The sequence below is a fragment of the Tetrao urogallus genome (genome assembly GCF_951394365.1).
Source record: "Tetrao urogallus genome assembly, chromosome: 4".
NCBI classification, from domain to species: domain Eukaryota; kingdom Metazoa; phylum Chordata; class Aves; order Galliformes; family Phasianidae; genus Tetrao; species Tetrao urogallus.
This window is the reverse complement of record NC_136817.1, coordinates 13,776,349-13,848,437: the sequence shown is the minus strand read 5'-3', so window position 1 is coordinate 13,848,437 and position 72,089 is coordinate 13,776,349. Positions and strand designations below refer to the sequence as shown.

The following is a 72,089-nucleotide window of genomic DNA, read 5'->3' as shown; positions in this document are numbered from 1 at the left end:
ATCAAGCCATCTTATTACTACCATTAGCTCATTTGAATGACAATCACACCCACAGTCCAGGGGATGATTTCCAGATATACCATCAGGGCTTCTGAGGATTCAGAATCTAAGGCAGCAGCCAACAAACACAGTAGAGGTGGAAGAATATCAGAAGAATATGAAGCCTACTTTCTCCACCAGTAATCTATCCAGCTAAAAAATAAGAACGACTTTGCATAAGATTTGAATCATCCCAGGCTTTGACAAAAATCTATCATCTATTCATAAATGCTCCCCTTTAAAGAACAGTACATGAGGAATAGAAACCAACTCAAAGTTTAAGAGGGCTCTAAAATAGATCTGCACTTTCATCATGCATGGCCATGAAACTGAAATATCTAATAAACACATACCTAATGTGCTAAGACTCGAGAAGAGCGTGAGAGTAATCAGCACTTGAGAATATGCTTTCCAGAAGTGCTCCATTTCAAGGGGATCCAGTAAGTGGCACATCTGTATCTGCAACACACACTTGTGCTTTCCCCTGTCTTCAGATTGTGACACAGAATGCTGGACTTACAGGTAGCAGTCAGATTGACTGTTTTGTTTTGTTTTGTTTTTTTTTCTGGTACTTGGGTTCATGAAGAAACATTAATGTTAACACACTGCCCTACAAATGAAAGCCCACAGATGGATGGGATGTAAAAGACACGCATGATTGTTTCCTGCTGTGCATGACTTGTGAGAAGTACACACTAAGTCTTCTCAACAACTTGTCTCATTTGAAGCCAAGGTTTAAGCAAAGTTCTTAGTACAACTACAGAGCAAAGTTATGCACCTATTCTTCTCTGCTACAACTGTGAGTTGTACAGCTTATTACAGGTTATTAGGTGAGAGGGGAAAGACAAACAAAAATAAAATGCACACAAAAACCCTACAACATACCACCAAATAGCATTAGCTTCTCTTCCTGCAGCCTCCAATCTTCGGGAGGCCTGCAAATGGTATGCAAACAAATGTTTCAGAGGATGGAAAAGAAAGCAATAAATATAATCCCTCTCATTGTTCATGTTGCTATGGTATCTGCACAACAAGCAACCCTGTTAAGCACTGTATAAATGAAGATAAAGATGAAGAAAGGTAGGAAAAATATCTATGCTACCACAAAAGACAATCACCCCTTCAGTAAGACATGAGAGGAAAGAAAAAAGGATAATATCAGACAGTATCAAGAACAGTTATTTCAGCGCAATACAGATGCTGCAATTCAGCTTACCTGTTAGTAAGCTTCTGGCAGCACCAATGTTTTAGAAGGGTTTTTAAAGAGGACAATTTGCAGCCTGGGGCCTGCACATCAGATAAATCATAGCACAAAAGAGAAGCATTAAAAGCTTAAGTGAGGTGACAGTGATGGGGAACTGAAGGCAGGAATAAGAATTAAAATATTTTCACAGATGTGACAGGTGAGAGAATAAGAACTCTGAAAACAAGAAATAAACATCTTACATGTAAAGTGACAGGATAGATGGAGCTAGTTGATAGAGCCAAGAAAAGAAGCAACATCGGTCAAACAGAGGAAGTCAAACTTCAAGTAACAGACTGATAAATCTTGGCTGACTGGAGAACCTAGCAACCACCCCAGAGAAAAATGCATGAATGTCACCAAACCAAGGACTATAGATGACACACATGGCTTATCAATATTTCAACTGTGTTTTCTAAAAGACATTAATGAAGAATAAAAAGACGACAAGACAATCACTTGCTGGCTTCCCAGATAGATCACTCTGAAAGTAATGCCTCCTATTTATTCTCATGGAAAGCATAACAGAGAGAAAGAGCACAATAAGATTATTTGTTAGAGCAAATACTCAGCTACAAAGCTATTTTTCAACAGTTACTACGATTCATTAGGCATTTTCATCAATAATAAGAGCCTGCATGCCATGCTTGGTAAAAAAAAAAAAAACAACAAAAACCCACACAACAGTGCCAACAGAGGTGACCCACAGTTTCGCAGCTGCTATTGCTGCTGAAACACAACACCCATCACCTCATTGTGCCCACATGCATTCTGTGTTCTCAACAAACACGCAGCGAGCATTGATCAGTGTCAATGGGTGCAATATTCTCTTCATGGAGGAAGTCAGTGACACACCATGGCTTCACATGCATTTCCATGCCAGGCACCAATTTGGCAGACTGCCCTTCTGCTGCCATCTGTCACACAGCAATAAAGTGTAACAGAACATTGATGGGAAGGTTCAGCCTCTACTGTCATACCACATGTGCCAACCTCTGATGTCACAGACCAATGTAATAAAATAGGAAGCACTAGTTTCCAAGCAGCCCTCATATAATCAACATCCTTATCTGGGCTTTATGCTAGATTTCCTATGGATTGATTTCCCTAGTAAAAAGAGATAGGTTTGTGCTTACCCTACATGACCTTGCTGTTACATTTACTACCATCAGTCATCACTTCTCTCATTTCTTCTAGAAAACTGCAGGGTTGAATGGAAATGGCAAAAATATCTTGATATCTTTTGATCCACATAAAAACAGACAACCACTATGGCTTACACTTCTCCTCAACTTTTAAGATACTCACCCAAAGAGTTTCACAAGTCCACTCCTTTCCGACAGTTGAGAAACTGTGTTAAACCCTCCTAAATAAAAACAAAAACCCTGTCTTTTATGTTCAAGTAAATGACAACTTCAAAGTTTTACCAAACTGCCAACAACTTCAGTCGTTCTGACAGTTTTCAATTCTTCTAAAACAGTGATGATACTCATCACACGGATGAACAAGAGACAAGACTAATGAAAACAACCTCAGAATATTCTGAAAAGGACACTGTAGTCAGCAATGCAGGAATGACAGGTTAAAAGCATTCATGGAGGCTGGATGCTTTCACATCCCCAAAGCTAGATGGGACCTACAGCCTGAAGGGGCTTAAAGTTTCAGCCAATCTGAAACTAACATCACTACTGTCATTGATATTTAATTACTATACACTTATAGTGTTCTGGTTATTGATGTCTCGAAACCAGGAGAGTCTTACATTGGTCTCTAAGAAAGTCAGGAGGAAGACACTGCCTCCTATAAACCATGACACTCATCCGTTCTGAATCCATTTCCAAACATGCACAAAACCATAAGGTAATCAGAAAAAAAGCCAGCTCTGAACATAAGTTAAACATAAGTCATGCTTAGTCAGTCTGACTGCTTTCTGTGATCAAAGTAATAGCTGGATAGAAAAGGGGAGAAAGCTAGGTGGTAGTAGGGGTTCTGGAAGATGAAGAACCATGGGCTGGAAGAACAATTAGATACACTGAAAGCAGGCTGGGCTGCTGGGTTCAGGGACAACTGTTGAGAACAGCCACCAAGACGACACAGGCCTAGAGTATGACTTAGAAAGAGCAGTTACAAGAGCTACACTGTTCTGTACTTCATTAAAGAGGATGCATAAGGTCTGCAAAACCTTGCCCTGATTTACCCTGAAAACTGTGTAAGTGACAACAAAAAGAAACGGGAGCAGAGACTGTCTTCCTCTCCAGCTATCCAGCATTCTATGAAGTTGCCACTAAAAGGACTTGGCATATCTGAGCTGTCATTCTGCAGCATTTCAAAGCCACTCTCTTCATTCTGTGCTTGCTTCTAGCCCAGATTCATAAGTTTGCACTCAAAGACCCAAGGCCCTCTATTTGTAGCTAATCTGTATACCTGCAGTAAAACTGTCAACATCTAGAACTGTCGTGTAAACAGGTGCATATTTTACTTCTTCCTGCTGTCAGCAAAATAAGTATTATTAAGACTAGAGCAGACAGCAGATTTTTAAAAGGCTTTAGTTATACCAGGGTTAAATTGGAACAGATTTTTAGTCTACTGTTCTAAGGCAGTGAAACATAATAGCCTCTTAACTGACACATTGTTATCAGTCCTATTACCACTTTCTTCAAGCTTGTCAGTGGATTACAGTCATATTTTTTAGTCACAGATCTAACCAAAGCAGAAGACTGAGCTACTGACAGCTCAGGAGCCACATGGCTGCTCCCATACAGACTTGGGATTCTAAGAGAGGCATAAACTGTAGCATCTCTCAGCTCCAAGTTGCCTCCTAGTAAACAGCAAGTTCCTTTTTCTACAAGAAACAGAGATCAGCACTTGCCCTCACACTGATACAACAGTCAGAACAACAAACTGCACCCATCTGGGCAGATGGTCTGATTCAAAAGATTTGGCTGGTTTGCTGATATTACCCACTTCAATTCCAAAATGGTCTAGATAAACCAATCTTAAAAAGTACTTAAAGTAGTGCCTCTGTTTAATTCACAGGGTCTGACAAAACCAATCCATTATACTCATAACAAAGTCTGAAGTAATGCTGAAATATCTATTTCTCATTCAGACAAGAAAGCTGCACTTCATTCTCCAAAGCACCAAGCAATCGTTCGTGCAGGCGTTACACTGTGGCTTAGAATGGGAAACAGCAAGGACTATAAATACACTTTAAGCATGCAGTGTACAAAGCTCTCCTGCAATACATGTAATGGGTATGCTCCCACTGCAGTCCCTGGATTGTACCATGCCTGGAGTGAATTCCTGCTTTCCTCTAACTTAGTGATTGGTGCCAAAAAGAGCAAAGAGCCCAGCATTCCAAGTCTTACAGATCACACCCTGTGCATTTCAAAACCAGCAGTTTTGAACCACTGTAACTGTCACTGAATTTGGGACAGGCAGTGATTAAGAACTGTGTAAGATGTGTTTATATACACAGCTAGAGCATAGCTGAACACTGCATTAAAGCAGATCACCTACAAAAAGTAGAGGAACTCCATCTTCTACTCTTTTCATAGCTACCCACGTGCCAGCCGCAGTGACTGTCAATGACCCAACACTTCTATTATAAACATTCTATCCAGTAGCTGGTTTCACATTGATTACTGAAAAAATAACACACCAGTGTTTTATCACAAAAAATGTGAGCTTGAAACATTAATCTAAAAGTAAAAGGACTGAAGAATTTGAGTGTGACATCCCATCTACTAGACTATTTACTGAATGCTAAATTTAATAAGTGGTTCATAAATAAAACAACAACCACAACCTAACTGTCTTCCCAACCCTTCACAAAGAAAGAAAACTCTACAAAAAATAAACCCAGCCAAGCCAGACAGCAGACTACTGGTCACATATCTCACCAGCATTCATTACTGATAGTACAAGAGAAAGATGAACAAACAAACCAGCAATCCAGGAAAACATGCCCTGATGCCAAAGGCAAATCCTCACTGTAATAAGAATGCTGCCAGTCTGGACTTCATTCATACACTCTGCGTATAGAAATAGGTCACATATGTCCTCAAGTCTGGTCTCATAGTGAGCAAAACTGCTTCAGTGAAATTTATGATGTTCCACACATGCTCATGAATGCATGGGACGTTAGAACAGAGACACTGGAACCAAGTGCTATACCAGCATTTCTAAGAAGGAAAACTTGCACAGAGCAAAGGCAGCCCTTCCTGAATGTGAGAGCACGAGTCTGAAAAGGAGACTTACGTATTTGAATAATTTTAAAGTCATCTGCTTCTCCTTCCCACACGTGCTTTGATTCTGTAAAAACTATCAACCACTAAAAATACGTACACTAAGGATTGTCAAGCTAAGCTTGACCTAAAACAACTTCAGCACCTGTCTTAAGTGTTGCTCAATAGTACATCTGCATTATCAACAATGATACAAATCACACCCAAATAACATTTTTATAAAGAACAGCAAATGAAAGAAACCCAAATTTGTTTTCTATTGTGTGCAAGAGAAATATTTTTTTCCTTTCCAGTTTCAATTTAAACTCCTGGCTACTTGAACGGCTGTATTATTGTTAATCAAACACAATAATAAGAACTCCAGAGAGAGAGTACTGGCCCCTAACCCCATGGATGAAAAGGTGGAAAATTTTCTTGTTAACTTGAAAGAGTTTTGGCTCAAGTGTACAGCAAAAGACACAAAATGAAGCACTGCAAAAAACACTTGAAATAAGATAAAAAAAAGTGTTTAAGTATACAGATAAATTATTATATAATACAGAGTTTTCAGCACTTAATGTTTACCACTGTAGGATTTAACAATATTTTTCAGTTTCTATTCTAAAGTGAACTGAGGCCATCTGTAACAAAGATGATAGTAAAATGTTTCACTCTTGTTTTTTCCCCCTCTAGACTCCAATTTCTTTCTGCCAGCTTTTGTCATGGCCCTCAGCATCATCCAACCTTTTTAACAGCACACTAATTTCAGAAACAAATGAAAATCAAGCTTTAGCATAAACATATAAATGCAATTTGAGGGCAGAAATGAAATGGAATCTGAAGTATGTTATCAGGAAGTGATATGTAATTAGCTTTTGCAGCTAAAAGAAAGGCACAGCAGTGGGGTTTGGAATACACAGGTGAGCAAGTTCCTTCTAGTAAAAAAATCCATCCTTCCGTAGATCTTAGAATTCATGGTCCCCTCTGGACCCAATATGAACTTATCTATTTATACAGCTTGAGGCATTTATTGCAGGAAAACAAAGAAAATAAAACTTCCAATCTGCAGAAAGATATTTAGAAGAAACTTCAGCTAATTATTTTCATACAAACTTCTACCTTGTCATTGCTCCTATCTGCCGAGAATGGAAGATAAAACTCGTATAAACATTAAGACACACTTCACCTTCAGAACTTGCCTTGAATTCAGACGCACATTGCTTAGTAATCACTTATCACTGAACCCTTTCATTCAATAACCAAGTTCTTGGTTATTAACAACATTAATAATAATCAACATCATAAAACTTAACTAGTGTTAATGAATGTGCCTTACAAGTACAATTTGCAGTAGGTCATCGGTAGCCTAAAGGCAAATACAATGCATGCTTTTTTGTGTTCTTTAGACGTTATTAAGAAAGCCTACACAAACTGAAAGCTCATGTCAATACTCATTTTTCATGTAATGCAATATAATTCCATCTCTTATACTTAACAGTAACACATTTTTGTTACTGGTAATACAAACTATTAAGTGCATAAGTGGGAAAGGAATAAAAGAAAGTACTGGTCTTCTGAATGAAAGCGATACCAAATGCCAGAAGTACAAAATATGGAGACCTACAATTGACAAGAACAATACTGCCAAGCACCTCATCAACACAATATGCATTACATGGCAAGTTCTGATCTGGCCACACTGTGCCTGCATCTTCTAGTTACGCTGTTCTGCCTGGCACTTCAGCACATTATTTTACATAGACAAAGCAAGTACTGCACAGCCGTGCAGTGAAATTAACATTTAAAATCTGCTTTCCCTATGATTTATTCTCTACTTGCCTTCTGGTGGGCTTCCTACAAGAACACCTGCTAATTTTAAGGTCCTGGAAAGTTCAGCTGACTGTGCAGCATATATTTCTCAGTGATATCTCTCACTATAGCAGCAGTAACAACCACTGATTGCACAACTCAAGCCCCCTTTAAAGATAATCAATGAAGTGTTAACTTTCAAATACCCTGGAATAGAACAGTAATTTATTTCTCCCCTTTTTCTGCATCCAGCCTATAATGTCTCATTTGCGAAATTGGCAAGAACAGGCAATCAGCTTTTCACTGGCTTTCCTTGGCCTAGTAAAGGAAAAGCTAACAGAAGGAGCTGAGTAGTAAAAGATATACAGATTAAGTGTGGATTTCTTCACATCATCTTTGACTGATGCCCTCAGGGATTCCAAGATTTATTCTTACAGGATTGAGGGTGGGGCTTATTGTTTGATTTTAACTGGAGACCATGTATTGGTCAGCTTTGAAGGTCACAAAATAAGGACATGACAGCAGGGAGGTTTTCTTCCCACTATCTTCCTCGTTAAGTACCTCTAAAATAACAACATCACATGCTACTTAGTAGAATTGAATCAATTACATCAGATTGCTGTGTTGTGTTCAAGTACATGAAGCCCAATAACGAGCATTCCGTTTATCATTCGCCCTTTTCAGGAAACTTGGTCTTGAGGGAAATTTACAACCAAAATAAAACACTATATTATAGCCTGTGGAAGCAGGACCAAAAACCAATGATACCATCTTCTTTCATTGAAGAGGAATCCCCCACCAACATCGGCTACTGCTGATTAGCAGGCACATGCCAAATGAACCACCTGTATGCCACAAAAGATTTCTGAACATTATCACTCTTTTAAACGCCCTGAATCATCAGGCCACAGATGGCACTTCAAGAACTACAGCAATTTACTTCATCTAACCTCTATCTTTATTGAGGTAATTATATGATAATATATGCAAATCAGTCACTGACTTTCATAACTGCTATAGTTCTTGTTCACCAAATCCATAGGATCACAAAAATAAATGCTATCAACCCACACCATTGTCTCATAGTCCTGTTCACTGCCTCCGATTTGCAGATCAGCTGGATGGTGAAAGAACAGATACCCCGGTGCCCACAAAGGCCTTGAAAGTTCAAGCTTTATAGAGACCAGAGATGCTGATGGAAATACCCAAGTTAATTAGAAGGGGGAAAACCTTTTATGTTTTGAGCAGTTTCTAGACTTACTGCAACTGGCACAAACGCATTCTTTCCACTTAAAATTGTGTTCTTAGGGTGGGATTTTTTTTGTGCATTGTTTTTCCTCGCTGTTATTGTTTATTTTCCTGCCTAGAGGATCACGATCTGCTCTTCTTTCACAAGTTGATGCTCTAAACAAAGTTCATGTTACAACCTGCTAGGTCATTTGTTTTCCACCTAGTCAAGCGTGTTTACCAGGCCATGCCATAAACATTTCTCAGAAACTCTGGATAGATGAAGTCAGGTAACTTATCTACCATATGCAGTTCAAGTGCTCCAGCAACGTGGACAGAGCTCTCTTGCCTGCACAAACTCCAGTGCACTGGAAGCCTTTGCCCTAGTCACTGCCATCTTACTGCTGCTTTCCAAAGGAAGGATAGCTTCTCCCAACACATTCTAATTCTGATCTTCAAAGCTGCACTCCGATATCAACATTAAAATTAGTCATGATGAAAATGAAATAACAAAAGGGCAGCTAAGAAAACCAAACCTGAACATTTTACAGGCTTCCAAAATTCTAACAATTACAGAACTTACAGGATAAGCCACTGCTCTAGAGGTCATCATCACATCTGTCTGCAACATCATTGCAAAACAGAAACAATGTTTTCAAAACTATCGCCTCTCACACTCACGGAAGGAAAAAAACCCAACAAACCCAAAACCTTTATGTGTAACTGCTAAGTCAAATAGGCTATAGTAGCACAACATCCCATAAAATCCCCTGGAGAAGGCTAACTCACCACCTACCTTTGTCCAGTTAACATCATTTAAACAAAGTGTTTCCTGCAATCATTTGCTCCTACAAGAAAAGAACCAAAAACTCATTCCTCTCAGACAGAATTACCAACCCATTTAACAAAAGCTGCCTAACTCCTAGTAGCAACTGCAAAGTATTGGTATCACCACCTCATGCACTCCAGCAGGAATAACCGACTACTGAAACACACAGTGGAGAACAGCTTGCATAATATCAGCCCTCTTGGAAGAATCTGGTCATTCCAAGGGATAAGAGACATTAACTACACAGTTGGTTTCCTTGACTTAGTCCTATACTAAAAGAAGAGCAAGTGGTACATCTGCTTTCATAAACAAACTGAAAGTTCGTTACTGATAGCAAAAATAGACTGATGTTAGATATCAGAAATCTCCTATTAGTACAGACAATGAATGACTGAAATAAGTTGCCTGAGAAATAGGAAATCTCTGCTGGCAATGGTCCTTGAGAACAGGTTAGACTGTAGCTCCTGTCAGGAACAAACAGACAACCTCCTGTGATTCGAGAGTACTTCCTGATTCTTTGCATACTGTCTTTTCAAAGTGTTCTATGGCACCTGTTAACCATTCTAGCCCACCTTAACTTCCTGGCATAGGATACCCCAAGAATTTATTTGCTCACTGAAAGCTGCTGCACAACTAGCAAGTATAAGAACTGAAAAAACAATGCCTAATATTAACAGGAAAACTCCTGATGGAGAAAAAACCACACACAAACATACATATATAAAAACCCTCTATTTGCTGGGGAAAAAAAAAAAGTAGTATCTTAAAGGCATAAAGTAATAACTTAGGAGGTGCTAGCCACTGCAAAACTTGAGAATCTTGTTAAATCAAATACATGCATTACTGTGGCTGAGAAGCTGTCAAGCTGTACAGCACAGTGTCTTCACTTCTCTTCAGAACATTTTAAAAGCTGTGTACATTCTAAAAAAACATATACCATTTTACACCTGACACATACATGCATGCACTACTCATATTTAGGAGCCAAAACAAAAGCTAATTACAAAAAGATGAAGCAAGAACATGGCAACAATTGTTACATTAGTTGAACAAGGAGGTGGCAGATAAAAGGGAATTAATGAAAACAATTACTAATGGGCAGAACAGTAACATTAATAAGCTCCCAGCAAATGAGGCAAGTAAATTAGTAATAGGATTATTTAAAGCATTGCACTCTGGTCATTTTTTTTTTTTTCTTTTTTTTCCTTCTTTACAAAAATAGCTATTGCACCACTGTACTGATTGACCACTTAAAACCTCTTAGTGTTATTACATTATTTATCTTCCAATAAGAACTGACAACTGCTGAGGTGCCTGCAGGCTCCAATAGGTATGAGCATAACAAAATTTGATGCAACTATACAGGACAAACTAACTTAATTAATATTATAGTTAGATAGCCTCTTATGCTTACACCCAGTTGTTTTGTTTCTTAATAAAATAAGCTTCTCCTTATTTTGTTTAGTATATAAAATTTTTATGTCCAATTGATTGCATAGCTCCATTAATCTGATATCTTACAGGACTATTTGTGAAATTCAGAAATTCAACAATTCAGCACTGACACATCTTTAAGGGTCTGGAAACTCATCTGCTCTTCTGAGAGAAGGAGTTAAGTTACTATTTGTTATGAATGTTGTTTATGTCTCAAAGGATAAGCATGCCTGCAGTTTGGCACAGTTCTATCAAGAAAGAGAATAAGCGAATACCTGGCTCCACTGCTGGAGCAAGTGTACAAGAACATGAAGGCAGAGTAGCAAAACCTTAACTGTATCCCAGGCAGCCGCTCTCACAGCTCAGCACATCAGAGAGAATCTAGACTCTTCTCCAGTTTTGTGCTAATACGCCAAACACAGACAGGCTTCATTCTCCGCTGCATGAGAGGCAGCACTGACTTGTAGTATGCAGAAGGTAGAGAACAGCAAATACGCTAACAGTTACCTGCTCCCAAGATCTGGCAGCAGAGGTGACAGAATAGGATACGTACTCGTGCCTCTGTTGCCCTAATTCATATCATTCGGTGACTACATTCTGACTGGAGGAGATTTAAAGGCCATTTATTTCCCTCTCACGGGGGGGGGGGGGGGGGGATAAACAAAGCACTCTTTTCTTTCTCCTTCAGGGACTTCCCTAACAGCCCACAAACACACACACCTTGTGTAGTCACAGGGTAAGGTGGTTTACCTTCTCTACCTCTAATCAAACGTGGAATGAGTTCTCAGCCACTGTTCGGCTGGTTCCAAGTAGTGCTAGTATGTAAATTGTATTTCAACCCCCCTGCATTTTAGAGAGCTTAGAGAGCAATTTTTCCTGCATTTGAATCATTGTACCACCAATTACATGGATGATGAATCCAGCCTAGAGTATTTGCCTACACTTAACACACATAACTAATGAAATAAACATTAATTAGTAAAATACTAGTACAGTGACATGAGACACAAAGCACTACGACTGTACTAACTTGTACTAATGGTTTATTTATGAAATACGCGAATGAACTCTGAAACTGGAGGTTAAAGTACTTTCGAACATATGCATATAAACAACTAGTTACATTTGTAATAAGAGCTATGCCCGATCAGTAGTCCAGCAAGAAGTTGCCCCAGCCATGATCTATCAGAAATGATATTCATCAGTTAATTACTACAGTAGGTGAATCCCATTCAGTACATTCTCTGCCCAGAGGACAGACTGTCTGGACAGGAAACCAATCTAGACTAGTTCAGCTTCGCATGGCTGTAATGACACTGCTCTCATTACAGCAAGGCTTGATTTAAACCAAGCTTCAATACACCGCAATTCTTTTCGCTGCCACCGATTTAAGCAAGAAAACATTTAGCCACTTTGACACTTCACTGTCATATAGGACTACTGAGATACAGTTTGACTTCAATTTCAAAACACATCAGGTTGGTTTTAAGTTACCTTTTGATGCAGTGGAACTTAAACAGTTTCTTAAACTCAGTCATTGCAAATACTTATCCAGATGCTGAATGCATCATTCTAATAGTGAGCTTAACTTTATTAACAACCGGTCAAAACCTTGCCACATCTTCAGCAATTTCACACCAACTTTCAGACAACCAGCTTAAAGACTGCACTACCTGAATGTTCTTCTTCATCTGTAAAACTGTCAAGGCCTAATACATATATTTTTTAAAAAACATTCCTTTCCCACTACACCCCCAACACATTTATTTTGAATCTCTAGTACTACTGCCACAGCAATTCACACCACAGAAGGTTTGTTGATTTTCCTGTTGTTTTTCCCTGTCCTCAGCTTCCCTTAACTCCATTCTTTCTTGCCTCAGCTAAGACTAATTATACCAGAACTGGTGTGTGTTTGTATCAAGAGACACAAGTTCTCAGAATACTTGCACCGAAACAGAGGCCAGAGGTTCACCGTGGAACACTGTGCTTTCCATAGTTATTTCCCCATATACAGAACCAAGCAGTGATTGGTTAGGGAACAATATGAACCTGAACCCAGAACTATTGTAACTGTGCTGAAAAAACTAGCGTAGAAATGATGCTGTAAAAATCTGAGTGGGATCTCTTGGCAATTCTTACTTTTGGATACCAATACTTAGTCTTTTTTTTAATTTGTGAGAAGTTTGATAAAAAGCATTAGAACAGCCATGATTAGGAAGCCTAGGTCAATGGTACTAAAAATAAAATTTAGCATGGGATGCAAATGAACTCAACAAAAGCCTCAAAGGAGACATTTTTGTGGCCTCCTTAGCCACTCAATAAGTTAGAACAGGGAGTCTTCCCTAGAATGCAGAGCTTCTGAGAAAGTTAAGATAACCAGAGCTGCAGAAACAAAACGTCTTCTGCTTACACTGTTCGTAGGTGACACTAATGAAACTGGTAATAAAGCAATTGAACTTACTTGCTCAGCAATTCCAATTACCTTTCCCAACATGCTCTTCCCTGGCCTTGCCTGTCCTCTCTCTCCCATTAGTGACTTCATGCCACACAGTGAAAGCAAGGCTTTTGGTGTGTTCAAACAGGCGTCAACATGAGAGTTGCAAAACAGACTCAAAATTAATCCCAACTATGCTTGGGGGGTGATACAGCCTGATCCTCAGATCTGTCTGAAACCAGCTCCCAAGATACATTAATAAGTTTGTTTCAAAACAGAAAAAATAATGTTGAGAATTCAAGTACATAAACCTCATCTGTAAACAGACACATACTTACTGCAGTCTGTGTGAGCACCCATGTACTTCTAAGCAGAAAGAGACAGTGGCATTTATTCAATTTCTCTCTCAAGGTCAGCTGGAAAGATATTTACCGAAGTCCAGAAGTGTCAGTCAATATTTCCCATCACGTCTATGCTGAATGAGCCCTCTGCAGAAGGATTCAGAGCAGCAACATACAGACCTCTGAGCCAGCAGCAAAGAACCATAACAGTTTAGTTCTGCTCTAACCCAGACCATTAGCACTAAAGACCTTTCTGTACAAGCAGGACAAATGACAAAAAGGAAACCTGGTTACCAGCACTATCATACATCTTGTCGAATTCACCTCACTAATACCAGGACAGATCATGTAAATTACTTGCCTGGAGCCTAGTAAATTTGCTCCCCTGAGTTTTCAGCCTGGTATAATCACCAGCTTGATTAATTGCACATCAGTTCTCTAATCCTGCACTGCTCACTCTAAGGACAGGTACTGGATACTTTATTTTTACTGTTTTTAAATCCTCTGAAGGCAAAAGTCTATTTTTAATACATATAATCAGTTCATTCCTAAAAAAAAAAAAAAAAAAAAAAACAAAAACAAAACAAACACTTGATTGATTGTGGCAGGTTACAGGTAGCTTTGAACCTTCCAAGTAAACCAAGACCATACTGTGATTATTTCCATCTCTATCAACAGCAGTGAATCAACAGCTTCCAAAATCAACTGAAAGTAGCAGGTGCCATCCTGCTGTCTCAAAGACTGAATACTCCATAATTATTTACTTTACAGCTTTTCTACAAAATTAGTAGTTCTGTGTCTTTAACACTTCAGTATTTCTCTTAAAGTGCCAGCATTCAGAGTCTGGTGGCTTTAAGAGAAACTACATCCCTAAAATTAGATTTCACATAAGTGAATTTAAAGGCAGGCTGAGAGCACTAATCTTGTGACATAAAGAGCAAACAAAAAGGAAACAACAACAAAAAACCCAAACCACCAGTACAGAAGCCAATAAATGAATTAATAAAGCAGTGATTTGGATCAGAACTTCAGTGCACAGCAGAAATTCACATCTAACCAAATACAGCTGCTTTCTGAAGGGAAACTATGAATGAACAGCTTAATTGGACATTTGCAAGACTGACTTGTCAAAAATAATCACTGCGTACGTGACCCAACTGGAAATACTTTATATCAACCACAGTCTAAAATTCTATGTAAGCTACTCCTTGGTCTTTGAAAAGGTACACATGATGTTCTGTTTACTACAGTACTACCATGTATTTTCAAATCTCTGGAGTGTTTTTCTGGTCTGAAGTAACAACAAATTCATTTTGTATTCAACTTAGAAAAGGTGATCAGATACACTGCTTATGGTTTTTTTTCCTGTTTTCCTCTCAAATAAAATCCTACCACTAGGAAACATTTTTTCACTTTCTGCATACAAAGCTAAAAAGAAAAAAAAAAAAAAAAAAGATTTGTGAACTGCCAAATGGAAACATATGGTGAAAAAGACCAAATAATTATGACCACAATCTAGGGAAGCAAAACTGGGTAATTGCAGCACATTAGAATTCACATAGTAACTAACAGGAGAGGTTACTAAAGAGACTACTCTTTTTCAATGAGGAAATAACCCACTTAGCATTACCTAACACGATGTGTACATACTGCAGGTATTTCTGTATGTCTACACCTGCATACTTCTAAGCACATCACTCTTTATGTTTGCCAATAACTAGAAGATGGCCTCAGTAGCATTAGCTTCAATTTTCTACTTGTGCATCTTTTTTTTTCCCCCCACAATAAATGCTTAATAAAACATTTCAGAATATTTTAAAAAGACAACAAGCACGTATTGGGAAAGGAGATTTAAAGGAAAGGTTAAATCCCTCCCGCTTGGGACCTGGAAGAAATGGTGCATTTCACACTATTCGTGTAGTGAGAATGAAGTGACACTCCCTGTCCATGACCACAACATAGCAGACCATAGATGGAAAAAGCCAGTATCTTCATACAGAGACATCTTTTTCATCCACCTGTTGAACAGTTGTATATTCAAAATATTATCTCATTACATTCCGACTTCAGTAACATAGGAAGTAACAAACCCATGTATGCTTTTGAGGCCAGATACATCAGGAAGCCTTTCAAAACTCAGTTACTATTGCACTCCCAGCCTCCTGTGCATTCATTATAAACATATGAATTGTCAAGTGATGCAAAGTAATCAGTTCTGCTCATAGCGAAACTGTTCTGTTAATAAAGGCTTCCTATGCGATCACCTGTATTGCTTTAGTGTACGCAACAACAGAAGGAGATCCAATGTATTGTCAGAACAGAAGACAACAATGCATTCATGTGCTACCACTGTCATTCAGGTCACTGTGAGCATCAGAGTAAGAAAAAAAATATACCACTAGAGTAGATACCATACCATACATGTAAAGAAAAAGTGAAAGGGAAAGAAATGAATACAGGAGACCTAGACATGTCAGTCTCTAGAGGCTCTGGGGTATAAACATTACATCAATTACCTAATGCAAGCTAACTATTTCAGTAGTACTTTCACAGTCCTTTCCAGTTCTGCTTTAAGGCAGTCTGTAGAAGCAGCCATCTCAGAGTCAAACTAAGCTGAGCGGCTGCTGGCTTGTACTGAAGTCCTTGTACATTATGTTACACTGGGCAAGGCATAGAGGAAACACAAACTTCAAAGATCACCCAATTTATTAAAGCTTAATGAGCCATTGCTGCAAAACTCGCAAAGCAAACAATATCTTACATTCTGATTTCAGACTGCAATTTACTGATCAGTTACTGAAACAAAAGCACCTCAGTTCAACAGCAGATACTGACCAATAGGTTATTTTAAGTTCCCACACTGAGAATTACTAAGTTTAAGGACAAATCTGAAATGATGTAAGAAAAAACACCACCACCACTTAATTATTTTCCATACCTTGAGAATAACACTACTAGAGATACCCTGCCATTCATGCATTTTACATACTGGCATATGGCTACACTACAGTTGCTGGCCACAAGACTGAACACTTTTTCTTTAAAAAAAAAAAAACAAAAACAAAACACACTAATACTTGGAAGACAGGCCCACTTAAATGCAATACATATAAAACACCACCCCAAGAACATTCAGTGGAATCAAATTATCACACCAATATTCAGGTCACAAGTTCAAAATGAAATTAAGGACGATTCTGATAGAACATTCTCACCACTTTCTGATCAGTCTGCAGCCTATGTAAAACAGATCTAGCCCTGGTAGGCAGCAATTTAAACCAGTCAGCATGAATACATGGTGTCCCCAGGTCAGAACAAACTACACAAGCGTAAATACCTGACCCAACTTCAGAAATAGACCTCCCTGGACACTGGATACACAAGCAAAAAAAAAAAAAACAAACAAGCCAGGAAGGGAAACAAGTTAGAGCTGCTTCTGTGTGCCCTGCCCTTCTTGGTACCCCAAGGCACTCATTAACCCAAGCTGCCACAATATGACTCTAAATATAATCTGACAGATAATGCCATAAACAGCTATCCTTACTAGGTCCACAAAGAAATCATGACCAGGTTTTGAAACCTATGAGCCTTTAATTCTTGGGGAAAGAAATGAAAGTTTTCTTGGTTTTAATCTGCTACATAGCACTACTTAATTTCTTCTATCAATGCTTCGATACATGAACACGTTAAGTTCAGACAAGAATTATTCAAGTTGTGAAACTTCTTTTCAATTCAATATCAGAAAGTCACTGAGCACAAGGCATGGCATAGCAAGATAGTTTCAACTGCTACAAGCATCTAGTGGAACAGAGAACAGAAATGCAACTATGAGGGTTGCTCTAAAAGCAGTGCCTGCTATTTGATTATGTTGACCCACAAAGGCAGAGACAGCTGTTGGATACAGCAGTAGAGGCTGCACCTTCCCACCAGTACTCCATCACATGTCGTTATGTGACAGACAGCAGCTGAGGGGCAGACAAAATGGCAACTGACACTAAAGTGCTGAAAAAGCAAAGGTGTGTCATTGAACTCCTCCATGTTGAATAACTGGCACCCACTGACATTCACCAACACTGGCTGAACATTTACGGAGGCTAAACAGAGGCAGTGGGTGATGAAGTTCAGCAGCAGCACATCACCCATACCATGCATTTTTTTTTTTTTTAATCTGCGTAAACATGGCATGCAGGCTCTCATTTATTACTGATAAAAACACGTAATTAATGGCAGGTACTATGTTGTACATAGAACAGTGTTTTGTAGCTGAGAATTTGTTCTGTCAGAGTTACTGTGCTCTTTGCACCTGTTGTAGTTTCTGTGAAAATGAAGAGGCAGCATTAGTGTTGGAAGAAGGCACATACTGAAGTTATTTTGTCAAAGCACTTTGGCATTATATCCAGCAGGGCAAGGTCTTCAGCCTGGAATTTTTCTTTTTTAGCCCTCTTGGACAAAGCACAACAACATATCACTGTATACAGCTGAAAGAAAAGGAACACAGAGCATCTTGAAAATAAGTGACTGAATCACTTCTTGAAAATCAACCCTAAAAGAGCGGAACTACTGTTGGTGTTATTGCATGGCATAAAGGTGAGCCACGTCTGCCTCACTTCAGACTCTGGAACTTTATGCAAGGCTTTTGAAAAACTACCTGCAATGTTTTTCTTCTTTTTCCTTCACTTACATTATTGCAATAACAGCATGGGAGAAGTAGATCACTAAGTCCTACCTGGTGAAAAGTTTTAATTCACATCCCTATTGCTCAGACAATTAAAAGCAGTTCTTAGTGCCAAGAACCGTCCAGGCAGACTCTCACAGCACTGTGCTAAAGCTCTGGGAGATCATTTTATTTTTTAGTACAAGCTCATCCAGTTGGCTTCAATTTACAAATAATCCTGCATTTTAAAGCAGCCTGTCTCTGAAAAGCAATATTTGAGGTCACCCTTCCATTTTCTGATTAAAAAATAACGACGACAAGTCTGAAATTATAACTGGCTTCTCCAAGCATTCAGTTCTCTTTCAAACAGTTATTTCCCTTTTCTCAATAAAGAGAAAGTCAATAGCAACTGCAGGTGTTGTTGACTATTAATATTATTTCTTAGTCAGTGAACATACTTAAACACCCATTCCTCATTTGACTGTTGGTGTGCAATCTTTGTTCTTTAACTAACTTAACATAGATCATCCTGTCTACTTTTTCCTGGGGTGGGGCTGTCAGCTGGGATTGTACAAATGAGTACTTGAAACTGAAGCCGTGAGTAACTTGAAAGGATACCAGAACACACATCTAAAATGCATTTTGGAAGCTATAGCTCACCTAAAAGTAAATACTTCTAACAAGCTGCAAGACTGTCAGGCTACCTTCAGAAACAATGGGTCAGGACTTAGCCTTGGTACAGTAGGATTGAACTTCTTTCCTCATTCCGAGGTTAAGGAAGGAAGTAATTGTTCTAGTACAGGTTATGTAAAACCACATACTATGGAAATAACATATCTCCAACCATACACAGACAGTCACACATAGTCTGAAACAAGTTATTGCACCTAGTTTGGGAAGTAACAGGCTTCACTTATAACAGTTTACTCTAAAACATCAAGTTGAAAAATGCAAACAGAGAAGTAACAGAATATACAATACAGTGGAAAAAAAAATAATAGAACACAAATAAGTTTGCTTTTTACATCTGTATGCTTTTTCTCTACTCAGTAAAAGTAAGGAAGGACAGAGTGAAAACAAAGTTTTAGGAAATATTTTTAAAAGGCTTGCAATTACAAGTAGATGCTAAATGGTTAAGAACATGCTAGTTGGGTGAAAATCAACTTCAATATAGTTTTCTTTTATAATCCCCATCCCAAACAGTACATAAAATATATGCAATACATTTATGAACTTCCAGTTGAACACTTTTGCCCAGGCTCAGCTGTTTTTAATTACAGTTCCCCCTGCATTAAAGACATAGTATAAAAAAAGAAAAAACCCACAAAATTACCAGCAATAAAATATTCTTTATTAACAGAACTACACCCAATATAAGACCAATATAATTCCTAGATTACAACACAAACATATAAAATATGCTGTGCATTGTAACACACCCAAGCCAAAACATGTAATCACCTAACAAAAAAGCCATATGTTTCTAACTAAAGAAAATAAATGCCCAGCTACTGGAAATCATAATAGAAGTACCACAGACACATAACATAAATTCCTAAAAACTTCATCAAGAAAACCCAGTCCAGCAGAGATACACCAGAAAAAAAAAAAAAAAAACTATTAGGCCTACAACAGCAGAATTTCATACTGGAAAAAAAAAAAAAAAAAAAAAATTGACAATAGAATTATCAGCAGTACTCACCACAAAACACAGTTAGTAAAACAGAACACTCAGAAACAACCGCTTTCCTTACTCTTAGGACATTAGCTGCAAAGCTTATGAACAACAAGACCAGCCTAAAACCAACTCCCAGTTCTCAGCTGGGGGGACCACTTTATGTACCAAAGCACTGATTACCTGATTGCCAACATCTGATTCAAACCACAGGTGCAGCCAATTGCTCATTGCAGCACTCGCAGGCAAGACAAATGAAGTGAAAATCAGTACAAGGGAGCTATAATATAACAACTTCTGATCACTGAACCAAAGATATACATATATTTGTATAAATATTTTGTTTCTTATCATAAACCTCTAAAGAATAATGAATTTACCTTCTGCTGTTAGTATCTTCCATGTTGTTTTTTTTTTTTACTTCTGTAACTGTATAAGAAATTGTATAAACATATCTAAACATATCTAAATGTTATTTTTAATTTACAAGTACTGATACTTCAATAAAATCACCCTATTTAACATCAATTTTTATTAGCAGACTTCAAAGACTTTCAAAGCATGCTTTGACTAAAGGCCCCTCAAAACCTGAGTTCCTTTGTATCATATATATCACAAAATGCATGCATGCATGTGCATGGTCATTAGACCAGGCAAAGCAGTTGCATTGGCTCCTTGAACAGTGGCTCCCACATTCAACAGAAATACCCTTTTCCTATCTGTGTTTTTTGTTATTTTTTTTTTTAATTTAGCATCCCCTGCTATTTGTAGATGAAAAAAGTGAACCAAAAGTTCTGACTGAAAATCACTGACATGATTAGTTAACAGCTGCCAAAAAAAAAAAAAATCCAAGGAACACAGGTGATGTTAATGGCTTAACAGTTTGAAACCATCCCTTGCCACACTTGCTCCCAAACTCAACAATCTTTTTTCTTACTGTTCCCCGTAAGACAATGTCTGGTTATTTGGCAGATTACAGATATATCCCCCCAAAAGGCATGCCCCCTACTTCAAAATCTAAAATGTTTCTGCCTGTTACTTATTTCATGTGCTGAAATAAAACACAGCAGGCAGCCTGTGGAGTATTTAACAAACTCGAGACTGAATATTCCACTCCCTGCTATCCCCAAAGGAGATCTCACAATCTGCAAAAGGATCAAGCATGCATGTTAAATATGGCTTGCAAGAACGCAGTACTTAGAGTTCAGACCCTGTAAACTGAAATTCAGAGAGATCTTCTTTCAAATAAGTGGGACAGACTGTATGTTTATGTCTAAAATGATAAGCTGTTGAGTTTTGTCCTCTACAAAATTCCAATTTCTTCTCAGGCATTGGTTAAATTTATACAGTAATAAGAAATTCAGACTCAGAGCAAAGTGTCCCCTGGACCTACACGGTACTGAACTGTCCTTGTACAAATCTTTATGCAGTGCCACAGCATGATCTCTAAACACTCATGCTAAGTAGAAGCTGCAGCTCAGGGTACATAAGGAACAAATTTTTCAAACTCAAAGAAAGAAATACTTTCAAACTCAAAGTAAGCTGTTGGGAAAGGCAATTATTACCTGTTTGTGATTGATCAACTTTCCATATAAGAATGCGTGAGCTTTCATTTATGACTTGCTTTATCAGTGGCATAGGGCTTTGAAGGAAAAGGGATTTTTAATGGATTTTTTTTCTAGGTAGGGTATTAAAATAGCACGGAGGCAATTTAAATCACAAACAATGGCACTTCACAATTTTCTTCAAGAAAGAAAACAGCCATGCAGTTAAAAGTTCCAGAACAATTTGGGATGTGGGAAGCACATTTCAACATTGTGCATTCTACTGCCTTTTAAAGGGCAGAAATCTCTGCAATCAGAGCAGAGTAAGGCTTCAAGTAAATAATTTTAATATACATAAGGTTTTAACTCATTTATGAAATCTTCTAGTACATCAAGATAACAGGCTTAAAGAAAGTAAAATAATCCAAAACTAGCAGTTTTTTCCACTAGTACAAACTCATTGGTGAGCTGAAGCAATCTGCCAGTGCCTTCAAAATTTCAAATAATTATTAAATGCAGAGTTTATGGAAGACAACTGTTGAAGAACGCATTTGTTGTTGCATAAATAACAATCACATAATAAGGCTTCAATCTGAAATCGTCTTATTCACAACACGTTGCATAAGCATAGGGCTAAGTCTAAAAGACAACGAGGTTGTCCTTGTATCAAAATTATTAAAAAATCTTACCCATTCTCTTGGCTTAAAGACCGCTACGTAGGGATAATGTTAGGGTGTCTCATATGCAGGGAGCTCCACGATAAGAGATAAGGAAAAGAAGCACACCAATCTTCTTTCATTCTTCATAATGTGTCCAAGACCACCTGGGGCCAGTTTTTTTTTTTTTTTTACAGCAAAGGAATTTTGTCTTGGTCAGACTTTGAGATTGATGAAGAATTTTCACCAAGGAAAAGCAACAAATTGAAATTCCTGAACTATACTGTGCAAGTAACTGCAGATTTGCATCTGCTGAAGGTGTCTCCCAACTTGTTCTCGTAAAAGAACCTTCTGCTAATTCTACTCATTTAAAATATGAGTATTTTAGAAAATGAACATGGAACAACTGTTGCAAAACGTTTTTTTAGTTGGATAAATTATATATTCCACATTATTCTGAACCCCTTAGCATCTCACATTCAAGCTAGAGAAGAGTCATTATGAAGAGGAGAGGTTATGAAGTGTGCAAGATAATGTCAAGTGCTTATGTGCACCACTGTCCTCTGCTGGAAGAAATCAGTCCTACTCATATGTTTATGACAGATTAGCTTCTATTAGCAGCATCTGACATAGAGCAAACACGATGCAAGCAACAGCTAATGTACGTTTCCATTCAAGCTCCACAGGCCTGTGGTTTAGGACAGAAGGTTATTAATTCTATCATCTGCTAGATGTAGCTGCATAAACAGCATCTAGAATGCTAGCATACGCCCTGGACGGTGATCTTTATTGCCACATTTCGTGAGGCAGTAACATCCTCACGCCTGGAAGGGATGAGATCCCACTGCTCTGCATACAAGACTGCAACCAAATGGCACCATACGAGCAACATGTCAGGCAACAGCAGGTGATGTCTGATGCCCAAGATTTGCAAAATACCACTCATAAAACATCAGCTGGCTTTGTATCAGACACCGAAACAAAAGAATATGCAACCCTTGGGAGACCCTGAGTGAGAGACTTATTAAAACAAAAGCTCAGACGAAGGCAGAAAAGTAACCAGTGTCTCTTGTGCCAGCACTTCTAGGTCGACCGTTAATTTTCTCAAGCTACGCTAAGGACCTGTGGATTCAAGGCTCTCGAGACCTCCTCAGACTGCACTGAAACAGTGTCTCGCACCGACAGCGCCACTTACTCGGGCACAAAGGGCACCACCTGTGCAGAAATAAGGGAGAGAATTGGCCCAGGAGCCAGGCCCGCACCTGCCTGCTAATTAGGCGCCGGGTCAGCCGAACTGAGGGATAAACGCCTCGCTCATCAGAATCTCTTGCTTTCTCACTCCCCTCCTCGTGAGGTGGAGCGTGCGCGTGCAGCTCGCTCCTCCCTCAACAGCAGGCTTAGGTAGGAAGCCAAGGCGAGGGTTCTGTCGGGAATTGGAGTTTTCCTTCCCGCCGCTGCGCGCGGCCATTCCGCGCGCTGGACTACATTTCCCAGGGGGTGCTGCGGTGACCTCTCAGCGTTTTGCAAAGCAAAATGGCGGCGGGAGGCTGCGGTGGGGTTTGGCGCCGAGCGTTGCAGCGCGGCCGCGGGGGGTCTTGCTCTGTTTCCCGCCCTTGGCGGGCCGTCGCGTGCAACGCCGGAGGTGGGGCGGTGCCGTTGGGGCTGAGCGGGTACGGTGCTCGGATAGCGCGGGGAGGGGCGCTGGGCTTCTTCTCCCTGGCATGTGAAAGCTTTCGTGTGCTCTGTCAGCGTTCAGGATTTCTCTCCACGACCGATGACTTAAATAAAGTTACGTAGATGCTGGCAGGAATGTGCTGCTTCGGGTTGGTTGTTCAACGACGTAGATAAAAATACAGCGTGAACGAACGCTGGGTTCCTCGCGTGTGGTGAGCAGGCCCAGAGCTCTGCTTATCTTTGTAACCGAGTGGAGCCTGACTGCGCTCTGGTAATTTTTCAGATGCCGTGCGGTGGTGGGGTTGTGTTGCAAAGAAACGGGATACCGAGATAAATTGGCCAGAAGAAAATAGATCCATGTCTTTTAAGGTTTTTTTGTTTGTTTGTTTTTTGTTTTTTGTTTTTTTTTCCCCCTAAAACGAGGTGTTTGTTAGGAATTGTAATATTGTGTGCTTTAAGCATCTGAATCTTAAGCCTTTGTTACCATCTCCCTAAAGCAGATACAGGTGGCATCTGCATGGCTGCAGGGATGCTGTAGGGTTGTGCTCGGCTGTATGAGGGCAGGCAGACCGAAATGCTGTGGGTGTTTTCTGTTTGCCTGTGGAAGGAACACTGTACCTTGGCGGTTTGATATTTTTCAATAGCTTGCTTATCTGCTCTAGCTATCTGGGTACTTTTGTTGCTGAGCTATCTTCGTGTAGGAAGGTTGTTTCGTCACTGAAATATTAATTTGTGCCACTTCATTTGTACAAGGGCAGATAATTGCTTACAGAAACTGTCAAGCAATTCATACTGTAAAGGTGACCCTTTTTCTCTTATCCATATAAAGGTGACGGATGTGAGAATTGCAATTACTTTCCAGATAATATAGAGAAGCTTGATTCTGTAGAGTATGTTCAGAGAGCAGTAGCTCTCTAGTTGGAGTGATGATTTCTCTATTACCAGATTTCTAATGTTTATGCTAATGTGCTACTAACACTGCTCTGGAGAGCTACCTTTCCCAGCATGCAAATGACTAGCTGACAAAGAATACATAATTTATTATGCCACCTGTCTGTTGGAAATTTATCAGACTACATGAGAAGTAATTGATATTTATGATGATTTCATAATTTTCCTGAGTTACCAAATTAGGGTTCATTCAGCATGCAAGTTTGCCTCATTAATTTCTGTAAGACTTCTCATCTAAGGCAAAGGCAAAAGTTTCAGATCATTATATTTTCTTTCTTACAGCATTCTCTTCTGTTTATAATCAACATGCTTTGCCATACAGTCCTGTCTTTACATGTTTTGAATTATTGTCTGGTCTCCAGTATTGCAACACAGCCTTTGCCACCACACTATAGATGGGTTTGCAGTATTATTTGCAATTTTTTTTACATTATGTTAGACACTGCAATTTCTTTAAAATTGCATTTCAAATATTTGTAAAAGAAAAAACAACAACAACAAAAAAAACCCCAACACCAAACAACAACAAAAAAAAACCAACTGCAACACTGTTTTTTAGGTGTTTTTTTTTTTAAATGTCATCTGTATGTTGACCACATTTGATTTTTATTTTTTTTTTCTTTTCAGTCTTGCTCCATGGGCACCGGTTGTGGGTCTGGAAATTCATGCACAGATCACTTCCAACTCAAAACTTTTCTCTGGCTCCCGAGTCCAGTTTGCAGCACCTCCTAATTCTTTGGTATCATTCTTTGATGCTTCTTTACCAGGAACTTTGCCAGTAAGTTATGCTTTGGCTTGATTTTCATCAGAATTTATGTCAGCTTAGTTTGAGTACATTGGAAGTACTTTGTTCTTCCTAATATAAAAATATAGTCTGTGGAACTATTTTTACATGTTTTCATGTGTTCTGTCTGATTATCTGAGATACTTGATTTTGATTCTGTTTAGTCTACTCACTCCCTAATTATCAATATAAGTATTTGGTATCTTGTGCAAAGGAAAAAAAATGTGTCTGTTTGATATATTAAATGAATTCCAGTATTTCTCTGAGACCAGAGTGTATTTGATTAGTGTGAGGCAAAGGGTTTTCTTTAAATTTGAGAGTTACCTAAATTCCTGTGAGAGAAGGACATCTTGGACTTCAAAGTGGCCATTTGATGCTACTTTGTCATATGTATGTTGTTGTAGTTGTCATTTCCTGTTTGCAGTGTTTTACTCTGAGATTCCTTGGTTTCCAGAGTAGAAATATTCTGGTTTAGTAAAGTGTCAACTGTTCCTATTTTCAGTGTGACATAATTTTAGGAAAAGAAGAGAAATCTGTGTGAAAGGTTGTGAACAAGTCAGAATAGCTAGCTAGCATTTTGCACTGAGAATTAATTAGGGACAACATAATAATTGTTTGAAGTCACAGCTCAATTATAATTTCGTTTGGTCTGTTTGGTTTTTTTTGTGGTACCTGTGCCAGTGCTTCCTTACAATTCTCAGGGAACCCTAGGGATTTAATATAAATATATATATATATTTAGTAAGTAAAACCTTATACAGTGAAAATAAGTACCAAATAGACTTGGCAGAGCATTGTGCAACAAACATGAAGACGTTGTAATAGGGTCAAATTATTTTATGCAAGAACACTCCCCCAAGTATATTTGTGGAGGTTGAATTCCCATTGCAAGTGTATTTTTTTAAATCTTTTGGAAGCTTTTCTTCACCTATTAAAGCTTATATGGGAAGTGCTGAGTCACGGCCTGAACCTCTGATTGATCACCTGAGGCGAGCCATGAGTCAGCCAGAGGAGCACAGGTGAAGGCAATTCAGCTGTGCTGCTGGAGTGGGGTGGAGCCTGGCTGCCCCCCTCCTAGACCTATTTAAGAGCTGGCTACCAGGGGGGAAGGATTTCCTCTGGAGAAGAGATTTCTCTGCTGGTGTTTTGTGTGTGAGCCCAGGATAGGGGTAAGCCTTCTATTTATTGTCTTATTATCACAGTCTGCTTTGCCTAACTCTCTTGTTTAATTTGTGATTATAATATCCTAATATTCTTTGGTTATACAAAGCTTTAAGTAATATCATTAAATTGAGAATTATAGGTGGATTTCTAGGGACTTGATACATGCCCTGTGATCCTTAAAGAGAGAAATGAGTTGATACTCATTATGTATTTGCAGAAGCATGGAAACCTAAAGAAGTGGAGGTTCAGTGCTGGTAAAATTTGGACTTGACTCTGGAATTGATGCCAATCTGGAGCGGTTTCAGACCTAACTGTGTGGAAATCTTGAAAACTTCCCAGAGAGAATAGAAATCTTCCAAAATCTTTTGGTTTCAAAAGCCTCTAGTTAGACTTGAAACATGGAAGATGAATTCCTTTCATATGAAGGCAGGCCAAAGTTAGGGAGTTCGTAATCATGTAGTTGTTTCAGACTAACTTAGCATTCTGAAAGTGGTGGAAGTGCTGTTAAATTATCTGATGCTTGTCTTCAGTCAAGTAGAAAATCTGTTCTTGAAGACCAAAAATGAGCTTTTATATAGAGTTTCACTTTTGTGTAAGTATTTCTGTTCCTCCAAGTTGGAAAGGTGGTTTTTTTTGGCTTGTTTTCCTCTGCTAGTGTTTTACAAATGAGGCTTTGTATAGCCTTTGTGAGAATGTATTAATATGTGCAGGCTTTGGCAGAGAAGATAGCTGCACCTGAGATGCTAAAGCAGGATAGCCAGGTTAATTGAAAAGTAGTGATTCAGTGTTAGCTTCTACCAGCTCCTTTTATCAATGCAAGAAGAAAGATTTTTTTTTTTTTTTTCTGTGTAGTAGTACTAGTGAAAACAGGATTGAAAGTGAATGTTACAAAAGTATGTTACAGTGTGATACAGAATACCATCTGTAGTCTTACCTTCAATTTTTACCATTGTACTTGCTATACACAAGTTGGAGAAGGGATTTGTTCTGGAACCAAGTGTTTATTAAATAGAAGTGGAGCAACATCTGAAATGTTCTAAACTGTCTTTAGAAGGTATGCATTTGGCCTTTCAACTCTGTTTTGTTGAGAAACGGGAAAAAAAAAAAAGCAGAGTTTTAATGGAACTGAAGAATACAATGTAGCAGAGAGTAACTGCTGTTGTAAACTGAGAACAACACTTACAGTTCTATGACAGAGGGATTTAAACTTACCGTGGGACTGTGATATAGTTTTGATAGATAACTGTACTGTCACTCTGCTTTGCAGTGGGACCAGAAAGAATGATGCAGAGGGAGCTTTTCTATTTGTTACACATTTCTTGGTCACTAATGAGCATGGGAGGGATCTTTTGCTGCATAAAGGGGAGACTATAGGTGTTGTTTCAGCCTTTCTCCATCTTTCTGCTTTACATTTTTTTGTTGTACAGTTGTGCAACTTATTTTATGTTACTGCTGCAAGTAAGGCCTTAGGAGGACCGTAAAAAACAGTGTTAGCGCCATGAACATTCAGCTATGCCACTTTCATAATGTGCCTCTGAGAGACAGCTACAGGCAAGAAGTGCTATGCAGGTGTACTGCTTTTTGGCATAAGGCAGAAAAAATGACCTGACAAAGCTTTGATTAAATAGTGAGACCGGAAAGCACATCCCATGCCACTCTACAGACTTCATTATTGTGCTCTGTGGTGATGGAACCCCTCACCCCTGGACCAGACAGCATCTTGCAGAAATTTCTGTAAGGATTGCCTCTCTTTGGAACAAAATATAAACCCTAAAAATGTAAGAAAGGCTTTTTTTAAAATCCAAGTGGATGGACTTGGCAATGAACTTATTGTGGTGTATTCAGGGAACTTGTTATATTAAGCTAAAGACATGGTGTGGTGTGTAATGCATTATATGTACCTGTAGATTGATATGAAATCCTTCTGAGGATTCAGAAAGGTGGCTTCGCTTCCACTCTGATATATCCTTTGTGTTAATTCTGAGAATGTCTGAAAGGTTTCTAAAGATGAGTGGGCTCACAGAAAGTGAATCCAGATATTCTCATTCTTGAGGTAGCTGACCAAAAGGTAATTGCAGCTCAGCCTAAGAAATAAGGTAATAGATCTGGTAGCTAAAGGCTGAAATCTTTATTGTCTGTACTTAGTCTTTGATACTCATCGGAGCAGAAGATGCTTATTTTGTTTGTGTCCTTCATGATTGAAGTGAAAGCTTGATCCTGCTTTGTTCTAGGCAAATATACTGAGAAATAATCTAGGATTTACATAACTCAGGTTTAATGTAATAAGATTTGAATGTTAGCCCTGCAGTCTTAAGTGTCTTCAAACAATTGACACCTCGAGCATTTAAATTTCATTGTCCTTGTAGTGTGAACAGATTCTCTTGTCTATTTGCAAGGTGATTTTTGGTGACACTTGGAAATGGCTGAGATGTGTGTATAATAAAGAAAAAAAAAATTGTTCACATGAATAATAATGGATTAAGATGTGTGGTGAAGACTGCTATCCTGAGATTGGTGATATTTTTGGGATATGTAAGTGGGCTCTTCTGAAAACAATGCCTCCTATTTTATCACATTGTCCCATGACATCAGAAGTGGATACTGGTGGTACAGCAGCAGGGGCTGAACCTTCCCATCAGGATTCCATTACAGGTTGTTGCTGTGTGACAGATGCAAAGGGGCAGTCTGACAAAATGGCATCTGACATGGGAGTGTTTATGAAGCAAAGGTGCGCCACTGAATTCCTCCCCATGGAATAACTGGCACCTATTGAGAGTCATCAATCTTTGCTGAATGTTTCTGGGGACCAAATAGTGGGGGTGAGCACGGTGAGGGGGTGAGTGGTGTGTTTCAGCAGTGGCAACAGCAATGTGAAAGGCAAGCCGTGTTCCAGTCAGCAAGGAGGATTTTTACAAGTGTGGCATGCAGGCTCTTGTTTATTACTGGTGAAAATGCGTTGCTAATGGTGACTATGCTGAAAAATAGTGTTTTCTAGCTGTGAATTTGCTCTGTCAGATAGTGTCATTGTGCTCTTTGAATCTGTTGTGGTTTTCACAGGGGGGGAAAAAATAGATGTTACTTTTGGAGTGACATTTTTTTGATTAGGCATCCTTTAGGATTTGACAGCTTACCCATAGCCGCTATCCTGTACTGAGATTTTCATATCCTCATTTTAAATTCTTTTAGTTTTCCACCAGGAGTGCTGGAAGGATGCCTTTGCACCCTACTGTATCTTCTCTCAGCTGTATAATGACACTCCTGCAACCAGATAATTTTCTTTTTTTTTTGTGGAAGGAAGTCAAACTAGAATAGCTGTTAGTCCTTGTTGGTTCAGGTATTGTATTACTGGCAACCTGAAGTCCAAAATCTGACTTCTCCACAGCTAGGGATTGTCACTGCAGCACTGTTACTGCACCATTGTCTTCCCCACCCTGCAGTGCAGCGCTGTCGAATTGCTGCCCAATTCGGTACGGGTAATAACCTGCTTGGGGATGTGGAGGGTGATGCTTTAGTTACCTTATTCTGTGTCGAGACTGCGTCCATCCTTCACTGTGACAGATACCTGGTGTTTTTACAGCTAGCTTGGGGTGATAGATTATCAAACTTCGTGATGAATTTTACGTGTTATTAATATACAGGTTTTACCTGATGAATTTGCTTTCGAAGGCACTTGAATGATTTCTGTGGATTTTGTTGTTTCTGTCACCATTTATATCAGAACAGAAATGGTACTTCAGACCAGAATTTATAGTTAGCGTTTGAAACTAGGTTCTCTGAAACCCTGGGCCTGTTAAATGTGGTGATTGCAGCACCTGCTTTACCAACTTGTGACTTCAGTAGTGTTTTGACATTCCTGCTGGCATGCATATAAATTTACCCCTTCTTGTAATACTTTGCTTTGAAAAACTGTTTCTTAGCTCTCCTTTTAACTACATTTTAATTGCACACCTTTCTTGAGGAATCGGACAGTCTTAAGATCTTTGTATGCGTGTTGGTTTAGCTGTCATAATCTACCTTTTCTTTTCTTTGAAACCACATGTGCTTAAGTTGCTGTACCCATCAACTCTCCTTTACTAGTAAATGAATCATAGTGCCTGAAGGAAAAGTGAGTGCATGCTTGTTTTAAGCTATTTGCTGATGTCGAGGTTCAGTATAACTGCTTGCTATGTTTTCCGCTGAAAGGATAATAACTGCTCAGAGGGAGATGTTTTCTGAGAAATTCATCTACAGCAGTCCTTTCTTTCCAGATAGTATTTGGGTTTGCCACATGCATTGTATCATCACAGTTCATAGCCTTTTGTTGCTCACACAGTCCCAGCTTGCTAGACTTGAAAGAATGTTAGTGCTAGTTCCACTGGGCCTCTAGAAAGAAAATCCCACTTAGTTTAGAAGGAACTCAAGGAGAGAAACAGACTTTCAGATGATTTGCACCCTGAGAATGCCCTTGGAGTTCATAGACCCTTGAATTTCTGAGTGCATGATGGATTAGAGCCTACGTATATAATTTCAAGCTATTAATCAGTTCAGTGCTGTTGAACTGGTCTGGAGAAGCCTTTCAAAGATGAGGAAACTTATTTCAGGTGACTTTCAGGGCTGGTTTATCCTGAAGGGTATTCCTCATTATATTTCCTTCTCTGTCACAGGACCATTTACTGCCTGGGTTAGTTATGTATGGAACTAGTTTCCTTCAGTTTGGGTCTGAGAAATGTTACGCCTCCTCAGTTAATGCACTTGCTTGCATTGACTTTCCTTCACACTTAGCAATAAGTGCCATTTTTCTAGAAATGTCTTTGCTCTTGTGCTCTGGAATGTTTGGTGATGTTTGTTATGGCTCTTCTCGCAGGCTTTGAAGAAATGCCCTGTAAAGTTTTCTTTTCTTGCTCTGTCTCCTTTATCTGTGAGAAGTTGCAGCATTAATTCTGGGTATTTTAGTCTTTTTGTCAAGGCTAACAACTCCTGTAGGGCTTTGTCTTAACATTTCAGAAACTGCTACCTACTGAGCTCCCTTCCTTTTAGCTCTTGTTGGCATTGCTGTTTATACTTAACAAGTCCCCCGGCTAATGTAAACTTGTCAGTTAGAACTGCACTGAGGTGGCTCTAACATCTTGCTGTCACCTCTTTCAGTAGATCTGTCAATGCATTGGTGATGTTATGTGTACATTTTCACTTATGTCTTACTGTGGTGTTTTTTTTCTTGCTCTACCTTCTCCTTTATGCAGTTGTTTTTTACTACTTAGTGTAGAATTGGTGTTTACAACATTGCGTTTCCCTTCTTATGCACTGTTCTGCTGCTGCAGGGATTGTGCCATCCCTGATACGTGGAAGCACAGCTGTTACGTGACAACTAGACAGATCAATGTCCCCTCTTTCTGAAGTTACTCTGAGCTTATTGCTGAAATGCATGTTAGGTTATTGCAGTAATATTTCCCAACGTGCTAGGGATTTATCTGAAGTTTGAAGTGTGGGTGATTTGGCAGGAGTGGGAGGAATTTCTATTGCTTCTTCACTATATATGCTTTGTTAAGATTTTTATCTCACTTTCTTTTCAAGCTGTTTCCAGGTGGTTCCCTTTGAGGGGATACAAGTTAGTGTAGCGTAGCACAAGGTATATATGTATACATGTGTATGAGAACAGTGCTCTATTAAGGGTTTCAGTAGCAACAATGATTGAATTTTTTTTTTAGCATTTTGACTTTGCCAACTGATGTCTTGCTTCTTTGTTCTTCTTATCAATTTTTTTCTTTGAAGACTTTTTTTTTCATTAGAAGGTATTTAGGAAACACTGTCCAACAGTGTTTGATGTCAGGTAATTGTAGACTGGGTCTTTGTTCTCATCTTGGTTAGCTGTCTCATGTGTAATCTTGCGTAACTGTCAGTTTTATGTATTGTGCTTGAAACTTATCTTGGTGCAATTAGGCAGTAATTGGCTCCTAGGGTAAAATTAATTTATTTCTTGGTATTCTCCTCTTTATTAGCCACCATGGTGCTGTAAAGATGGAATGGCTATTTTTATTTATTTTATTTTCGAAGGAATATATGGGCTCTTGCCACTGGAATTCAATTACACATGTGGATTTTAGCGTTGCAACCATTGTTTTCTATACAGAAATGTTAGTTATGCATTTTCATTGCCAGGATCAGCCAAATTTGTCTAAAAAAATTTTGAGCCTGTTGAAGCATTCGTTAGTGTATCGGGAAGTGCATGAACAGATGTCAGTAATTGAGTTTGGGATGTTTGGAATGGGGAGAAGATGAAGGGAATCTTGGAGGCAAGAGGGTTGAAATCACTGCTTAGGTAAAACAAGGTTGTATACTTATTCATAGGAAATCATTTTTTGTTGGTCCTGCTGTTCTTGCCTTTTAACAAATAATTGCAACAAAAAACTTGCCTTCAAACAGAGAATTTTAGTTTGCTTTTTTAACAGCTTTTTGCAAGTTTTGCTGTGTTGTGTGACATATTATTAACTTGAATTAGTGTATTCTTGTCTTCGTGTGTGTTGGTTCTCTTCTGTTTTACCCTTAATTTATAAGTTGTATTCCTGGGTGCTCTTTCTGGTGAGTAAATAAGTGCATTTCAGGAGACAGAATGGACGAAAAAGGGGTGAAGGAATTATAGTAAGGAGCTGTGAGTTTTTGGTGAATGCAAAAATCGTGATGAGGAGCAGAGAGCAGACAAGTCAGAGAATGACAATCAATGTATATTGAACTTGAGAATCTGTTGCAACTGAGACAAGGGAACTTACCCTCCACAAACCTAGGAGCAGTGAGCAATCTGCAAGAATAAACAGGGCAGGGAGCTGCTTTAGACACTTAAAATTCTGTTCTGTCTGAAGTGCTTGGAGTTTTCGCTATTTAACAAGTTAAGCACCATTGGGTATGCTGAGCGTAGCAAATGTCATTTGTGTTTAAAAGCCTCTGTTAGACTTTTTTTTTTTTTTTTGCGGAACACATTGTTTGAAAAAAGGTCTGAGAAACTCCATGTCAAAACTTGGAATTTGAATTTGGTCACATTGTGCAACTTATGTTTTAGCCACTGACCTCTAGAATCACTGAATTGTTTTCTCTTCCTCCTGTGTTTAACTGAATCCCACATGGCTTTGGCATTGGTTTGCATTTCAGCTGGTGCAACAGAGTACCCATCCTTCTGACTGGTCACAAAACACATGTGGCATACCCAGAAGATGCTGCTATAAGTAGGAAATATATAAGGAATAGATCTGGGATGTTAATGGGAATGCCACAGAAATGCAGTATTTGATTATGGAGTTGATTAACCATTCTATTTCCAGTGCTTTGTTGTGTCTTCTGCTTGGAACCAGTTCTTAATGACACAAGTTTATTTGGTTGTAGCCACAGATGATGGAAATATAAACACAAGAATTACTGGTTTAAAGCTGTGCCATGGGATTGAATCCCTCACTGCCAGCCCAGAAAATTGGTTGTTTCCTCTGAGAACACAGCAGTCTGAATGGAATTTTCCTTCTGTGGGTTTTAGCGACTGTTGTTGAGAAACTCAGCAGTCAGTATTGAAATAGCCTTGAATTCGGTGACACCTTTCTGTTTTTCTTACTCTCAGGAGTTCATAATTTCTCAGTATTGCTGCTGAATTTTTCTGGTTATCACCTCTACTAGAAGATAGTTTGTCCTATTTTCAGCTTAGTGGGATGAGCTCTCAAACTAGCTCTTCAGCTTCAAGAGAATGTGCCTTGTTATTCTGTGGATACACAAAAAGTAATGTGTTTGAGATCTGAGCACTTGCTAAGATGTCAGAGTTCCTTATTTTTGAGATATGCCATGTGTAAGTGTATGCTGCATCACTGCAAGCCAACTCTGCCACCAGACAAGGTTAGGGATAATACGTTTTGTATAGCAGCATATATCTTTGATACGAGACAGCAGAAAGATAAGGTTACCAAATGTATTAAGGTATATTTAACTCTATGTACTGCTTCAACTTCTCAGTTGCCATTCTGTTCTCTTTCCCTGTTCTGAAATCTTTGTTAGTCTGAAATACTCATTTCAGATGCCTGCTACTTCCTCCCCTGCTTGCTTGCACCTCTCCTTTGGGGTGAGAACACAGTCTTATCTTGAGGCTGGAAGTATGCTGTGGACTGAAATGCAGGACTTGTTAACTGAAGCTGGCCTTCCCTTTGAATCTTCCCTATACTTAACCTCATTTGTTGGAATATTGAGGCTCTTTGAAGACCAAACAAATGGCAGTTGGCTTGTTGTTACTGTATGCCTATGGGGGTGGAGTGTGGTTCCCAATGGCGCTATTGAAATAAATGGGTTATTTGGAGAAGAGTTAACTCTTGGTTATTGTCCTACACATCCTGTACATGCATAGCTGCAAAACAGTTGTGCCTTTCTGTGTGTGGGGGAGGGTGCCATGAAGGAACTATATGTTCAAGTTCTCAACTGCAGTATCTGATTGAAGAGTTGCCATTATGTTTGTACTACATAGATAAAAGAATGATTTATTTTGAAGTTAACCTTATTAATGCACTTCAAAGAAGCATACATTGGAGCAAGGTGGTACTTTTAAAACTGCAAGAATAATAATGCTGAATATTGCCATTATTGGAAGCAAATAAAACTCAGACTGATATGAAATAGGAGTACTGAAAAGTATGATTAGATGTATCTGCTCAGGTTTCTAAAGATTATTACCAGGTCTGTGGAGAGCTGGTTAAGTACATAGCACTACTTCCTCCTTCCAGCTGTTTTTGTGAAAAGAAACAAAAATTACCTATTTCTGAGATAGTAGTCCTGTAGGTAATCATGGGATGCTGATTTCTTCATGTTTAGAAGTAGGAGTGGAGGTCTTAAGATAATGAATTAACATAGAATCTAATTCATTAAAATGCATGTCCTGGGATCTAATTTTTTTTTTTTTTTTTTTTTTTTTACATTTCTGGGGTATGTGTTGACTTTATTGCATTTAGTGCAAGAAATACTTCGTTCTGCAACACATGTCCCGGTGTGCTGCTGCCTCAAGAAAGGGAGAGCAGAAATCAACTTTTTTCAAGAAAGAGATCTAGGTGGATTATTTTGTCTTTTTTAACCTATCTTATGTTATACTTATTAGCAAAACAGACCAAAAAAGCTGCATCTTAATTTTTAAAGTGTCAAAATAATTTACAAAATATAAAAACTTTCATCTTTATCTAAAAGGGAAGCAGTTTTCTGAAATGTAGTAGTATAAGGAGTAAATAGTCATCTGCTGCTAAGCTATTGATGGAAAAATGAACTGTTCAAAATTAGCTTTTGGTTGGAATTTATCCCATTTAAGGTATTATATATAGTTTTGTAGAACTATTGAACAGTTTTGTATTTAAAACCAAGGCCATGACTAAATTGACCTTGCAAATAAAGATGTATTTATAAAAAGAATCTTTGTCCTTGTGAAGTGGATATAAAGAAGTACAAGTATTAGAACAACTGAGATCTTAGTTGAGTTGTTCTTTTGTTCCTTCAACTCTCCATTACCACGATGCTGTAGCAGAGTAGCACAGCTATAAGGGAAGCATTGGTGCTGTTGAGATGCCATTGCTGAGGTTGGTTGGTTTTTTTTGTTGCCAGTACAAACAAGGTACACCTCCTACTGTGGTAACTCCCAGGAACTTCTTGAAGTAAATACCAAGGAAATGTGCTTCTGTTCTAGAAGACCAGGAATATTTAAGATGGCTTTCTAGGCTCTCTGGTCCATAGCTATTCCAGGAGCTCCACAGCTTCCTTTCAAGGCCAGCCACTGTGCTAGCGCATCTGACTGGCAGCTTGTCAGTTCAAGCCAGTAATTTACATCTTTGGTGCTAGTCAAAGCTGTCAGCTTAATGACAGCTTACCAGATAAACAAGCTGGAGGGACTTCAGGCCATTAGTATGGGAAGGTTTACCTATTAAATTGATGTTTATCACTAAAGATTATTGAAGAAGCTCAATCAGTTTGAAGGAAATCAGTAGTTTGCTTAGCCAACTCTCCTAGTATGCACAGCATAGATCATCAAGTACTGGAATAAGTAATGATAGTCACTTCAGATATGGAGCAGTATTAGGTAACTTTTGATTCTTGAGGAGCTAGAGGGTCATCTGATTTTTTATTTTTTTTTTTAATCTTTTATTAGTTATTTTAGTCAAATGTAGTAGGAGAAGAACATCTCCATATGGCACAGAAGGAAAGATGAATTTTGCAGTGATTTCTATCACCACAAGAAATGAGTCAATTAAGAAATACCACCAAGTGATACTAATGAATCAGTAATGATCTGTTTACAGTGATGAAGCTACTGTGATTCAATACGTTGGGGAAAGGTATACTTTGCAGGCATGTAAGTGACCTGTGATACTACATGGAAAATAATTTTTAGCATTTTTATGCCAGTTCTTCCCCAGAGCCTCCGAAGTGATTCACTAGCTTGTAGTGTGGAAGCTTCTTACACATGTAAGCAGTCAGTATATGGGAGTTATTCCTTCCACCCCAGAACTGTATTCTCCTAGCACAATGTGTAAGGTAGGCTTTGTCTTGCTTGAGGCAAAAACTCAAGAGGAAGTGATCAAAGATGATAGCTGTGTTGTAATCATTGTCTGAACTCTGCCAGCAGAACATGCCACAAGGCTATAATGGACTGCAGTTTAGAGCTCGGGTTTTGTCTTGTTCTCAAATTAGAATCAGTCTCAAGCATTTTGTGGTCAGGAAATGCTGCAAGTTACTGAGCATGAGTTCAGCACTTTGATGCAATGGTGGTTTGAGTCTCCTCAGTCTTTGTAGAGCCTTAGTGATTTCTGGTTAAAGAGCTGATGGGTATAGTTCTCTAATTGGTAAAGCTGAATAGTATTATGCCACGAGGCCTTAGAATGAGGGAAATTTGCTTTTTAAGTTAGAAATGTAGTGGTATTTTAAACATTAAACCATTTTAACGGTTAATAAGCACTGTTATAAGCTTTCTTATAATATCTTTACTGCTCTGTCTGAAAGCATTTAATTGCTGAAAGCAGGATCATCTACTGTGTGATGAACTGCAGCTCTGATACTGAAACAAAGTTTCAGAAGTTAGCTGTTTTGATAACAGTCAGGACTAATTGCATTCATTGTGTTGCACATCCATTTCTAAGGGGGATTGTTCTTTCTCTTCTCTCTTTTAAAACTAGCTCTGTGTCTTTAAAAATGTTTAATGAATAAAATGTGTCCCAGCAGGTAAGGTGTTGTAGTAAGCCATATATAGCTACACTAAAGATCTGGAAGTTACCTGTTGATGTCTTAAATATTTAATTTCTGGTCTGTGTTAGCAGATTTTGAGCTTCTGTTGTATGAAGAGTTTCTGCGTGATATGGTTTAGTACTAGTGGTGGCAATGGTGATGAGGACATGGTTGGACTGGATGATCTTACAGGTCGTTTCCAACCTTGTGATTCTATGATTTTCTTATTTCTCAGTGGAAGTTTTTTTTTTTTTTTTTTTTTTTGTACTGGAGGAGTAAAGCAAATTGATAGCTTTCTGAGGTGAACACCTGGGCAGTGGAAGAAGTACAGTTGCTTAATCTGTTTTCAGAAACCAGTCTGGTAAATTTAAAAAGTAAATATTCTCAAACACACTGAAGAAAATAATATTTAAGTCTACTATGTCTTGATGAGTGCAGGTGAAATCAGGTAAATGCCTTTACATCATGTGCCCCTTTAATGCTTATACTTGAAATTGCCTTCTTGGCAGCTCTACAGGGTAGAGTAAGATGGATAAGCTTTTGTTCCTGTTTAAAAATCCTGTGTGTGAACATGTCAGAGTTGCATAAAGGCTAACTTGGTCTTTTTTTTCCTCCTTTATCCAGTCTTATCAATTTTTTTTTTTTAGTTAAACCAACTGTTAAATTAATAAGAGCACACTTGAAAAACGCTGTAATTATGAAACATTGCTTGTTAGCACTGTTTGGAGTGAAATTTTCCTTCTGTGGATCCTATGCCTACTGAGAAGTTAGAAGGATGTAGTTCTGAGAATGATGGATTCATTGTGAGAAACTGCATTCAGCTGCCTTGTGAAAGCCTTGCTGGGTCTTCAGCTCAAGTGGCATTCCTCAAGAACCTAATGCTGTGGCTTCTTGGGTCCTAGAAACCCACACACATACTCGTAGCCATGGGATCAGTTGACATATCTTGGTTGGTTCTGCTTTAGAGAGCACATACGTGTTTAATTTCATCCTCGTTAAGCACATTTGCATGTGAACTCTCACGAAGTCACTGTGACTTGGTGGTTACAGGCGTTTGGAGGTATTGTAATGAAATGGCAGGGCAATCCCTAATGCAGATCCACAGTTCTCCCACTATGTCATGACAGCTAGTTGCAAGTCTATTACTGCTTTTTATTATTTGCCTCTTTATTTTTGAGCATGTAAGAGTACTGCGGTGATAGCAAAAGCAGCCCCCCAAAACAGTGCACATCGTCTCAGGTGCATGCCAAAATGAAAATGGTGTTTTTTCCATCTTAAAATTTTGCAGATTTGTGGCTACCACAGCTTTGATGATGAGTAGAACTACTTGCTCAGGGAAAGAAGTGTTGTGGTGTCTATAGACAAGCAACACTGAATACATACTTCATGTAAGGCAGTATGTGGGAAGCATGTGTTGCATACTGAGTATCCGAGTGAAACCTTGTGTCCTGTTTCCTTAGGTTCTCAACAGGAGATGTGTAGAAGCAGCCGTCATGACAGGCCTGGCACTCAACTGCACCATAAACAAGAAATCCTTGTTTGACAGAAAACACTATTTCTATGCAGATCTGCCTGTAAGTACGCAGTGTAACCAGTCCCTTTACAGCTGTAGGAAAGGACAAGTCTGGAGTGTGGGTGGTGACAGGAGAAGAATCCTTTCATTCATTCGCTGTTTTTTAGTCAGAGTTCTGCTCACCCCGACAGGATGCCGTGCCGTGCCCTGATGAATAGACAACTGTACCCTGGTGCTCACTGATGGAATACGATTGCTCTGATTGCTGACTCCTTGCTTAGCTGCATGATTCCGATGGCTTAACATAATTGAATTGGGAGCTGGAGCTGCTTTGCCCCTTAAGTTTTCCATTTCTGGTGTTTAGTACTAATTGTCTGTTGGGATAGAAGCAGTCTGATAATAGTCCTTCTTTGACAGAGAATGTATAACAAACAAGTTTCAGTGGCGTAAACATCATGGTGTCTTTTTTGTTTGTGCTTAAGGATCTGAAAATATTTAATTTCCCTTCAAAACTTGCTCAGCCTGTTGTTCCAATAATAAAAAAGAAAGAAGGCAACTGAGGGTTGATTGGTAGCTTATGTGTTTGTAAGAAAGTGTCACTTGAAATGAAATGTGATTTGCTGCATTTGGTGTAGGTATAGAAACAGTGAAATAAAGAAGAAAGTTTATTGCAACAGGGTGCGGAAGTGTTTAAATCTTTTTTCCTCTAATTTTAATAGAAATTTTTCTTTCTAATTTAACTGTTTTTCTTTCTATCAGCTTATTCTGATTTTCAAGAACCCGTCAAAGAGAGGAACACTAGTTTCACTTAGTCTGGTTTGAGGCTGAAGACCTGTTGACTGCATTAGAAGGAAAAAATCTGCTTGCTTTTTTTTTTTTCTTAATCTGAGAAAGATCTGTCATGTTAGCTTATCGTCTTTTTAGGTGAGGTATCCCAGCCATCCAGAGAAGCAGAATAGGAGATTGCTCAGGTCCCAAATAAGCATGTATAGGTGTTGTATTATTAACCACATTGTTCTTCCTTCCACTCTTTGTTCTGGCATTAGAAATGCTTTGAAGTTACACAAAAAGCTTTCAAATACACTTGTTTCCCATCTTGGAAAGAAAATGATGTTACAGTTGTCTGAGACCTAGATTTTTGTTCTCTTCTGCGTTGCAAGTCTTTGCTTTCCTTCTGTGAAGTTAACCTGACTGCTCATTTTGTTTCTGGGGATGTCTTTGCTAATATTTGTGAGACATTAAGAGAGGCTGTTTTGTGGGGGCTCTGTAGGGAGCTACTGGGAATGTGAATTATCACTTAAAATTATCAGTACTTTGTTCACTTATAAAACTTTGTAAAAACCCATATCTAGACCTGAAGGAGAAAAAAATGAGATGGTAAAAAATAAACACAGCTTTCAGAATTCTTTTACGCATCTTGAAGAAACATCACAGGTTTATTTGCATGATGATGTTCGAATGGATGTTGAGACCTTTGATGTTTCTGCTATTAAAAAGAAAGCAACCTCAAATATTCTTACGATTTCTCCTGCTATCCCTCTTTTGCGTACACTCTAATTGAAAAAGTTTTGTCCTCCAAAAGAAACATCTGAGTGTGTAAAGGAGAAAAGTAAGATGAAAAAGTGTACAACATCTTGTGAACAGCCATTGTCAGTGAACATGAATTATAGGAGCCTCTTGTTGAATAAGGATGGAAATTTGGTCAAGGAGATGCTGATTTTATTAGCTTGGAACGCTAGTAATTGAGGTTTTCTAGTGACTTGCTTCTATAGTTTAAAGCATTGGCAACAAACCACCTGACGTGCTTTTCACAGTGCAGCAGTCCAGTTGGGAACTCTGTAATAAGATGCAGAGTTTAGGCTAATGAGCTGTATAGAGCTGATAAAATAAATCCTGTTCTTAGGGTCTTTTGACAATGGGATTATTGTTACTTGTGAAAATAAGGCTTTGGATAGGAACTGAGATTCTTGTTATTTATTGTCACTCAGCATTTCAGGCTTTAAAAATTCATTTTAATGAGAAGGTTTAGGAGGTGAGAAGAGCTGTATGGTTAGTATAGCCTGCCTACAGTCAATTATTCTATGTTTGGGATTCTTTTTGTGTTGATTATGGCTAGAAGGTCATGCACTTTATTGCATATAGAAGTTGAGCTATTCAGTGTGCCAGGCCATTGTCCTCTTTGCCATTGCACTGTCACCATCTCTAAATCTTAGGGTGAACCCTTCCTCCTAGCAAAATATGCAAATGCTTTTCCCAGCTCATTGGCATCTGGCAGGTTTCTCTTAGTTCTCACTACTGGGGGTGTAACAGGCTAGCGAGGACTAAGAGACAGAGACCCTGCCTTAATGCAGTATTGGAGCCTGCTGTGTAATTTTACATCAGCGCAGTGATTGCAGTCCCTTGTCAGTGGCAGCCCCATCTCTGACTAGCAGTCTCCTCTTTGCTGGGAGTCCCGGATGTGAGGTAGCATTTGTTAGCTGTGTGCTTTGCGTGGGGTTGCAGTGTTTAGCTTTTAAATTGCTGCGTTAATGTAACTGAGTTTTGTTGTTTTCTTCTTCTTATCTATTTATTTATTTTCCACACTGCCTCGCTTTCTTCCACTCCAGTGAGTAAGTTACTGAACTGGCAGCAAGGGAGATTCAGCCTGATAGGAAGATGTGCGATAGTCTCAGCTTTTGGGCTGAGTACACTCACTTCTTCAGACAAAACTGACCATGATCACAGAACCACGAGTGTTGGAAAAACCTCTTCTGGCCTATTTGCCTCACCAAGGCAGTATCAGTGAAATTTATGTCATTGTTGTCAAGTGGTCATGCAGTTGATTATTGACTGTTTATATGTTAGGATAGTATTGTGTGCTTGCTTGTACCATGGTGAGCCCTTATGTTTTTTTTCCCAGATCTCACAGCTAATTTGGATTCAGGTCCCGTCTTATAGCTTCCTTCATTCCCAACTAAGCAAAATAACATGTGAATTTGCCTGTTTGCATGTGTTCCTTCCTCTGATATTGGTCATTGTGGAAGATGTTGCAATTTCAGTTTAATGTTCTTAGTCTACAGCACTTGCACGTGAACGTGCTGCTGCTTTCTATAATGTGAATGTTTTATTGGAGTATAAAGTTGATTTTGTTGACAGGCTGGCTATCAAATCACTCAGCAAAGAGTTCCTCTTGCGGTGAATGGGAGTCTGTCATACAGTCTCTGCAAGGATAACAAGATGAGCCAGATGGTGACCAAAACTGTGAGGATTAAACAAATTCAGTTGGAGCAAGACAGTGGGAAAAGTCTCCATGATGATGCAAGGAGCCAGACTCTCATTGACTTGAACAGGGCTGGTAAGCTTGGACTGTGCTGTTATTTTTCTCCTCCTTTCTGTATTAAGATTAGTTTTTAGAAGTAAACAAATGACAGAAAACAAGTGAAAAATAAAAACAGCCTGTTATCTCTCTTCTTGAAAATGAAACCACATTACACTTGAAGTAGGGTAATGTTTAATAGGCCTTTCCTTTTGCAGTTGGTTGATGACATTTTGCAACAGCAATTAGTGATCTGTTAGCTTGAGTTGCTCATGCCTGACAGTCCTGTAGAGCCACTCAGCTGTGAAAGTTCTTGCTACTGTAGGTGGTGTTTAAAAAAGAAAAAGAGTATCCTAGAGCGTAAATGAATGAAGTTAGTGTATAGGAGTAGCTGCTGGAATTTGATAGACAGTTCTTTTAATTATTAGCTTTGAAAAATATGTATATTTTCTCTTCAAGCCTTGAAACTGTAAACAGAATGAAGCAAGTTAATGCAAAATAAAAGGCTGTGGCCCGAATGGCAAGCCTAATGGGCATCATGCTTCAGTGTCAATTGAAGTGAAAGGCTGTGGCTGGTCGTGTTCTTTGAAAGGGATACTGAAACTCAAAACTACTACGTGTTTTTACAGTTCTGCCTGTTCCAAAATTAGTTTAAGAGAAATATGTTTGAGTCTGCAATCAGGCTTTTAATTGGAGTTGCCTCAGAGGAGAGCCAAAGAGGAATGTATGTGCCTGTTCTGCGTGTCAGTCAGGGTAGACTACTGTCTGCTGTTTGTCTGCTCATTGAAGAAAAGGAGGAAAAGTTTTTATAGCCATCTGTACCTGGGTCCGTTGTGACAGTCACTAAATAATACACTTATTTCATTTTGGTTTTTTTTCCTCAAAAAAAAAGCCCAAGTGCTTTCACGTGTTTAGCCAGTTATACTCTAATATGCTGAGATCAAAAGCTGTTGTTCGAAATCTATTGTCTTTCCTGATAGGAGTCGGCCTCATGGAGGTTGTCATGGAGCCTGATATGTGCTGTGGGGAAGAAGCAGCTGCAGCAGTCAGAGAGCTTCAGCTTATTCTTCAGACACTTGGGAGCAGCCAGGCAATCATGGCAGGTACAGAGGGGGAAGGGCATGTTCTCTTGTCACCTGTAATTCTCTGCATTTCTGGGAGTTCTGCAGCTTCTGGTTATTTTGCTCTGCAGTTGCTTATAACCCGTAGCCTTTTCTAGCTGTTGTTTTTAAAATCCCCAGAGCCTGCCCTAATGTCTGCTGTGCTTCAGATGTGCTTGTGGCACTGCTTTCCTCTGCAGAGCTTTGCACTGTTAGATTTTATAGGAAAAACCTAGACAGGAGTGCATGTCCTCAGGGTTCTTCAAGTATTTCTCCCTGTCTGTCCTCATGCTGCTTGTTACAGTGCTGCAGCACATAAGCTATGTGTTAAGGACTAGGTACAGAATACGGAAGCTAGTTCTCTTAGCTCCAACAGAGTAGTAGGAGTATGGATCATCCTCTGAGTTGTCTGTGGAGTCTCAGCTGGCCATAATGTTGATGTAAAAACAGTAAGCTTCTGATGGTGTGTGTGAGATGGAGTAAATGGCAACTTAAAGCAGATATCAGGGTCAATCTAAGAATCAACCAGATCTCAGCTTTTACCATGCTTGATAGTTTCACACGCTCACTCTGTCCCTCCCCTTCTAGAATTATGTTCAGTAGGTGTTAACTTGCCTTCTACTAGGGAGATCACTGCTGATCTGGGGGGGGCTTGGCAGAACATTGTATTGGTTCATGCTATGCAGCCAGCTTGCAGATATCAGTCTCAGGCATTAGCAGCCAAGGTCCCTAGGCATCCCCAGGCACTTATCTCCACACATCTCACTGATGTTCAGGATTTCTCCCACCTTTCTCTAACCATCTTTCTGAGATCTCTTCATTTGGAGAATCCCTCATTTTGGCACCAACCCTTTTTTCTGGGACTCTTGATAGTTTTTTTCCAGTCTAAAACAGCACATGTGCACAGCATGTGTTCAGCCTCCTGACTAATGGTTCTGTCTCCTGTCTCTTTTTTTTTAGTTGGATGATTTGGAACATGCCATTTTTGTGTAGTCCCAATGTTACCAAAATTTGCAACCAACCCATAGTTACAGGTAGCAAACAGGCTTCTGCTCAACAGTTTTAGAAGTGCAGCTTGGGGCATTCATCCCTTGCATGTTTATGTGCTGTCTGCTAGTGTTCATAACTTAAGCTGGGTGTTTATTTTGGCTTGAGAAGGATGGCTGCACTGATCTGGCAGCAGAATCAGGCCAAAGTTTAAATGATTGCGTTTCCTAGAGAACTGAGTCAGAGTGATCTGTCCACCAAGGACTAATGAGACCCAAGGAATGACAGCTAGTGATGCAAATTCTAATCTAATGTAGGAGGAAATAATAATTGGTAGTCATTATATGCTTATACAGTGCTTCACCTTGCCCGCTTCTTTGTGAATCTTTGCTCACCAAGTGTTACACACATCAGGAAGGGGCGCAGTTCTTAGTTTTAAACAGCCACTTGATACAGTTCTTCAAAGGCCTTCATGGACATTAATGTAAATCATCATTTGTCACTTCTGTATCTGGTCCAAATATTGCCTCTGGAATTACACAGTTGTATCTTCCACTGCATTGAGATTTCTGACGTTATGAGAGAGACTCCAGTGTAAGGAACCTTGTTTTCCTGCATATAGTCAGCTTTTAAAGTATTTGAATTATCTTTTCTTAGTGGCATTTTAAGAGCTTTCTACTGTGTTTTACCTCATCGTAATTACTTGTTTTCAAATAAGGATTTTACGTGCTCATATTTTACTTGTTTTATTTGCGTGTTCTGTGAAGACAAGTTTTATACACTGTTAATTCAGTAGACAATGAAAAGATGATTACACTGGAAAATGAAAAGAAGCTGGGCTTAAAGTGGGCTTTAAGGAAAAAGATCTTTCATAAAAAAGAACTTGGGGCCAGGCTCTCCTTTCATTTTTATCTGATTAACTTAGTTATTATGTCCCACTGACACCTACAGCCAAGTGGAAGCAGGCTGTGTCTCAAGTAGAAGCAAGAACAGGACAAGTATATTCCTGCTCAGTAGCAACTACTTTTACCCCAGAGAGGAAGCACATGCAAAACTTCTCCTGGAAGAGATGCTGGGTCATTCTATAGCCTTTGTTCTTCATTTGTGTTTGGCAAGAACTCTTTGATGACAGAGGAAATTAATGCACTGTCATCCAGCCTGCTTCTTCAACATGTACCACATGCTCTCCAGTCCATTTTTATTTGTTCACTGCAGTGGATTTTGAGCCATAGACTTTTTCACAGGTTTAAATCTGTGCTACTTTGTGTTTTCTTTAATAGTGCTACTGACTGGAAACATCATTTACTTGTAATTAAACACAAACAGGAAGGCTACAAAAGTTCCCTCTGCATATAGGAAGAAATTATGTTTAATTATGATATAACTTCTCCTTTTTGTTTGTTTGTTTTTTTCCCACCACTTGAATAGCTGTGGCAAACCTTCTCTTAATGGAAGGAATGACTTTGGAGGCAGAAACCTTAAAAAGATAAAAGTCCTGTTTACTTGAGGTTGAGTCATCAGAGATCTCTGAGGATGTTAGCCCATTTTGAACTAGGAGTGTAGGACGTTTTTGTATGTAACTTTGTGTTCAGTTTCAATGTTTGTGGCAGCCAGGGAAATCTGGAGAAGAGAAAAGGCTGTGATTTCTTGAAGAAAAAGAAAATGACAAAAAATCCACAGCTTCTGACATTTTGTCCTTGGGCTGTAAATTTCCAAAGGCACCTTAGTGAAAACTGTTCAATGTAACTAAATTCTTGCATTCCACAACAGAGTAGTATATATACACCAAATTGTAATTCCAAAATGTGTCTCTTTGTGGTTTCCACAGGAATGGAAGCTCACAGTGCACTGCTTTAAGTTGCTTGTCTAATTCTGCCCTTTTTTTAAGGGCAGTGAATCAGAAGCTGTTTTTGCTATGTCCTGCATTGTGCCATGCAGTTTTCTCAGAGAAGAGTTATGAACAGTAATACCAAAAGTAAAAAGGTTGAATTCTCAGAGAAATTTGAATGATTGGAGGCAGAAGCTTGAAATGGAATCAAAACAGAAAGCTGTTATGAGCAGGTTGTTACTCATTTCTCAAAGCGTGGAAGCTTGCTATTAATGCTCTGCACAGAACATGATGTTTATTAATGCATGCCAGGGTTTTTACTCTGGTTTACAAGGTGGACTATTTTGTTGATTAAGTTTCCTTTTACAGAGGGTCAGCTGAGAGTGGATGCCAATATTTCTGTGCATCACCCTGGAGAGCCTTATGGAGTAAGAACCGAAGTGAAGAATATCAATAGCATAAGATTCCTGGCAAAAGCAATAGGTAAATGATGGTTTCTTTGTTACTGGAGCACTGTTGGATACTTGAAGTATTCAGTAAAACAGGTGTCTGAGTACACTGGTTGGCTTTAAATGCCCTGACTAGCTTCATATGGGTGTCCCATCCATGCATGTTCCCCCTAGCCTAGCAGTCCTCTTCAAGCCTTTAAGACTTTGCCTGACCTAGTCACAGATGTGTGAGTTTCCAGTGCTGCCTCCTGATGAACCTTGGACCTGTGCTGTAGCCTTGTTTCCAGTCCGTGGTCTGGCTGTTGCTGCTGCATTCTGACTGAACTCCCTGGGTGCACCCTGAACCCGGTTCACACCCTCACCTTGTCTGAGACTATCAGACAAGTCCTGCTAGTAGCACATGCATCTGTCCACATTGCGCAGACATGCAAGGGGATTTCCTGTGCTGTGGTGGTCCTTGGCTCTAGGCTTGTCCCACCTTTTGGAGCAGCCCTGTTTTTGCTGCTCCCTGACAGAAGGAATCTTAGTTAGGAATACTCTGGGGATAGCAGTCACGTTAGTCTGTAGGTTTAACTTTTATCCCTCTGCCTATAAGAAGATCCAAGCGGGTGATTCAGGGCTTAGTTTGTTTGGCTCTGAGATATGTTAGCAGTGGCTCTTTGTCCTTCAGTGCAGGTGATTGCTTTCCATCGTGTACAGTAAATTGCATGCGTGAAGTTCACATGCAAGTTGGATACAAGCAAGAAAGGATGATCATTACATCTCCAAAATATAACTGGCAAGGAGAATGTGAGAATTCTTGTTCCATATACTCCACTAAGGGAAAGAAAGGTCACTAGAAATGTATGGCCTGTCTGCAGTGCCTGGGAGAAAATGCTTTCTATTGAAAGGAAAGAAGATGAGGAAAACATGCAAAGAAAGAAACAGTGCTGGAGAGAAAGACAGTGACTAATAATTCTGCCTGCAACTACTGCTGTTGATTTTTATTAAGGTTAAAACAACTGACTTTAACATTATTGCACAGCAGTGGAAAATGAAATAGTGGAGTGTACAAAAGCTAATAGTGCAGTATAGTAAGCTTATTTTTTTTCTCATGTTTCTGCCAGACTATGAAATACAGAGGCAAATTAAAGAACTTGAAAATGGAGGAACAGTTCTGAATGAAACAAGAGCATTTGATTCTAAGCTTGGGTGAGTTCTTATTTTGGAAAAATATCAGGTGTAATAACAGCTTTAGAGTGCTAGGTGATGCCTAGTGACCAGATCGGGGAGATAACTTGATATCGCTCAACTTGTGTCTTCTAAAGCTAATGATCACAAGCACGCTCTCTTCAGTGGTAGAAACTTGTTCTTGAAGTTGAGGCTTTTTCTCAGCAGTTTGTGTGCTACCTCAAGCAGCGTCTGGGTGAAAGTGACTGCCCTTGTACATACACACTTGCTCTGGAGTGGCTTTAAGGCACTCTTCTGATCCTCATGAGGCGAGGCTTGTGTTTTCTTTCTGTTGGGAATCCAGTGGTGTACCTCTTCTCGTGTCTGACTTGTTTTGTTTTATTTCAGGTGCACTGTACCAATGAGAGACAAAGAGGGAAAGCAAGATTATCGGTATATTTTTTTAAATGAAGTTACCTTTTCAAGAACTGAAAACTTGTTACATATATGTAGTCAGTGTAAAAAGCTTGTGAAGTTGGTGTAATGCGTGTGGAAACTTTCCTTCCAGTGGGAAGACACCTATCAGAATCAGTATGAGTCTGAGAAGTTCACATCTAGATTCCATAGGATTGGATTTAGCAGTAATGAGACACAAAAGCCTTTCCTAAGCACTAATCTGGAGTATTTCAGCTCAAAGTGGGTGATTTGAAGGTTTGCTTTTTGGCCGGTGTGCACATATTGTTAAGAAGATCTGACGTTAAATGCAAGAATATTCTGAGATGATCACTGTTCCTGCTTTAAATATGCTCTGAGAGAAATGATTCTCATATAGCAGGCCCTGCCTCTTCATGCTGAAATTCTGTGATCATACGCACTGTTTGAAAATCCTAACCACTGTTGAGGAGCATCAGGATTCGTAGGCAGATTTGTACCTTAAGATCTACGTAGACCTACTGAAGTTGTTACCCAGCTAAATACTTACTGCCTTCCCCTGATGTAAGATGGCAGTCATTACAGTCGATTGCTAAAGATTTGTGAGAACAGTCTATAATCTGCTCTCAGGAAAGTCAGACATGCACAGCCATACACAATCAACCAAGGAAAACCAGGTATAACTGTCAGGAAGCAGTGCTGCTGGGAATAAATGTTCAGAATAAAGGGTCAGTGCTGCAAATCAACAGCGTATCTGTGAGTGCTCTTGTACAAGAGGTAATCTAAGTGGTGTCTGGATGGGATGGGGCATAAGAGTGCAGCTCAGTGACGGTTCAGGTCTCTGAGCTCCTCTTCTACTGCTCTTTGCATGCCTCCATCATCCTATGGTTAGAGACACCTATCTGCTGAGCAACTTAGTTGTTTCCTGGCTTTTTATGTCAGGTTCAATCTTCCTGTTACTCCCGGAGATCATTTCCCAGTTGGAGAATTGCAGCTCTGCAGAACTTTGAGAGCCTCTCAGTTCTGTGTTCCTATTAACTGTGCATACACGCTTACTGATGCAGAGCAAGTATTTTGAAAATAGTCCACAAACTTTGTTTGAATCTGCTTTTCCAAATAGGAATTGTAGGAATGCAGCAGGAAAGACAGTAGTCATTTCATGAATTTCTTAATGTGGTAGTTGCTGACTTATTTAACAAAGCTAATTGGAACAAATGCAGAAGAAAAGTTAAGCAAACCCGCGCAAAACTGGCTAGTCTAAGATACTTCAAATGAAGACCAGAGAGATTATTACTAGTGCTTAGATAATGATCAGTATTAATCTGTTTACTCAGATTTTTGGGTAAATTACTGTTTGGATGTTATGCATCAGACTTAAGATCTGTGTTTAGACAGATTTGAAATAAAAATTATTAAGGGTGTTTCACGTCCCTTGTCATGAAATTTTTTGAACCCTTCATTTGATCAGGTAAAAGTGAGGTTTCTGCTTCAACTGCAGAATTATTGCAGTGGTCTGAATTGGCCTTGCCTTTAAGCGAGCTTTTTGTTCTGTGGAGACACCCTGATGAGTGCAGTAACTTTGCTTTTAGCACAGCATGGGATTTCATCAAGGTTTTCCCGGCCTGCACGGAAAAGGTCACAGCCTGCCCGGATGGCTTCTGGTGGCTGGCTGTCAATCTAGGTTTCTTCCTGCCAGTCCACTCCTGTTTTTGTTTAGATCTGCAGTTCATGCTTGATGTCAAAAGAAATAAGTTTTTTCCGTAACTATTGTTTTTATTGCTATTCTTGATATAGAAAATCCATTTCTATCACTGACTTTGACAAGTAGTTGCAAATACTTAGGAGAATAGGGACTTTGCAACAGCTGATGAACCGAACTCTGACATCCCGTCATGACTTTGTAATATTTTATGAAACACAACAATGTAATTTCCAACTCAGCATAAAGATATCGTATGTATTTTCTTCTTTCTTGTTTAGCTTTTGACTGACAGTATTTCTAAACAAGTTTTTCTTCATCTTTAGTTTTATGCCGGAGCCAAATCTTCCCCCATTGATTCTATATGATGCTAAGTCTTTGCCAGCTAATGTGAACCATCAGCAAGTGGTAAATATCGATTGGATTCATGAGAGACTTCCTGACCTTCCCAGTGTGAAGAGAGCAAAGCTTGTTGAACTGTATGGGATTCTTCCTGAACACAGCTTCACCTTAGTGGTAGGTCTATTGATCAATTGCGGAAATAAACGTAGCAACTCCAAAAGTTCGACTGCATTCAAAAACATGTACAAATGTTATTAACCAGCTATCAGTTCTCGTGAGTCTTCTTATTTGGAAAAAATCTCTATTTGTTGCCTACTTCTATACCCTGAAACCGCATGTATACGTTAGTGGGGGGGAAAAAAGAAACCTTGCACTGTGTGCCTAGAAGAAGCATTGCTCATACAAGGTGCAGTCAGATAACTATTACTTTATATTGATCTTGTTTGTCTACACATGGACAAACTAGTGACTGACTGCAACAGATGTACGACTTCCTGCTGACAAATACTTGCCTGCAAGTGCTTATTCTTCTTATCTCTGGGTGTGGGTTTGATATGAGGACGGGCACGTTTTTGTTATTGAACAAATTAATAAGCATACTTTCCTGACTGCAGAAGGGAAACACATAGTCTAAATCTCTTAGATTCACATGCTATAGTTGATCTGGTCTCCTTTTTGGTTTTTTTTTCTTCTTTTTTTTTTTTTTTTTTTAAACAAACAAAGTCATTAACAGGTAATTACTCAAAATGGCTGTACAGTATTAGCTTTGACCTCACAGTGCAATTTACCTAGGACAGATTGAAAAGAGAATATCAGGGGAGGAAAAAAAAAAAAAGATATGGCAAATGTGAGTCTAAACAAGGAAATGACAACAAAATCTCCTAACTTTTCAAATTATTCTAAGGACTTCAGTCATGTCAAATGCTAACTGAATCATCTTGGTTCCCCAGTGATACCTGGGGGGCGTTAAGCTACCCATGCTTAGACATTTCAGGTAGCTAGCTAAGCTAGGGTGGTGTCCTGCCTTGGTTACCTCTGTGGTTAGTAGGGATAGAAGGAAAAGGACTTCTTCATTGTAAGACTCCAGGTGGAACCATAAGTACTTCAAATTGCCCTCTGGAGTTCCTTTACATTGACTGTAAATGCAGGTAGAGCAGTACACCTAACTTAACTACCTAATATCCCTCCTTTGTGTGTCTTTGATACACTCGTAATGTGCACACTGTGTATATTTTAACACTTGTACAGAAGTTGGTTCTACAGAGAAATAAAAAAAAAAGGTACTGTCTTTTGAAGTAAGCTGTTAGGAAAGCTGCTTTTGGGCCAGTGTGCCATTTTAGTGTGTTACAGATCTTCTGTTTGGTGGGCAAACGTGTTGTAAGTCTTACTGAAGTCACGAGGCTGCAATGACAGCACTGAGAGGTGTCAGTGGTATCTTACCTTTCTATTTCATTGTATAAACTGCAAAATGTAATCTAGCAGACAGTTCATGTGTGCATCACATGTTCACATGTGCATCATGCATCACAGTTCATGTTTTTTCACACCAGCACATTTCTCACAAGTTAGAAGTAGCTCAGGAGAGCAGACAGGTTCTGCACAATTTTTTCTTGGCTTTTTTTTTTTCTTTATAGTTCTCCCCAGTGGGGTGGGTTGTCTTTGGCCAGTGGTGATGCAGCACACAGTTGTTTGCTCGTTCCTCCCACCAGTGTGATGAAGGAGAGAATAAGAACAGCAGAAGCAAGAGAACTTACAGGTTGAGATACAGGCAACACTTGTTTAAGTGTACAAAGGAAGAGAAAAAAAAAAACAAAAAAAAAAACAAAAAAAAAACCAGAAGTGTTGCAAAGGCTGCCACTCATCACATTCTGCAGGAGCCTGGTGCCCAGCCAGTCTCTAACTACTTCTGCCCTCAGTTTTTCTTGCTGAGTACAACATTGTAAGGCATGCAGTTTCTCCTTACTCAATTTGGATTTGCTGTTCTAAACCAACCCTGGCCTCTTCACTGTGGGAGTAGAGTGGAGAAAAAGAAAAAACCTTTATGCTCTATAGGTTCTGCTCAGCAGCGGCCAAAACACTGATGTTATCAGCACTGTTTTGGTCACAAATTCAAAACACAGCACCCTATGGCCTGCTATGAAGAAAATCAAACTTCATCCCAGCTGTGCTCAATATATCCTCTTCTATCACTTGATGTCAACCTACTTCTTAGCCTGCTTCAATCTTGATAGTATCGACGGCTTCTGCTGTGTGGTTCTGTCATCTCTATGAACTAGCCCTGTGTATTTGCCTCCTCAGTTCCTACTTCCTTCCAAGAGCTCTCTGAAATCTTCCAGTGCATTTTCTTTTTCTCTTTTAACTTCTTCCTTTCTGTGGTGTGTAAGATAATTAATGAGCTCCAAGCTGAAATTTGAGATACAGCTTGTAATAAGATAATGCATCCATTTGAATGCATGAAGTGAGCACTTCTTCATTGTGAGTCTTTTATTGTGCATTAGGATGTCAGCGTGTAAACTCTCCATGAAAGTTGCTTGCCTGTTCACTGGGAGACTAGTTAACCTTAATTCATCTGCAAGTGGTATGTCCTTTGCTGTGTTAAGCTTACATGGGAAGTTACAGAAGATTGCTGATAGGGCCAGATGCACAAATCTAATGAGTATTCTTTCAGGTTAGAGCACCCAGGAGTGCTCATTAAATAAGTGGTGGTGGTAGAGGGATGACTCTAAAATGCAAAATCTCTGCTTTGAGCCAACTTGTGAAGAGAAAATGTTAAGCCCTAAAGTTACGATAAAACAATATCATACTTCAGAAGTAGTTTCTGAGCTGGCTTCAAGACCTTTATTCTCATACACAGGAACAGCCTATATATACTGCAGTATCGAGAGGGTGAGACTCCAGCTTTGCCTAATTCCAAGATGAGCTGAGATGGGGAAAAAAAAAAAAAAAGGACGTATTGGCATAGATATGAGTATGTTGTATTGATTTCAAAAACCATGCTGAGGTTCAACCAAAAAAAAATAGATCAGTTGTCTCAGTGCAGCATTAGGAAGAAACAATCTGATCACTTCTGAATTCCTTGCCTTTGTACACCTTTATGTTTACTCAGATAAATGTGGCAGTTCTGCTTCAGCTCTCTTCTTCACTGTAACAGTTGGCATTTGTGAATCCTTTGTAGAATCAAAATGGGCTACCAGTGGTTTTGGCCATTTTACTTACATTATGCCACCCTCATATACTTCAGTCTGTGGCTGAATTTATGCTGCTTTTTAGGACCTAAAGCATTTTCTAACGAGTCAGAAGGAGAGAGTTTAAGCTGTCTGTCTTTGACGGCTCTTTTCTACTTCAATAGGGTAGATTTTCTGCTTTTTTTTCCTTGACAGTCTTGCACATTTTTGCGACAATTGTTACCTCACAGTTGGTTATTGTGGGAACTGCAACAGTGAAAATGGGAAGAAAAAAGCAGAAAAAATGAGATTTGTGAACACTGATACAGTTTTCTCCTTCAGTGCTTTGGGCAGCTATTAGTCTTTAAAGACGTAGGTTTGCATTACAGACACAGTGTCCCTGCAGATTATGCCCGTGGTTGTCTGTAAAACAATGTATTGTTTGAAACTTGTTTACAAAGCACTTGGAATCACTCTGCTGTCACGTTTTGACATCTCAGTAGAATTAAAAGACTGTGTTAAACCATGTACCAGAAGTAAATTTGAATCTGGTTGAAATATTGGAATGTCATGATTCCTGCAGTTGAGATTCTGATGAATAAGTTGCTACATATTTGGTGTGTAGTGGGAGACCTAAGTGGGGGCATAATTTATAGTGCTGAAATACACAGGCAGAAATACTCAGTACATACAGACAGCACACACAAAAATTGCGATGTCAGATTAGTAGAGAAGAAGCTAAATTAATATTTCAGTGAATGGGTTTTTTTTTTTTTTTATTTAGGAAGTGAAATGATGGATAGTAGAGCTCAACGTATCAGAGCTGCTCCCTCTGGCAGGTTATTTTTTCCTACAGTTAATGACATGCTTCTGGTTGAAAGTTCTTGAAATATGTTTGGTGGCTGGACGGAATCTAGAATGACAAAAGTTGACCAAAATGCACAACAAACTGAAGTTCAAATAGTACAGTATTTAAGAATTGAAGTAATTCAAGTTATTAGTAACTTTTTATATGGCAAGAAAATAAGGAAAATGTTTAATTTTTGTCAGTCATTTTGATGTTCTGAAATTCTGCCTTGAACATTTCACTTCTGGTGTTTCCTACTTTTTGGCTCCAATTGCTTAAAAAAGTAAAAATAATAAAGGACTGCAAAAGAATTTGTCCATTTCTCTGTGCTTAAGAAGCAAGTCTGGGGCTCAGTACGTGGTAGCATACATAAACAAATGTGTCTGAGTGTTCCTGGGCTTTTCTCCTCTTGCTGCCTGGAAATCATCTGATGGAAATTGGGAGGCTGGATATGTCTGCCCTTGATTTCTCAAAGGTCTGGCAGAAGTATCAGTGCTGTAACTCTAGCCGGGCTGTTGGTATCCAGAAACCTCAACGTGCCCAGTGCTAGAGGGCTGCTCTCCATCATCTACGTGATAGAAGTGTTGGATGTGCTGCATCTGAACTGTGCAGCCTGCAGTCAGACATGTGGCACCTGCAGACAAAGTTTTTGTGCGCCTGATGTAGCTGGACTGCTCAGCCTAGACTTTGTGAAACCTGCAGTATACATTGAAGTGAAAACAACTGTATTTGTACACAATGGCTTTTTCCTACCTAAATTGTACAAGTGTTTTAATGCAAGGTAATCGGCCATTTAAATAATCAGTGTTTGTGCAAATGAATCATGAGGTGAAATAAGAGGAGTACAATATTTGGTAGTTCATCATCTTAGTAATTCTACTGCACACATGCACAGTTCTTAATCTCCACTTAGATAAAAACAAAATTTGTTCTTCTAATACATTTAACCTTATTTTTTCATTTGACTACCAAGTGAATGTGTAAAAGCACAGGACAGGAAATGGTGAGACTTTTATTTTTATCATAGTAGTCTTATAGCACATCAGCCCACTAATTGAAGTAATTTTTGTTCTGTTTTCCAGAACGGAGAGCAGTAGATTGTGAACTCCTTAAAAGCACTATCCAGTTAGTTTTGTGAAAGTTATGGAGGGTGGAAAATCCAAAATTTTGTATTGCTGAGTTGATAAATTTCGTTTAAATACAAAGGCAAAGAAGACTGCTTTGACAGGGCTCAGTTTTCATGAAGAAGTCAGGCTTGGGTTTAGTGTTTGCCTGCTTTCTGTTTTGCTCAGAAGTATTCACAGAGATCCGTCTGCAATTACTGTGTGCTTGGAAGACGGTTTTGCTGTGGTGACAGTATGAGCAGAATAACTCAGTGGCTGCTTCTAAACTGCTACCTCTTCAGAGAGTTGCTGAGACCTCCTGTTCATTTATGCCACGCTCTGCAGAAATCTGGTGGCAAGGAGGATTTGGATTCCTCCTGTCGCTTAATGTCTCTTCTGCCATCAGTAGAACTAATGAGTTCTGTGCTACAGTTCAGGAACTGCCAGTGCCCTGATACCAAGCAGCACAGTGAACAACAGGCTGTGCACTATCTGTTCTTCCAAAAACAATCTCAGATTTCACTTACAGTATAAATTGAATCCCCTACTATCATACCTTCTGAGCACTTAGGGTGCTGTGCAAAGCCTTGCATAGCTTCTGTGAAAAATCTAGAAACATAAAACCCCTGTTCTTACAGTGTGACCTTACCATATCATTCAGGGGGTGACTACAAACTAATCTTATTCTGTCAGTCAAAAAAAGACAACTTAAGTGATTGCAACATTAAGAGTGAGGGAGATATCTAAAAGCAATTTCAGGCAAGGTCTCTTCTTAGTAAATGATAACGTGACAGCGTATGGAGCATTATATTTAATGCCATTGTATGTATTTAAAAACAGGACAAAATGAGAAAGGTTCTCTCCAAATATTAATTCTAAGGAAGGTGTAAGAGAGAAAAGATCACTTGATTATTGAAATTACCTTTATACAGGCTGACATGTAAACTGTATGCATGCATGCTAGGCACAAGTTTGTTTACTCCAAAGTCTTGCAGCTTTTTTACTTTCTTTAGTTTACTTTAGCATACATACTCTGATTCCAATTGTAATTAGTAGTGCTTGCTCTTCAGTATCTGTTTAATGAACTTAATTTTTCTTTAACAGAATGAAGATGGATTAATGGACTTCTTTGAAGATGTGGTGAAACAGACCCAGATGAAGCCGAAGAAAGTGATCGGCTGGATTCTGAGTGACCTACTCAGTCATTTAAAACAACATTCCCTTACAGCAAAGGAAAGGTCAGACTTCTCAGTTACAACAGTGGTGAAATAAAATTGCTCCTTTTCTCATGTACCAAGAACAGTATCATGTCACTCTGATGCTGACTTCTGCTTTAGTTATCATCTGTGAGGCAGTGCTGCTTAGGCCTTGACACTGTCATGATTAATGAAGTTAACCAAATGCCTTCCAGAGAAGAGGGCAATGGTGAGGCATAATCAGGCAGTCAAGATGAAAGCTGAATATAGTGTATCACGAAAAAAAACAACCCTAGCTTGTCATGCTAAACTGTGTGACGTTTAGACAAGCAACAGTGGCATAAATCTATTACTTGTCCTCTCTGAGGTAACTCCTGTCCCCCTTTTCCACAGCCCCATCAGTTCTTTTCTCCTTGCTGACCTTCTGAACCTTCTAGAAAACGGAGACATTTCTTCTTCAGCAGCAAAGCAGGTATTTTTTGATATCGTTGTACTTCGAATCTGCTGATGCTTATTTCAGCTGCGTTCATGGTGTACCAATGAATTGGTTGCTTTAAATTTGTCAGGGTGCTGATGAAGGATAAATTTTGTATCTATGCTATGTACACTTAATGGACGAAAATGCCTTATGTAGTATAATCCTAGTGATATCTTTGCGTACTTAGTGTAATAAGGGGGCTTTAAACAACAGTCAGTTAAGCCTGCTTCTGAACAAAGCAGATGCCAGATCTCAGTCTAGTAGCTTGAGTAACACCTGAGCAAAGGCTGGTGGGAACTAATCCATGGCTTGCAGTTAAGCTGAGCGTATCAGCTAGTATGTGCAAAAGGATACTAGAGCCTATATTGTCAAGTATTGGTGCATGGAAAAGGATATCAATCACCTGATTGTAGTCACAAAAAGAAGTCTGATGTGGTGCACTCCGTGAGTTTAACACAGACATGTCTGACCTTCTTTTTATCCTGGCTTCTTTGAGCAAGTGCTGCCATGAGTCTCCTAAGCAAGGACTGTCTGTGCAGCCAGTTTTCCCTCTATCATTTTGCTTAGGACAGTCTGAAAAATCAGCACTTCACACATTGATCTCTAAAGTTCTGAACTGCTTGTGCATATTAGGCAAAATCTGGAATGCTTTTGCGATAGGAAATAACTGCCATTCATCTCAAATTCTCTATGTGGGATTCATCGTCCTTTCAGGTGAGTTACAGTGCTCTGCGTTTAAGTACATTAGTTAACCTTTTTACCTCTCTCAAATGCACAGGGCACGTTTCCACCTTTCCAGCACAAGTTGATTGAGTCCGAGTGTAACTTCGGAACAGTACAGGCCTTAGTTCACTCTTCACGTGATTACAAACCCAGAGTTGCAAATGTGTCTCTTTTTGGGAGACGCTTTCTGGTTCTGGGTGTTTTCTTTTGGAGGTGCTTGTGGATCTTGATTATGTTGGCCTTGTAATTGGCCTGCTCCTTGGAATAGCTAGCTGTTTTTTGTAGGCACCATAAATACAGATTTAAGTGCCTGACTTCAGGCATGTGCATCTGGAAATGTTGGACTGGAAAAGTAAAAGCTTCAAAAAGGACATAAAATATTAACAGAGAAATACACTGGGATGCAGAGCAGTTGTGTGCCTTCAGGGCAATGGGACACCCATTAGTTTGGGGTCTGCGTCTGAAAAAGGAGCTCAGAACTCCATTCTTAAGTCTGTTTCCTTCTGGAGGTAGAGAGGATACTAATGCCCCTCCATTGGAGTCCTTTCCTTGTAATGAATCTGTACGCCAGCACTTCTGACACGTTATGAAATGTCAAGAATTTCAGAGATGCCTTTCTTGTTTAATTACAAACTCCTTGTGATGTGCATGTTGTCCTCTGTGTTCTGAAATTGGACACAGAAGTAACAGTGCTATTTGCCATCACTGAGTGATGCTGTCAAACTGCAGGAACCTTGCCACATTTAGAAAAGTATTTTGGTTGCCTGGATGTCAGAGGAGTAACAAATGTTTATAACAATTCTCAGCAGTAGGCCGAGATGCTGGATGGCCTGAGGGCAGAAGGGGCTATATATACACAACGGCAGATGAAGTGCAGCACTGGGAGTGGAAGAGAACGAATTGCAGTGGTAGAGACAGATCCAACTAGAAGCGCTAGCAGGGTTGATGGGGTGAGCACACAGACATGCATACACATACGTGCTCGCAGCAGGAAGCCGTTAGAAGTTTTAATTTGTTAAGAGGATTGTGTTCAGTCTCTGCTGTATAAGGCATTAAAACACAGATAAAAGCTGCGAGTGCTGATTATAGACACAGAACATTGTATGGTAGGATGCGTATGCCAAGGAAAGGGCACAGTGTGCTTACATAATTACCACTTGGGTAATTACAGAGCTCGTGCCCAACTTGCCATCAAATATAGCATCCTACCCCAGAGGCCTCTGAAGTAGTTTCATGCTGGCACGCCTGTACAAAGGGGAGCAGCTCCGCTGGTATGCAGGGCTGTGCAGGGAGCATGTCCTGCATTGGGGAGACCCTGCATAGGCACACACTGTGCATGACCTTACCGTGAAGGCACCATTTGGATGTCAACAGTGGAACGTAACTCTAGTACACTGAAACTGGTCTGATGGGAGTATGGCTGAGGCGGGACCTTGCTCCTCACCAGTATGGCTGGCAGTATGCACATCTGTGGCTGAAGGGACCTGCTTTTCAGCGAGGGCATTGTGGGAGGGAGGTGGTTTTTGGGTCAGGAAAGCAGAACGTGACTTCTGCTGTTGAGAGCTGTGCTGCAGCAACTCTGTGGAAACACCCCATTGTATGTTCATCAGGGATCTGTAGCAGCGTGTGGAGAAGAGAAGGCCCCTTGCCTTGTTTGCTTGTGCAGTTGCATAGGTCACCCAATATAAGAATAACTTCAGTGGACCCACTTGGCACCCCTACTTCAAAGTAGGTAGCAGGAAAATGAGTACAGTACACAAACCTAAACAGAAGCATCTGCTTTGACTATTATGGTTGTACCATCTGGAGCAGTGAGCCCAGCCTGCCCCTCACTTTTGTCGGAGGCTGAGGCACAACTGCCAGACATGGAGGCTTTCCATCAGGGCAAAGGAGAGCAGCCCCCAGGACAGGCTCAAATGGTGCTGCCTGCTGCTTCCCTCCTCCTCTGGCAGCGCATCGCAGTGGGTAGGCTTTCCAGTTGGAGCCGTTCACAGGCAGAGCATTCAGCTGGTATGATCGCCAGCTGCAAAATGTTTGATATGATGCCTGTGGCTGCCAGACATGCAAGTCCTGATTAATTCATCTTGACCAGTGGTTTGCTGCTATGCCTGTTAGGTGGGGAGAGCAGAACATCATTAAAATCTAATCACGCTCAGCCAAGAGTCAATAGTAGAAATTACTGAGATTTCAGTGATAGAAATGAGGCCTGAGATTCTCATTTTGGCTCTGGAGACTTCATAATTTGATCCCGCTGTTCTGATGCAGACAGTTTGTGTAAATGAGCTGAAATCATTTTTTAAACTGCTTTATTTAAATTTCTTGCCAAGTAGCCAAGCACATTTTTAAAAATGCATTTTTGACAGGATTTGGGCTCATCTCTCTCTGTTTTTTTACATACCTGTAAACAAGCAAGGGCCTTGATAACGATACTGCTCTGGTGGCTAAGTGGATAAGCTCGTTACCAAATTGAAAAATACATACAATGCAGATGTCACAGGGAAAATCTGCTGCCTTGAAGGTTTCTAACGGGCAAGCTTTTCTCAGTGCCGGGAGGTGTTTGGCACAAAAGGGGCAGGGAATCAGAGATGGATCTCGCAGTGTCAGCTGTCCAGCAGCCTGATGTAAGAGTTGCTGCTGGGTAACTCCACCATGGTTGGCTGCTCAGATTTTGTTTGTTGCAAATTTTCCCCTCCTGTAGCCCACAGTGTCTTGCTTGCATGCTTACCAGTCTTAAAAATCACATCTGCCTTTTTCCAGAACAATGATATGGCTTCTTCATTGCCCAGTCTCTGATTCATGCTGCGCTTTAGACTCTCCAGGGTGTTCTGCTGTGGACTGTGCTGTGCAGAGAGGCCAGAGCTCCCTTTGAAGGGAGATGTGCCATCCCAGTGCCTCGGGGACAGAAGGCTTTCTGCCAGGTCCCTGGGGAAGGAGGAGCAGCTGGGGCTGCCTGTGGAATGAGGCAGGGAGTGCAGCAAAAAGATACTGCAAAGAGCTGCAGGCAGGTTGAGTCTCCGCTGGATGTGTTTGTTTCTAGGGGTGTTTCAGGTAGCGTGGGCATGATGGTCTTTAAGTACGGTACAGGAAGAGAGATCTTGCAGAGGACGTTGTATATAGCATCGATTTTTGTAGGTAAAAGCAGCTTAGAGCTTTGCTTATGGTGGTTATAACTCTGCTTATTGGCAATTTAATATTTTGATCTGCACTTAACCCTCTTACAAGGCAAAAAGAAGATGCAGCTTCCGTGAGAGTTGTGTATCATTACCCTCTCGCTGGGTCTTAGCTCTGTGATAAGATCCCATCAAAAGCTTTAGGGTACGGCTGCCACAAAAATATCTGCTTGCAGGAATTGTGTCAATGCATGGTTCCTATGTACATGTTGTGGCTACAGAACTGTTTAACTGAGGGTCTTTCTTACCACAAAATATTCCAGTGCTGAAGAATATTGCTGGCATTCCTAAAGCACCATCCCACGTGTGCCATTTTCCCTAAGCTGTCTCACTGCTTTGCTAATTAACACGCAGTTTGAGTGCCCCTTCTCCCCTTCCCAGCCTCTTCTCCATCCTGCATTGAGTATTTAATGCTGAAATGGTGACAGGGCACTATTTCCACACTGGTACACAGCAGTGGTCCAAACATACAATTATATCTTCAGTGCAGAATGAAGCGTAAGCAGCTGTTTTAATAACGGTTTTCGTCCTCTCCTCCCACAGGTCTGAAATAACAGCAAAGGAAATAAGAGCAAACGAAAATCACTGCCCAAGGAAACTTTTTTTTATAAATGTTCTCTTTTCTCAATTTTATTCCAGGGTAACAGCCCTCATACAGCATAGGAACACACACCAACATTAACAATTACTCCCAAGGCTTAGAGTCACCCAGCATTCCTTTTCTGGGAGGTGATGCATAGCTGGGCCTGGAGCTGCTGCAGAGATTCTGCTTGGCACTATTTTTCTTCTGCTTTGTCATATGCATCCTCATGGCAGTTAGCTGATTGAGGACTGGTAATCAGTTTCCTGGGACTGGACTTGGTACTGCTGTCAACTAATGGTCAGTTTCCGGGCAGAGAGACACCACTCATGGAAATGCATTCTTTTACTGCTCTCAGGCAGTGAATACCGTGAGAAGAGCACTGTTGCTCTTGCTGTTACTAAAATCTGACTTCTTAGATCAGCAGCTAAAATAGTGCAAATAAATAACATCAGTATGTAAAATGACTGATTTTTGTTGCTCATTGTGGTTTTCAGGTGTTTGAGGAATTGTGGAAGGGAGAAGGGAAGACTCCTCTTCAAATCGTTAAAGAAAAGCAGCTTGAACTGATACAAGATCAAGAAGAACTTGAACAGATCTGCCAGGCGGTGATTGATGAACGAGAAAAGGAGGTGATTATGGTGGTGCTGAGAAGCTTGCACACTCTTTTACTCTCTGGCACTAAAAAGGGGGGTTTAAATGGCCTTTTTTTCTCTTTTAATTGGTATTTGAGCTCTAAAGCCAGTTAGAAGCATTAAAGCTGACGTGCAGCTACCATCAGGTCTTTTCTTCTCCTTTCTTATTTTACTAAGTGTTTTTTTGGAAATTGAAGCTTACACAAAATGATCTGCAGAAGAAATTACCAGTCTGGCTAATGTGCTAAGTCATTCTAGGAGACCATAAAAATGTAATACAAGAAAGGAAAGCTGTAGGGCTCTTTCTTCACCTGTGCAATGCACTGCCCTTAACTTGACCTGGCCACTTGGCCACCTAACTGTCATTTTTTTTGCCATCTCCTGTGATATTAGTGCATCACTGCTACATTGTTCTGAAGACTGAGGCTATCTGCCAGCAAGGCATATAATAGTAATGGACTCAGGGACTTCTGAGAGGTCTAAAATTCTACTCCTCTCTTTACCCTGTCCTCCTCCTCCTTCACAGCCAAATGCGAATTTTTGCTCACTTTCCTGCCTGGCTGTTTGTAGGGTGAGAGGAGACAGACCCACGTGGCAGCAGCGCTGGAGGCTTGGGGACTGGGAATGCTGCCCTCTGCTCCCCCTTGCTGCAGCTGCAGGTTTATGGACAGGGTTTCAGCTGTTCCCCATCCCCTCAGAAGGATGCAGCAGCCTGTGTGGCTCATCCATCTAATGAGCTCTGAGCCAGCAAAGGGGGAAAAAGCTTGTTGATTGCGAAGGGGAGGAGTGGGAAGAAATCCTGACAGACTCTAACATCTGTTTTGTATAAAAAATGAGAATGAAAACAAGCGCTTGTATGTTCTCTGGAGTGAAAATGTAAAAGCAGAAGTGAATAGCTTACTTCTAATACAAGCATTGTCTGGATACATTTGCCATTTGGAAAAAAACACTGACATCTTCTGAGAACAATACCACCCACCCCAGTTCGCATTGGGGGATGCTAACAGCTCTGCAAGAGCTTTTGATAAAGAAAATGAGCTGGCAGTAGGTCGGCGTGACCTCCGTCAGACTGACTCATTTGCAGAGCCTGATAAAAGTGCTTCTGTATTTTCAGACTAGTGTGGAAGCGCAGGCGTAGATACAGAAAGAACATCAGAGCTGATTGGGAAGTGCAGAAGCTGAAGGTCCATAACTACGCTCCCATTTCAATAATAATGCCTTGTCTGAGAATGTCATTCCTCTCTGCTTTTTGCTGTTTTAGTCAAGCCAAATGCAGTAGAGCGGCTTCGCTTTCCTCCTTTTTCCAGGTGATCTTTCACTAAGGCAAAAGCTGCCTGGAAGGGCTGTAATTCACTGCTTCGAATTGCTGTAAGAACTTGCATTACAAAATAAGAGTTAGTTGAGTACTTGCCAGGAAAAAAAAACAAACAGGCCTTGCTTTCGTTGGGAACTTTCTTCAAAATGGACAAAATTCCAAAACAACACTGAGCTGTTAATGAAAATGCAGGATCTTGGCTGTACCGTACTCAGCCCCACGTAAGGGATTTCTGTCACATAAGGAGTAACGAGTCCCTTCCATATTGTGACTTTACAGAGATTTTTAGACTGCCAATAATTCAGATATCCTAACGAGCAGCAGTATTTGCATTTGTGCTTGAGATTGTCACAGTTGGTGGTTCATATGTTAGCAGTCCTTCCCTTAGTATCTGTAAATATGACATCGTGTTTAATTGAAGCTATCATGTTTTGCCCAGTAATTCTGACAATGCCGAGAATGCCTTCCCTGCCACACAAACTGTAAGAGGACATAGTTTCAGTAGTAGTGTCTCCTCTAGAAATGCCTGACAGTGGATTTTTCAGTGCTTTTCTTTTTCATTGGCTTTGCTTAGCCTTTATACATGGACATTTTGTAGGTAAGTGTGTGTCAAACAGTAGCTCTCTGATAGGAGGCCGTATTTCTCATCAGTGGATTAACTGCTTTGTTGCAAAGGATCCTTGGCTTCAAGGAAATAATCTCTGTTATGGACTTCAGAAATATTTTTCAAATTGATTGCGATTCAATGAAAATAATTTATTAAAACTGAACAGTATTTTAAGGAAAATGCTCCTATTGGCAACAGAAAGTCACTTGTTTTCCTGCTCTCTCCCAGGAAGTCACTGTCTGAGCTGCTTGTGTTCAAATCCAGAAGTGTTCACTGACTTTCTCAATAAAGGCAGATCTTCATTAACTGTAGGGCCTTGCAGTTGTTGAGCAATTACTGCAAAGCCGAAGGAAGCTTTTATAATAACACCTTAACCCCCTAAGTACAGTATTTACAGTATTCAACTGCGGTGGCCTTAAAAAACAAAAATATTCATACCTTGTCCAGGAATGACTGAGCGTGTTGTTTTCCTGTTCTTTTTAAAGGTTATGGCGATAAAAGGAGGAAATGAAAAAGTTATCAATAAGTTAATTGGACTGGTTCGGAAAGCTACACGAGGCCGAGCCAACCCTCTTCTGGTGAAGCAAATACTAGAGAAGAAGCTGTCAGAGTAGCCACAAGAGAAACTGGCTCAGCTGTCTACAGAAGACGTGCTTCGTTCTGTCTGGTTTGCTGCTAATGAACTTTGGTGCCTCCTTGTCTGTCAGAATATTTTTCCCAGACTGGTTATGCTTCAAGGAGCATCATGTTTTTGCCTTTCCCAGCTGCATCGGCCAAAGGTGGATGAGCAAAGGACCACCTCAGCAGAAGCTGGCAGTCATCTTACATCTCCTTCATTTCAGTACAGCATTCTGAAGTGTCATTTCCATATAGCCATAGGGAACACGTTCCCAGGAAAATCTGTGAGTATACAGAGCTAAGTTGCATTGGTTAATTTTGTAGTAAAGCAAGTGTGAATTCAGCTCTTACAGCTTCCTCTTTGTCAGAAGGGAAATGCACAGATCTAGAATGCAGCAGTCCAGTGGTACATACTAATAACTCAATGTTAATTAGAGTGAGTACATTTGTAGCTAAGATCAAAACACCCAGCAGTAATTAAGAATGGCCACATGTACCTTCATGCCTAGCAGAAGGAAGAAAAAAATGCTAGTCCTCATTCTTCATGTCTGAGGTAGGGGAAGGGACAAAGGCAGTAGATGTAAGTGTCAGCAGTACATATTAAGTGGCTATGTATAATTAATGCCACATTCTTTGCTTGTCTTCACTTTGTATGTGTCCAAACATCTGCTTTGGCTACTCAGTGCTGTTTCAGTCCTGAACAATTCATAACTTAACTGAGCCTAGGGCTTTATGCTGTCACTTGGAACCACATCCACTCAATGGAAGGAACTCAGATAGCTTACTGAGAACTGAGCAGGATTCAGCCTGGATCCAGGATCTGCTCCACTTATTACTCCAAAGGAGGGTTTTACGCTGTGTTCTGGTTTATAACTTCCATTTTGCAGCCCATAGCTTTAAGCACTCTCTGAAATCAAAGCTCCCAGAATTAAGTTCCCAGTCCCACCTCACCAACATGTTTAAATCCTTCAGCTGATCAAACTATTAACAGGAGGCCCAACTGGAGGCATCCATTCAAATTTACAACTAGTAGGAAAAGAAATCCCATTTACCAGCAGGAGTTTCTTAAATCCCTTTTGCAGGCTGCTAAATGGTACGTTTTAAAGACCACATTTATCTCAGACCTCAGTGTTGCTTCTTCAGAATGGTTTTTGGGGCTATGCCTGCCTGGCGCGTGCTGCCAAAGGAATGCAGCAGGTTGAGCACTGGGATTTTTGTCATCTTCTGCAGAAGTGACATTTGCAGCACCTAGTTCAAGCTAGGTTAATGGCAATTAATTCTTACAAGTGCTAACGTGTCTCAAAGAGGATATTTCTGTACAAACTGGCTCAAGTTCAACTTGGAACCCTAAATTGGAAGACAAGTAAAAAGATGATTTTCAAATACATGTAATGGATAAATGTATATCCATAATTCAATAAAAATAACTACACAGTTCAAGGGATGTGGCTGTCAAAAAGAAGTAACATGGTTGCAATCAAAATTCCTGACCCTTACAACAGCACAAAGCCAGGGTTTTCTTGTAGCCTGTCATTTGCACAAAAACTTTTACTGGCAGTTTCCACAGATTGAGCAAAAAGCACTATTTTCTCTTAGCCAGTGGTGTAAGTTTTCAGTCAATAGAAGGTTGACTGTGCAGTCAATAGACTATACAGCAAACTTTAAATTTTAGAACTGGAATTCTGTTCAACCGCTGCCTCTGCAGAAAGAAACCAGAAGGCACCGGAGGTTCTGCATGAAACCTCAAACCCTAATTCAGAGGTACTGCTGGGTTTAGAAAAACACAGTTGTTTCCAGAAGGTGGTACTCCAAGGTTAATGCTTTCTGTTGCACAGCTTGATGGGGCTGTGCCAAGCTGATCCTTTAGAACAGTGGCTGCCTCTTCAAAAATAAATAAATAAAGGAAAACGCGACATGGTATTTGGAACAGTAACAATTAAGCTGTCTATAAGAGAGGGAAGGATCTCCCCTACTGTAGCATGGCTACTACTGGTCTGTTTCTTCAATGGCTGCTGCTTCTTAGCTACTCCTTACCTAAATAAATATTCTTTGCTAATATAGTACAAAATCTGTTAAAAATCACGAGCCAAGTTCTATACGAGTATAGCACTGAATTTACTATAAATCTCAATCTCTTTTAAAATGGATAACAGGGAAGATACAGAGAAACAATTGTAACATTCTTCTCCTTCAAGGGAAGGTAAAGATCAGCCATAGTCTATGAACTTTGAACATTAAGAACCAGTCACTTGCTGAATTTTTAAGCAAGTCTTTTGCAGACGCACAAACTGTAAATTTCTTTCTGATGTAAAAAAGTGTTTTGAGTCAAAGGAGGTGAAGATGGTTAATCTTTTTAACATCTGTGGAGGTACCGGCCATCAGGGTAGAAGTGGTTTTGGTTGATGGCAACAGAATGTAGAGATGAGAACGGGCAGCGTGGCTGGCTTGCTTGATTCTGACTCTCACAGCATCAGCCCTGTTACACAAGCCTGACTGAATGAATACAATCAAGACACGAGCCTTCGCTGCTGGCCAAGAGCCTGAAAAACCATCCCAGATGCCACAGCCACCGCCATTCTGTGTGCTACATGGAGCTAAAGGTAAATCCTAAACAAACACTCCACAACTAAGTGCTGTACAACAGCCTTGGCTTAGCTTTGTGTAACAATAATCTGCGGAACATGTTAAAAGACAGAAGCAGCTTCTTAGAATTTAGTATCTGCTATCGTGAAGACAAATACAAAAAAAAACCACCCACCCCCAAAACCAGCAAGATCAGGTGGAGCGTCTGACCACAAAGCATTCAGTATCAGAACATTTTGCTGACCCACAGGTTGCTTTAGTATGCTTGTATCAAGGCTAGGAACTTGAGAATTAAGATGGAGGCTTTGACCCTAGCTGTTAAGTCTTATTTAATTACAGCAGTTCTCCCCTAGCTTCTGATTGGAGATGCCATCTGTGCAATAGCCATCAGGCAGGGTGAATTAAGGACAGTTTTGTGCAGATTTTCAGCAGTAGCCGTTCACAACCAGAGGGCCAAGGAAAGCACTCACAAATTAATAGCTGACACCAGACACTGCCATGACAATCTCATCTCATCGTTGATGGAAGTCCTTTCCTTTGGGAGGTCACCCCGAGGCAGAGAGATGATACTTGCTGTCCTGTACAGCTGAGGTATCCCTTACCCGAGGTTGCAGAAGAGGATGAGAAAGTTGACAAAAAAGATGCTGGCAGTGCTGAAGCAGTGCAAAAAGGATTCCTAGCACTCAGCCTTGGCTGCAGAGTTTAATTTTAACAGCATTAAAAATAGAAGCATATGATAGGAACCTTAACTACAAATTTATTCTCTTACAAGTATTCACACTGTAATGCTGCTGCAGCCCCTCTTCACTCTGCTTGTGGCATGGTGTCAGCTCCTGCAGTGTTCTCCTTTCTGCTCTGAGCACCCCCCTACTTATAAATTTCACAATCGCTGACCTCAGTGCAGCACCTTCTCAGTAGTTTATGACCTTGACAGTAAGAGTGGCTTTTTTTCTTTCTTAAACAAGTTTAGTTTTCCACCCACTGTCTAAAACTGCTCAAAAGAAAAGACAGAACCACTGGCTGGGCTTTTCTGCCTTTGCTTCTTGAATCTACCTTGCAACACTGTTAAAAATACTCTACAGTTCATTATGCTCTGCTACACCTAATGGTCTTGTAAAGCCAACTTGCAGCAGACAGGAGGTCAAGATTGATCCTTCCAAGCACGCAGAAGCTTACCTGCATTGGGTTGATTGCTCAATGAAAGCCTCCCCTGCCCCTGCAAGAAGCTGCAGAGTTTCACATAATACAAAGAGAGAAATCTATTACTAAGCAGTGGGAGGAAGGCAAAAAAATCCAAACTCCTAAGTTGTCAGGGCCTGTGATTTGCTGCTCCCTTTTCTGCAATGGCAAATGTACACTCCATCTAAAAGTGCCTCTGGGCTAAGCATGACCAGTAATCAAGGATTGCTGTGGGAAGAACAGAAGACTGCCAGCAATGCTTCCTCTTTTCTGACTGTGCCCCAGCACATGGCCCATATCAGGCCCTACAGCCCGATTTTAAACACAACAAAGCAAACCTCCAGCAGGAGAAGGAGTGCTCAGCTGCTGCCGTAAGACAACATTGACTGGCCTTAGAGGAGCTTACAAAACTATTACTGTTCTGGGGCTTTAAGCCTGACAGCAGTCAGAGCTGCACTTGGACTCGGAGCAGCACCAAGAGAAATGAGAGTCCTGGGCTCAGGCTGCAGCCACAAGCACAGAGACCCGAGCCCTCTCTCTCCTTGGAGCACAGGCAGGTACCTTGCCTGAGCAATGACCAAGCTGCTGTTGCAGCACTGAGTTGTGTGCGGCTTCATTGTCCTGGATTTAACTTATTATTTTTTTGGTCTAAATCCAAGCTATTTTTAAAGGAGACTGTAATAAAGTACAGCTGCTGTGGGATTGGCTTCTTCAGAAATGTGAGTTTGCAGGTATTTAGCCCACAATACATAATCGTATGCAGGCACCCTGCTGACACGCCGGAGAAAGTTACTTGGTTGAGAAATGCAGCCTTTGCACAAAAGTTCCATCAGGGCTTCTAGCCCAGAGCCTTCAGTCTTAATTTAATCCAGCTGCCACACAAAGCCATTATAATCAATGAACAAAATAAGATTTGCACAGTCAGCAACAACCACCACTTTAAGTACTATGTGTTTAAGAATACAAGTAATGCCTCCTATTCATAAATAAGAGGCTTCCAGCTGAGCATGTAACAAATGAAGCAGACTGACGCAGGGCCACAACATGTTCAGCAAAGCTGAGGCCCCTGAAAAATTAAGCACGTTTGCTCAGAGCTGGGCCTTCACAGATCACAAAGTCACCAAACAGTGCTGCATTCTGTGGCTGCTTTCGCTCCGACAGCCACCACCACTGTCCTGTGTTATCCAAACACCTCCTTATGCAAATCTGATGCTAACAAGGATCAGTTTTTTTTCTGTTCTTGGCACAATTCTGGTCCAGAATACTATAGCGCAATGCTACCCAACTGGGAGGTTTCCATAGGAGACTGTCATATTCATTTTCTCAAGTTTGCTCTGAACCTCTCCTTTTTGGCCGTTAAATCAGGATAAACACAAATGTAAATTTTCACTGATTCACACAGGTGCGTGTGCCCCCTGCTAACCTGTGGTGTTTCACCCTCAATTTTCTCATTTCTGTAAGCAACCAGAGGGTCAGGAGCCCTCTGTTTCTGCTGATGATGTTCAGAAGGTACACAGAAGACGATGCTATGCTTACCTCAGTCCGCTCTAGATGCAGCAGCAGCATTACTGCACTGGGCTGAAGGTATCAGAGTCAAAAGAAAAGGAGGAAGAAAATCCTGGTATTCCATCCACAACTGCAGATGCAGTTTAAATGTTACCAACTTAATAGGAGCTGTCACAAAAAACTGCAGGCATGACATAGCAATTTCAGTAAATACAGCACAGTAAATTGCTTATTAAATCAAGCTGCCCTCAAACCAGAGATGTGGCTGCAAATTCAAATGATACAATGACATAATTTAACCGCACCAAATCACACAGCTCCCATCCTTTTCTTCCCAATCCAGAGCTTTTAGAGCCTCTTACAGGAGCTAAAAACCTTCCTGGAGCATAAAACCTTGTGCGAGGCGTAAGCACAGCACTCAAAACGGTAGCAAGCACTTGTGCACCATGCTAGAGACAGTGCTTCTCTTGGTAAATAGGACTTAACCTTCTGAACCTAAATCCTTGGACAGGAGATGACGCAACAAGTCTGTCTGCCAGTCTTTTCTCTGAAGGAGGAGTCTATGTAGCTCTCAGGCCCTGTCCCTGGGCCAAGGAGCATCTGGAGCAGTGCTGGTGGCAGGGACTCCGCTTGGGCACCACCTGCCATATGTTCTCCTGTTCCAGGCAAGGCCGCTGCCAATCCCCAGAGACCACCCCAGCTGCTGGGTGTTTTTCTCCCACTCTGGGAAATTCACTAACCTTAATAAAAGCATCAGATTGAGTCTGAAAGGCAAATGCACAAAGCAGTTACAGCAGCACATCAGTGAACTTAGCCTTCTTGCAAAGTGACAAACCTCAACAAGAAGGGCAATAATGAGCCAGCCATACCACAGGAACATCTCAGGGCATTCCCACAGCCGAGCACCACCGAGGGAACCTTCTCATGGCCGCAAGGCAGCAAAGACCAGCAGCCTACATATCAACTCTTCCAAAATCCAAGTTCAGATGTTACCTGGACAAATAACCTGGAACTACAGCACTAGCAAACATCTTGCTCACCTGTAAAATTCCATTTTATTTTGGGGCACATAGAGAAAAGATTAATTTAAGATGGGCCATCAACACAGCACGTGAATCCCAAGTGATGTGTATGCTCAAGGATCGGTACATGTGAAGGATGATGCTGTTTGGAGCAACACTGCTAAGTGCTTTACCCCAGTTATAACAGGAACCGCCTTTGACCAAGATGCCTCATTGAAGAGAGATGGTATAATGCATTATCTAACTGGAAAGAAGGAGCCTATTAAACAAGCATTGGGCTGAAGAACTTACACAGAAAAAGGCAATTCATCTTCAAAGGATCAACATTTTCATGATAAATCACAGTTCCTGCATTTTGGAGACAGGCAGATGCAATCCTTGCCAATATTTTTTCACTGGCTGCTGACACGGTGCTTCTATCACAGCTGAGACCTACCTGCAAGTCCAATTCAGCTCAACAACCAAGAAATACAGTGTTAAACATACAGTGGCCATTTTTGTAGCCCTAAGCTGGGGTTAGTGCACTTCCCCACCTCCTTATGGGGGCTGACTTTATTCCACTGCAGCTCATAAGGAAAATCTTTCCATTCCTCAAATGTCCGGGTGCTTCTTGGAGCAGTCTACATTTTAAGAACCCGAAATAACTGCACATCCCTGCTAAGTTGAACATTGCCATGTCTTTGCACAGT

At 40.1% G+C, this 72,089-nt stretch overlaps 1 protein-coding gene across 1 annotated transcript; it reads left to right on the top strand.

Moving 5' to 3' along the window:
- Positions 1-23,644: 23,644 nt before the first annotated feature.
- Positions 23,645-65,106, top strand: GATB (glutamyl-tRNA amidotransferase subunit B; the record flags this gene model as incomplete). The annotated part of the gene is made up of 13 exons (XM_079534221.1): positions 23,645-23,781; positions 25,364-25,514; positions 39,341-39,454; positions 42,529-42,727; positions 43,669-43,791; positions 46,973-47,086; positions 48,159-48,243; positions 48,610-48,654; positions 50,659-50,848; positions 56,893-57,026; positions 57,378-57,456; positions 62,433-62,567; positions 64,978-65,106. The coding sequence occupies 13 exons, from the start codon at positions 23,645-23,647 to the stop codon at positions 65,104-65,106; spliced, it is 1,635 nt and encodes a 544-aa protein (XP_079390347.1).
- Positions 65,107-72,089: the final 6,983 nt, after the last annotated feature.